General features: G+C 37.4%; 2 pseudogenes; both read left to right on the forward strand.

Moving 5' to 3' along the window:
* Positions 1-15,959: 15,959 nt before the first annotated feature.
* LOC105084289 (small ribosomal subunit protein uS17-like) lies at positions 15,960-16,464 on the forward strand (annotated as a pseudogene).
* Positions 16,465-27,370: 10,906 nt separating this feature from the next.
* Positions 27,371-29,748, forward strand: LOC105084404 (density-regulated protein-like; annotated as a pseudogene).
* The last annotated feature ends 42,341 nt before the right edge of the window (positions 29,749-72,089 follow it).

Genomic DNA, 72,089 nt, shown 5'->3' on the forward strand with positions numbered 1-72,089 from the left:
CCAAAAACATATTGCTGCAATTTATGTCAAAGAGTGTTCCACCTATGCTTTCCTAGAGTTTTATAGTATCCAGTCTTACATTTAGGTCTTTAATCCATTTTAAGTTTATTTTTGTATATGGTGTTAGAGAATGTTCTAATTTCATTCTTTTACATGTAGCTGTCCAGTTTTCCCAGCATCTCTTACTGAAGGGATTGTCTTTTCTCCATTGTATATTCTTTCCTCCTTTATCATAGATTAATTGGCCATAAGGGTGTGGTTTTATTTCTGGGCTCTCTATTCTGTTCCAGTGATCTCTGTGTCTCTTTTCGTGCCAGTATCACGCTGTTTTGATTATTGTTGCTTTTGCTTTCTGATAATAGCCATCCAGACAGGTGTGAAGTGATCTCACTGTAGTTTTGATTTGTATTTCCCTGACTACTGACATTAAACATTTTGTCATATACCTGTTGTACACTTGTATTATGGCTTTAGAGAAATGTATGTTCAAGTCCTTAGTCCATTTTTTAACCAGGTTATTGGAGGGGGGTTTTGTTGTTGTTATTGATTTGTAAGAATACCTTGTATAATCTGTAGAGTAATTCCCTATCAGATAAATGATTTGCAAATATTTTCTCCCATTTCATAGGCTGCTTTTACACTCTGTTGATTGTTTCCTTTGCTGAAAAATTTGTTAAGATGGTAGAGCTCATATTAACTGTTGTTACCTCAACAAAAAAATTTTAAATAGCATATATAGTAACATTAATATAAGATAAAATAGAATTCAGGATAATAATTACTAAAGAGGACAAAAATGGATATTTCATATTAATGAAAACTAAAATCTATTAAAATTTTATTAGGGTCATGGATATTCATGCTCCTAACAACTTAACTATAGCATCAAAGTCTTATAAAAATACAAAGAAAAATTGACCATTCCACAATCACAGTGAGATATTAACACATGTATCTTTAAAAATTAACAAATTATGGCATAGAGAATTTATAATACACAAACTACTTAATCTATAAGTTGTTTTACAACTTTGTAACCAACAAATAGAACAACACATGAAACATTCACCAAAAATTTACCATGTATTAGGAAATAAAGGAAACGTTGACAAATTTTCAAAGCAGAAGTTATACAGACCATACTACCTGATTAAACTCTAATAAAATGTTATTGAAATCCAATAAAATAAAATCCAATTAAAATTTAAAAGTTAATATCAAAAGGTCAGCAACCCAAAAGGTAACAACAAAAGGCCAGCAGTGGTTCCTGAGCATCAGCCACGAAAACCAAAGTCTTCTGTATAACATTTGGGTTAAGGAAGAGGTCAAACGGAAGTTGGAAACTATTTAGAAAAGAAGTAACTTAACAGCTCTACATATGTAAGTGTGGGGAATATTCCTAAGCAAATGTAAGGTCCTCTTAGGAAGTGGGAAATAGGAAAAGGCAGAGCAGATGACAACTGGATGGGCATCTCTGCTACATGGCCAAACTGACACTCAGGAAAAGAGTACACTTAGAAAAAAAATTCTCATAAAAACCAAGTCTCCACCTCTAGAAGTTAAGCAACAACCAAATAAACCAAAAAAGAATTTAGGAATTAATAAAAATTAAAACAAAAAAATGGATGAAATTGATAATAACAAATATTGGTAGAATCATCAATAAAATCAAAAGCTGATTTTTTAAAAAAAGACTAATACAGACTACAAAATAAAGGTTAGCAAGTTTGACCACGAAAAAAAAGAGAGAACCAAACATAAGCAACTTAAGAACCAGAAAGTGAACGTAACTACAAATAGAGAGAGATGGTTTTTTTAATTAAAAAAAAAAAAAAAACTACTCTGTGCAACTTAACATCAATAAACTTAAAAACCTAACAGAAAATTATTTAGATTTAAATCAGAATGTTTAAGTGGGACATTTCCATTTCAGTTTTGGTGGAGGCTCCAAAAGGTAGAAACTAAAAGAACAGGTGTAAATACTCCCAATCTCCAAAGTGAGACACTAAATGACCTGTGCAGACCCTGTCATGTGTTTCTTACATGCACCTGCTATCCAAGAGAGGCTGTGAAGGGGTTGAGGCTTTTGGAAATTAAAGGGTATCGGCTCACTGGCAGTTCCTCCTCCCAGCATGGGGGAAGTGTGTCCTGGGCAGTCTAGGACACACAACAGACTGCTATCCAACTCACCCAGAAAACAAAGTTGGAAAGCTAATCCTTTCTTACCAACGGTAAAGATGTGAGAAAAACTGGGAAAACTGCGTTGGGGAAGTCCTGATGGAGTCATCTCAAAAGGGATTCTGTCTGTGTTAGTTTCCTAGAGCTGCTGTAACAAAGTAGGTGCTTAAAATACAGAAATGTATTCTCTCCCAATTTTGGAGGCCAGAAGTCTAAAATCAAGGTACCAGCAGGACCAGGCTCTCTGTAGTCTAAGAGTAGACTCCTTCTTCACTTCTTCCTAGCTTCTGCCTGTCAGTTCCTAGCCTTTCAATTGCAGTGGCATCACTCTAATCTCTGCCTCTGTCATCACATGATGTTCATCCTGTGTGTCTCTGTCTTCCCCTCTTATAACAACACCAGTCATACTGGATAAGGTTCCATCCTAACGAACTCATCTTAAGTGAATTACATTTCCAAGGATCTTATTTCCAAATAAGGTCATATTCACAAGTGTCAGTGGGTGGGACTTCAATATATCTTTTAGAAGGACCCAAGTCAACCCACAACAAACACCACATAAAAGATTACCTGCCAAGGAAAGAAAGATATTTAAGAGGTCATGTGACCAACTGAAGGCAAGATTCTGCCTGGGTCAAGAGAGGTATACCAGGGGGCCCTGCAGTGACATCTCTGGAAAGCCTACAAAGTACCCCAAGGATGAAAGATTTGATTTAAACAACTCCCTCGGCCAGAGGCACTCAGCGCCAGATTGCTGCTGTGTCCTACCAGTACGATGCTCATGCCCCATCTCTCCTCCGCTGGCAGGAGTCAAAACCACATGGGAAAATGGGAGTAGAGAAAGGGAGGAACAAGGCAAGGGAACTAGAAAAGACATCAGCCCTCCCTTCATCCTGCAAGCTGACTGAGGCAGGCCCAAGTCAAGGGAAACTAAATTTTAATTTGGACTGAGGCCCAATAGTTGTATGTCTTTTAATTATTACAGCAGGCATGATATACTCATTCCAAAATGAAACTCTTCTTGTAACTGAAAGGGAAATGATTTCTAAGAGTGAGTGGGAAAAATATGGGGCCAGGAGCAGGGAAGAACCAGATCCACAGAACGGGTTTGAATGGGAGCATGTGGAATGATAATGTTGCTTTGATTATAAGCTATGAGTCCCAATTTTCAATACTCTGACAACATATGTTATTTTACCAAATTGGCTCAAGAGGAAATTGAGATCCTGTAGAGCTTTATAGTCCCAAAAGAAATTTTAAACATTTCCAAAGAATTGGCTCCTGTATTACATTTTTTAAAAAAGTTAAAAGCAAATTCTTTTGAACTGTGAAAAATGAAAGTACTGAGATATTAGTGATGAGTAATAACATAAAAGATGTAGAATGTCTTAAAATTTGAGGTTGATGCAATGTGCAACCCCCCACCCCCCAGTCTGTGAGCAGAACATCATGACAATTACACATCACTGGAGATTATACAGCCTTTGATTTCACAACCAAGAAAGCACTCACTCTAGCCTTCCAATAATCCATTCGGTTATTCAACATATTTCTTTCTCATGGAGCCCAAACTGCTTCCACTCTCTCCCTAGAATATTTATGAAAACAAACATAACCCATGTTAAGATGGTTAGATAGGAAGATTAAAGACTCCTGGACTAAGAGACTTTGACAACCAAGTTCTACATCTAGAAACAAACCACAGAAGTTCAGCTCCTAATGACATGCAAATGAATCTGGAGCAGGAAAAAGAAGCCAATCTGATGTTCACTACAGAGTTGCAGTGTAAAAATGCACTTCTCACTCATATACCCTCTAATTATAAAAAGCATAAAGTGGTTGAGATAAGTGTAAAGGGCAGTGAATTCACACTCACACAACAGCCTTGAGAGACTCTGCCAGTATTCATAACCACTCTTGTGCTTCTCAGTTCCCTACAGGAATGCTAAGATCAATTCCAGTGCTTTCCTCTACATGAACTCAGGTTGGTAGCCTGGAACCTTATCAAAAGAGCCACGTGGCACCGACATGTTTCCTAGAAGTGCTCTCATTACCTAGTGGATGTATTTCATTATAACCCAGGATCCATCAATGATTCAGAGCACTGTGGTTTCGAAATGATTAATATGTAAGGGTTGTAACAATGTGAGTCATATGAAGGGGAAAAGGTGTGAGGAAATAAAAACATTATAGGAAAGTACACCACAAATCTGTGAACACAGTCATGAAAAAGGGAGTATATAGAGTACACAACCCTAGTCATTCACCTTTTCTCCTCAACTGGCAAATGCAGGCTACTAATCTCAGAAGATCCACGTAGTGAATCACAAATGAAAATCATCATGGATTTACTATGCATTATTCACTCAACAGACATTTGCTGAATTCCAAATATGTGCCAGGAATTGTGCTAGGTGCACAATTGGATAGACAGATGGATAGGTGATAGGTAGGTAAGTAGGTAGATAGGTAGATAGATAGATAGATAGATAGGCAGACAGACAGACACACTGATACTCTTGACCCTCAAAGAAATCCCAATTCAGGAAAAGCATCAGACAAGCAAACTGTTTTTGGTTTTTGTTTTTGTTTTTTTTCACTGACTAAAAGCCCAAAGACATAACCAAGTATTCAGGGCCAGAACATGGATTTTGAAACTCCCCCAGGGAATTCACATGCCCATGCCATTGAATTGGATTAGATCTTGATATATTTATTGGACTCAGAGTTAATTTTTCCCCCTGAAGCACAAAATAATATTAAGTTCTTAATTTCCTCAGGGATAACTTACTGCAAGTCAGTAACGTGAATTTAAAATATTCCCTCATTTTATCTGTCGCTAAAATGACAGGACATGGAAAAAAAACACATCTTTTATAAAAGTTGTTTGACATAATTAAAATGGCAAGTTTCTAGGCAAATGTATTTACCATTTAGGTATGCAAGACCCTAGATTACTGGACAGCATGATGAGTTATGTCTCTTTTTTCAAAGTTGGTACACAGCACGCTGTAATTTATCCCTAACTTAGGGGCCACTGCAACTAAGGTAACTCAGAGCAAGAACTGTATCTTTATTCAACATGGGGGGCCTTGCAGTACTCAGTACATGCCTCACCTACAGGAGGTGCTGGGTAAACACTAAGTAGAAGAAGCCCAGTACTAAGAGACTATATGACTATATTGAGTAAAATGATTTTTCCCAAATTTTAAAGAAACTGGCCCTTCAGAGTTTCCATTTCTTATATTCATTTGTTTGTATGTTCTTTTGTTGGTATATTAAATCATTCAATCCACTAAGTGAGTGCCCAGGACATGCAAAGTGAAGTGCTGTGCATTGTGAAAGAAACAAAGACAAATCATACAGAGATCATGTCCTCAAAAAGTCCACAGTTTAATAACACATCTGTAGCACCTACATGAATACTTCAAATACAAGACACACCTCAATGCCACATGAAGGGTAGATACTCGTGCAGACTATATGGTAGCTACTGGCTACGTGTAGCCATTGAACACTTGAAATCTGGCTTATCCAAGTTGAGATGTACAGGAAGTATCCAGTACACACTGACTATGAAGACTTAACATGAAAAAAATGTAAAATAGCTCATTAAATTGTTTTATATTGATTATATATTAAAATTATAACATTTGGCATAAATATAATGTTTAAATAAAGTATTAAAATTAAATAAAATATTTAAATTACTCAAACTTGTTTCTTTTTAACATTTTAATGCAGTTACTAGAAAATAAAAAATTATTTATGTGGCTCATATTATATTTCTGTTTATATTTCACATCTATAAGTGATTATAGATGTTTAGAAATCTTAGCAATTACTTCCCACATTGAGGGAGAGGGGGTAGGGGTTCAAAAGAGACTTACTGGAGATGGCATTTGAGCTGAATTGCTTTCTCAAGCTTAGACCCATAGAAGAAGTGCAGGCAGAGGTTTCAGGAGGAACAAACTTGAGTTTGGCATTATCCATGACCACTTCCAACAACCTGATCAAGATCTAGCTTTAAGGGGCTCCAGGTTAATATCAACATACCTACTTCCCACCTTTCATTCATTTAAATGTGTTCATCTTCAAAGAATTCTCATTAAGTTGCATTTCACATTTGGTTTTTATACTGTCACCATGGACTCTATGACATGGAATATGAGCTACATTTTAACAACGAAGAAAACAACATTTGGAGATTACTGGTAAAACACTGAGGTCACAAAGCCAGTATGTGCTGGAACTAAGATTAGAACACAACATTTTTGAGTAGTTCTCCTTAGGCTCTTTCTCATGTATCATACTGCTTTCCTCTCAAAGGATCCCTCTCTCTGAAGTGGTCTTGTGATCAATCCAATAGCCTAGAATTCCTCCAGATAGACTTCACTTTGGGCTCAGGCACCTGCTGTAAACCCCTGAGATGGAGTCAGCTACTACGGTGGCCCCAGCTATCCTGAGATAAACCCAAGCTGCAGGTCTAAGCCAACTATTCCCAATAAATAAGAGAAGAAGGAAAATGCTGTCCTCAAGTACCTGCTACATACCAAGCACTGTGCTTGGACTTTGTGTACCCGGTCTCATTTTTATTTTGCAGCAACCTTTGGGAATAAATATTATTAAATTGTTTTAGGACTGTAGATTTCCTGCAACAGCTCATAATGCTGACATAAACAGACCATTCACTATCCTCAAAGTCTCATTTTGTTTTCCTGGGCTCATGGAATCCTCCTGGCAGATAAACCTCAGAATCCTCTTGGGATTAATATCTATGAAGTCTGAGCTACAGTCTAAAATGGTAACTGCCTCATCCATTTGCATGCATTCCCGTATCATCACCTTACAATTATTAACAGCTATCTATGAGCTAAGCAATATACCAAGGATTTTCTATATCCACATAACTACACCCTGAGGAAGGTCCAAATATTTTTCCCATTTTACAGGTAAGCAGACAGTTGAAAAAAGGTTGTCACTTGCCCACAGTCAGGCAATGGTAAATGGCAGAACTGGGATTCAATCGCTCGACCATCTGTCTCCAAAGCCCAAGTTCTTTACCACTGTATTATGCTGATTCCCATTATTCTGCAATACCCTGAGCAAACTGAGAGCCACTGAAAGGGACCATAGGATTGTACCAACTAGATATATCTGCAGAAATGCCACTTCATGGGATAAAGAGAGTTGAACAGCTGGTTTATCATCACCCTCCCACAACATTTTGCTAGGCAAAGTGGGACAGCATAGCCTTTGCTCCTTACTGGAATGGTTTGTTGATTTGGCCCTTACAGCCTGAGGACTTTGGAATGAGGTTCCCAAATTTTGCCTTAATGCCTATTTTGAAGACTCCATACAACCACATTAGGCCTCTCACTGTATGCTCATGTACATAAAAAGAAACCAAGTGACTAGCTGCAGATCACACCACAGACTAGTGACAAAGAATGATTAGAATTCTCTGCCCCCAAGTTAGTGGCCTGATACCCAGCCTACAGTACAATACTACTTTCCCAGAGATCAGAAGGCAATACCTCTGTTTCTGATCCTCCATATGCTAGACAATCCTGACAATCTACTGTGGTTTCATGCCCCAACTATTCTTATATTACCATCGACCCTGATGATTGCATAGGGAATGAATTTTGTGGTAATGACATGTTCCAGACCTAGGATAGGATAAGTAATTCACACCACCCCCATATGTGGGTTCTGGCTTCACAGGCTAGCAGGGGAGTTATCAGACTTTATATGATTTTACACATGTTTCTGCTGACTCCGAAATGGACATAAAATATAGAATCGCATGCTGGGACACAGCAGAGTTTTTGAAACTCCCTCGGGGAGTCTTTGTTCCTAAATCAGTGACTGGATGTTACATGCTCACGTGCAAGTGTATGCTTGTGTATGTGTGTACAAAATGCGCTGGTTTGGGTTATAAGCCATTTGGAAATCACTGAAGGATAATCCCATGTAATTGCTAATGTTATATTAAAATAGTGCTGATTTCATAATGCTCTTTATTTGACTTAGCTTTTTCATATCATTATGCTTTAAAAAAAATAAATAAAGCCCTAGTGAAATTTATGGCCATATCTGGCTTCTTTCTCTGTGTCTGTGACGCACGTAACACTGCAATTTACATTTACCTGATCTCCATGAAGCTAGACATTTACCAGTACCTCAACAGACCTTTCTCAGAGAGTAAACAGATGACAGATATTGCTTAAGCCCTTCGTGTAGCAGAACTATAATAATAATTGTTTTAATCATAATAAGGATAGCTTATGTTTACTGAGTGCTTACCAGGTACCAAGCACTGTGAGAGGCACTTTACAGGATCTTCAAAACAACTTTATAATTTAGATGCAATTAATAGCCACATATCAGTAATAAGGAAATAGATGCCTTATAAGTAGTAGTATTAGCTCATAAATCAAGCTAACTCCAGAGAATATGCTTTAAATCACTATGCAAAATTATCAAGAAGGTCAAGGCCATGTTATTTAGTCTCTTAGAAACAGATACATGGGGATCTGGATTTCTGGACTTAAAATGTTTTAAAATACAGTTGAAAGAATAATTCCTATTTGGGCATGAGCTATGCTCCATCTTGAAGATTCAAACTGCAAATGTGAGCACAACTGCAAAGCACCAAGACAGGACACACTGAGAACCATCACTGAGACCTCTCAGCTGAAGGCTCAGATTTCACATCATATGCTAAAGAGGCCACTACTGCCCATAAATCATATCTGAAGAAGACTATTAGCTGCAAATGTTCCAGAACAACATTAAAAACAATCTGACTTGTTTGCACATAGCAGTAAAATATAAAAAAACCAAAGCACACACACCAAAAGTTAGGGTCATCAAATTAAAATACATTCTGTCCTAAAAGTTTCTGAGTTTACAGTTCTAGCTATAACTAGTTTACAAGTAACTTCTAAATTTCAGTCACTTGTTGGAGGGGAAAAAAACCATGTAAATAGCAACCTACAAGATCTTAGGAGATACATGTGAGGGCATCTATGCTTGTGTTTGAACACACATGTGTGCATTTTCATAGGCTGTATTTATAATCACAATAACTTATGACCATGTTTTCCCAGATCTAAGACTAGGAAATGCAACCCACTCAACTGACAGCCAAATCTGCAGAACAGATGTGACCCAAAAAGTGGGCAGTTTTAGTGTTAATTCTGCTGTCCTCTTTAACGTGTAAGACTGTTCCTTTTCCGAAAAATAAAGTCTGAGTCCATAGTTCATAGTCCTTGCCAAGATTCTCTCAGTACAAACAGCTCCCAAACTAAATTACACAAAATTCTGAACATCCCTGTTTACCTCCAATAAATGTCCTCCCAGGAGTCCACTGGTAACATGCATGCAGCAATGTTCTGTTTCTTTTCTAAATAGTTTCATATACCTGAGTCCTATTGTGTTGCCTCTGTGATGTTAACCCTGGAAATTGTGGACGGATATTTGACCAGCTTATAAAATAAACAAATTTTCTGTGGACTGCATCAAGAATCAGTGGGCTACTGATCATTCTGAAGGGTAACTTTCAATATATTTAGATTGGACAAACCATTGGCCTCTAGGGTTCTGCCAAAGCATCCCACTTGGACTCCACACAAAAAAGAAGAGATAGCAGAGACTCTTCTGCCCTGATTTCCTGGCCCTTCTGGCGTCAATCTGGAGAGGTCTAAATGAAGAGGCCTGAATTCTCAAAGGATCTACACCACTGCCATGTTTCCAAACCCTTTTGGCACATTTTTATATCATGGCTTGGCCTCATACATTAAAGAATTTAACCATTTCAAACCATTTTTCCATCCAGTTCCTATTAGAGGTTTCATTTTTTTAAAACAGCAGATATCCTCAAAAGCAACTACTAACTCAATTCTCTAAGTGTTTTGATTACATTGAAAGACATTCCCAGAGATTATAAATTTATATCGCCAAACATACTTCTTGTTGTAATTTTCATATTGTCTTCATAAAACTGTTTAACTATGTATATTATGAAATCATGCTGACAGTGCTAAAATCAACTCTTTGAACAATGACCATTATACATCCTTGATTCATATCAGGATTCAGGAAGTAACATCAAAATAATTACATAGGACTTCATTCATTCATTAGTTCAATCAGCAAATATTTCTGAGATTATGTCATGTATTATGTAATATTCTAGAAACAAAAATAAATTGCTGATTTTCCTCTTCTAAAGATATACAGAATAAAGTAACTTGTAAATAAACAAATGCAGTGAAGTATTACAGGTGTTATGATTGATCTTCAGGATATACTGAGACCCGAAAGGAGAGAATAATCAGTCCTCTCTTTAACGGGAGAGGAATGATATTATACAAATGTAACGGAAAATGAAAAACAAACACACAGTCACATCTCCTCTAATTAAGAGGAGATTGGGCAGCTGCAACCCTGAATTACAGAGTTTTTCTAAGAATTTGATGTGGCCCAATTTAAATCATTTCAAAATTTTTACCAATTCTTTGTGTAAGCAAAAGAGGATGTCAGAAGATAATCCTGTTATCTACTCATACTATTAATCTAATATTTTGTGCAAGGCAAGACACAGTATAGAATCCGAACATCAGACAGGGGGAACCGAATGTTCTCTGGATGATTACGTAAAGTGCTGCAAGCAGATAACATTGACTGAACACATTGATCACCTACTGTGGATCAGGTGTGTTTCCTGTGGGGGCCCCAATTCACACTTCACCACAGTGTGATGCACTAACAATAGATGTACTTAAAATCAATCTTTCTGTTTTTCCAGTATAATTGGAATTGTTTTAAAAAAACAATTTCTTATATTCAATTTTCAACCTTTTTACAGTTTTATTTCTTCTTGGAATGTTATTATTCTGCACATAATTAATTCGGGTAATGGAATAGTGTGGGATGCTGTGGTGTTACTTTGATATTCATTAACTGAAGAGTGATATATGATCTGATTAGTGGAATTGATAGATAACCAGTTGTTTAGAACGGTACTTTTTGTTCGCCACTCTGTTTGATTTGGCTCAGCAGTTTTATTCTGTGTCTCAAACTCTATGCATCCTTCAAGTATCGTTCCGTGATTTTTTTTGTATCCTTACAATGTCTGTCAGACAATGTAAAAAGACAGCCGAAAGTGACACTAGTAGAGATGATGAAGTGATCCATGTTAGAAGAAGGTACATAAATAAAATTTTGTCAAGTTCAAGCTCAGAGAATGAGGAGAAAGATGATGTTGAAATTGAAAACACTGAGGAGGCTTTAGAACACTTAATTGTAGAGAAAGAAATAGATGATCTTGATGATGGTGCACTGGACAATACTTAGTAGAAAGAGTTTACTGGCAGACAAAAGTCATATATATATATTGACAGGAAAAAGTGGACTTCTGACAGAATTCCCTTGTGCTATCTGCCCAGGCGAAGTTCTTTTGCTATTTTTATATGATTAAATAAAAACCTTCTGGTAAAGGAGACAAACAGATATGCAGAACAAAAATTGTTTCAACATCTGAATACAGAATATAGTTGAATAAAGAAGTGGAAACCAACTTCTGAAGAAATTTAAAAATTCCTTGCTCCTCTGATTTGGATGGGTCTAGTGAAACCAGTATCTATGACTAAATATTGGTCAAAAGATTTCCTTTAAAATTTCACATTGCTGCATACCATAATGTTTTGTAATTGTTTTGAATTATTATTATGAAATTTACACTTTGCAAAGAATGAAATGATTGAAAGATGTGATAGGCTTGGAAAACTATTACCATTGATTAACACTTTGAACATTATCAAAAAATTTTTTCACCAGGCCCAGATCTCATAATCGATGAGACAATGGTTCCTTGGAAGGGAAGGCTTATATTTAAGCAATATATACAAAATAAGACACACAAGTATGGAATAAAATTAAGTTATGTTCAACTGAAGGTTATACATGGTTGATAAAAATATATTCTGGATGAGAAACTAGTAGAGTCAGGCAAATTGGATTAGTTTAAAATGTTTGCAGTGAGCTTGCAGAAAAATTACTGAATGAAGGACGTAACTTGTATGTAGATAACTTCTACTCCAGCTATGAATTGGCCCTAAAATTTTTGAGTTTGAAAACTCTTGTTGTTGGGACTGTACAGCATAATAAAAAGTTGATGTCAAAAGATGTTACGTCCTATCCTCTAAAAAGAAATGGTGTAGCAAGAAGACAACACCCTGAAATGGAAAGATGTTTAAGATAAAAGAAAACTTCCAGCAAAACATGCATCCATGATGGTGTCCAATTCAAATTCATCTGCTCATCGCCATAATCTTATAAAAATGAAGCCACTAGCCATACTTGATTATAATAAAGGAAAGTGTAGCATTGATAGAAGTGACCAGATGGTTTTGTATGCAATGACATTATGAAAAACTACCAAATGGTACCAGAAATTAGTACTACATCTACTTATTGGGATTTCTGTTCTAAATGCACATCCCAGGCAAAGGCAAATAAAAAAATTAAAATATCAGAATATAGGGAAATTTTAGTTAAGGAATGGTTATATTCTCCAAATATTAGGTCCAATAATATGCAAAGGGATAAAGGAGAAGCAACTTACAATCTACAAATTAGAAAAAATCCACAAGCAAAACAATCAGAAGAATGTGCATCTTCTGTTATCAGAAAAGCAGGCAAAATTTGGAGTGGTAACAATCTAGAAAAAAATGTAAAAAAACAGGAACATATTGTCCTAGATGTCCCAAAACACCACAGAGTTGTATAAACTGTTCCAGCAAATATCATAAGAAAGTAAAGCAATATTACATCATTTTGTTCAAAAGAAAATATTTTTATCTGCATATATACTTATATGTTGTTACTATTAAGTACTTACATTACAAATGAAAACTGTTGCAAATTACTTGTAAAAACCTGCATAATTGGATGAAGGAAAGTGTCACCCATATGTGGGTGACAGGGCCCCTGAGGAAACAACTGTCACCCAGATTTGGGTGACATGGAGATCAACATGTTAAGGAAAATCTTTCTCTGCCTTAATAGGGAATTAGACTGCACTATCTCTGAGAATTATGATTTGATCAAGGAAACATGTGTGTGTGTGTGTTCTATCCAAAGCTGCCAGTAGGAAACTCGAAGAATTCAAGAAGAATTGGAAGGAGAAGGACATATCTTTATCACACACTAGCAGAGAGACCCTGAAGTGTGCCTGGATTGGGACACGGGACTGACACATATGGTGATGCAGGCTGTGTAACACAAAACTCCAGGGCTTGCTTTTCATGATATGACATCTTTAAAGTGATGAAAGAAAACAACTGTCAACCTAGAATTCTACATCCAGGAAAATATTTTTCAAAAATGAAGGCAAAATAAAGATTGTTGGGACAAACAAAAGCTGAGAGATTCATCACCAACAGAACTGCACTACAGGAAGTTCTTCAGGCAGAAAGAAAATAATACCAGATGGAAATTTGGATTTGCACAAAGGAATAAAGAGGACCAGGGACAGTAAATGTGTAAGTAAACATAAAGAACTTTCAAAAATCTTTTTAAAAAGTAAATAAATAGCTAAAGCAATAATAATAACATTCTATCATTGGTCTTATATATAAAATACTACAAAGGATGAGGGATGAAAATGAACAAATACTGTTGTAAGATTCTTATGCTAAATATGAAGTGGTATAATATTATTTAAAGGCAAACTGTGATAATTAAAGATGTGTACTATAAGTTCTACTGCAACTACCAAAAATATGAAATAAAGAGGAATTAAGGTATTACCAATAAGCCAACAGTAGAGAAAGTGCAATCATCCAAAATATGTAGTTCATCAAAATAAGGCAAGAGGGAAAAGGGAACAAAGGAAATACAGGATAAGTCAAAAACAAATAGCAAGGTGATAGATTTAAGCAGAACTACAACCACCACATTAAATGTAAATGGCCTAAACATTCCAATTAAAAGGCAGAGATCATCAGATTGGTTAATAAGGCAAAACTCAATGATATGCTGTTTCCAAGAAACTCACTTTAAAAAAAAGACTCAAATAGGTTAAAAGTAAAAGGATGTAAATATATACACTATGCAAACAGTAAGCATAAGAAAGCTAAAGTGGTTATATTTATATCAGAGAAAGTAAACTTCAGAACAAGAAATATCAGGGATAAACAGGGACATTTAATAATGATAAAGGAGTCAAGAGGCCATAATAATTACAAATATATAAGCATCTTAAAAAACAGTGTTTGAAAATATGTGAAGCAAAAACCAACAGACATTAAAAGAAGAAATAGACAGCCCACAATTATAGTCAAAAGTTTCAACATATCCTCTTTCAATAATTGATAGCACAAGTAGACAAAAATTAGTAAGGATAAAAATGAGGGGGAGCAAATTATAAAATTCAAGAATGTGAACTTGTCTCGAAATAACTGGGGAAGACAGGTCATTTGAATGAGACAGTAAGTTTAGTTACAAGATGAAAGGTAATCTCTGGAGTTACACAGTACACAGCCTACACTGCCATATGTGACAGACTCATTTCCCAGTCTAGGCACACTTCAGGGCCTCTCTGTTAGAGAGTAATAAAGATATGTCTTCATCCTCAGAACCTTCTTGAATCCCTTCCGAATTCTTTAGTTTCTCATTGGTAACTTTGGATAGACACACACCCACAGATTTCCTTGAGCAAATAATAATTCTCAGAGACAGTGCAGTCTCTAACCAGGGCAAGCCATATTATTTAACAACACACAGTAGTGATTTCCCAAAATCTGGGTTTTTGTTTAGCATAACACTACAGAGGCTTCAGCAAAAAGTCATAAAGTGAACACTGGATTTCCAGTCACTGCTTGAGGTAAGGGTAGAAGGCCTAGCCACCTTCCCTTGATTTGGGACAGTTCTAAAAGTTCAAACTCCAGGGCTCTTCTTGGAGACAGCTGTGCCCTCTGTAATAATGGCATCTTGCTTCCTTCACTTTGTGTTGTTCCTAAGAGCACTCTCCAACTAACTTCCTACATGCATATCTCCATCTTATAATCGGCTTCACAGGGAACAAAACCTAAGATACAGAGAAATGATAGAGATATGAGAGAATATAACCAAGTCAGAGAGATCAAACACACCAGTGTTTAAGGAATGGGTAGAAGAAAAAGGGACAGAATATATTGAAAGGGAAAAGCCATAGAAATTAAGAATAAATAGTGGCAAGGAGAAGAGAATTATAAGAAGACTCTGTTATCTGACTGTTAATTTGGCAACTGTATACCAGGGTCAGAAGAGGATAAGCCTGGATTTGGGAGTTTCAGCGTATAAATATGACAAGATACCATGCCAAGTTAAAGTCAGGAAAGAAGAATACACTATAACTCTAGTCAATGACATGCGTGCTAAAGGGCTTAAGAGTGGAGTATACTGAAGCTTGTGACTTACTTGGAATTGAATGGATTAATGGCTAGATGGAGGGATAGACAGATAAAGAAAATATAAGAAAACATTAATTACAGAATTCAGGGGCTAGGTATATGGATATGCCCTATAGAGTTTTTTCAACTTTTCTGAATGATTGAAAATTTTATAATAAAATGTTGGGGTGGTAGAAAGGAGGATCCATTGAACCTGACATTGGGTAAATTGATGACATTTTCTGAAAAGTTTTAGTGCAGTGTGGAGATGTGTGTAGGCACAGATTACAGTGGGTTTAAGAATGAACAGGATTCACCTTTTTTCAGGCAGCGAGGAAGATGGCAGACATTCAGACTGAGCATGCCTACCAAAAGCAGCCGATCATCTTTCAAAATAAGAAAAGGGTCCTGCTTGGAGAAACCAGCAAAGAGAAGCTCCCATGATACTACAAGAACATCGGTCTGGGCTTCAAGACACCCAAAGAGTCCATTGAGGGTACCTAAATTGACAAGAAATGCCCTTTTACTGCTGATGGCTCTGTTCCAGGGCGGATCCTGTCTTGCGTGGTGACCAAGATGAAGATGCAGTGGACCATCGTCATCCGCCGAGACTACCTTCACTACATCCGAAAATACAATCACTTCGAGAAGTGCCATAAGAACATGTCCATGCACTTTTTCCCCTGCTTCAGGAACGTTCAGATTGGCGACATTGTCACAGTGGGCAAGTGCCGGCCCCTGAGCAAGACTGTGCGCTTCAACATGCTCAAGGTCACCAAGGCTGCTGGCACCAAGAAGCAATTACAGAAGTTCTGAGACTGGACCCCTCTGCCCGCTGCACCAAACAAAAGAAAGTTATTTTTCCCAGTTACAGGCCAAAAAAGAAAAAAAAATGAACAGGATTCCAAAAAGTGTAAACTGTTTAACTGTCGACATTTTTCCTCAAGAAACCTGACTGCTGAGAGAAAGAGACAGATAGGACTACAGATAGAGAAAGATGCGGGATTGAAAGAGGTGATTTTTGTTTGTTTTCTTGTTCTGTTTGTTTTGTTTTGTTTTAAAAGAGAGACTTGCATATTTATGGTTTGTGGGGAAGGAGTCAGTTGAGAAACAAGTTATACACTTTTGAATGTAATTTTCCTAGCCTTTCCTAATCCGTAAGTCAGAGCCTTTCCAAAGACAATACATTGCCGGTGACATTTATTATTAGGAAAAGGAACAGATTTTTTTTTAATAGCATAGAGAAAAGCAGCTCTGTGCTTAGCTCTAACAAATCTACAATTCTGAGTTAGATCTAAAGTTAGATCTGGCTACAAAATCAGAATCAGTAATTGATGAACCTCTAATTCACAGGAATGTATGAGAAGAAACATTTATTCTCAGGTAGAACTTTCTACAAATCTTGAGTCTCTCAATCTGGCAGGCTTGATTTCAAGCTCCAGTTCCACATTATTTAGTCATGTGATTTGGGGCAAGATATTCTCTAAGCCCCATTTTTCTCAACTCCTAAGTGGGGGCAATAATAATACTTTCTTCAAAAGGTTGTTATCAAGATTAAATGACAGGATGCATGTACAGCTATTTAACCAGCCTGGCACATACAAAGCTCTCAGTAAACAGTGACAATTATACAGAAGTTTCTAAACTCAGTGTTCCCATTGTCTGATGTGAAACCAGGAAGGGACTTTATGACGACACATGTGAATGGCTTGATAGAATACTTGGCACTCGAAAACGAGGTACCAAATTGAAAATTGTAGGTACCCAGACACTATTCTTCTTCTCAGACATAATTAACTTGGGCTGGGTTGTGGCTTCTGCCAAGAAAAATGACTACAAGTTTCTCCCTGTCTGTTCATCCTGAAGGTGTCAACTAAAGCATAGTCTGCTCAGACTAGTAACCTGCCCAGACTGGTACCCAGAGGCTGAGATGGGACACCCTGAAGGCAAAAGTATCCATCTAACCTCCCTCAGCCTCACAACTCTGATGAGGATCTTTGTTTCGAAGAAGAACCGCATTCTCTGAACGCCCTGCTCCTCCAGGAATGTTACAGCTGACCAGATTCCTTCAAAGCAGCCTCTATTTCACAGGCAGCTTATATGAAGCCCCCAAATCAGACATGCTTTTACAGCCATGAAGTAGCAAGAAAAGACTTTTATTCCCCAAGACTCCCAGAATATGAACTCCAGATGAGATCAAAGGTAGCTTTTTGGGTGGGAATTGCAAATATGAGACTGGCATCTTCAGCATTATGTTGTTAATACTCCAGGAGCAATGAAAAGCCACATGTAAAAACAAATACTCCCATTAAAATAAAAGACCCGAACAGGCTGCCCTCTTTCTATAGCCCACCAATGCCTTCCCCAAGCAACTTGCCTTTCCCTGAGGGGAAAACTGGATTAGTTGTGCCAATTTTAATTTGACCTTTGGGAGGGCAACAGATTGTTGCACAGTATTAATTGTGCACTATTGTTCCTGGTGATTGGGGTGGCTGAAACTGCACCCACACCCATACACAAAAAAATGGCTTCACAAAAGCCAGGATTTCAGCTTTTTCCTTTACAGTGAGAAAAGGGAGAAGAGACTAAGCTATGGAGAGAGAAGTGAAATATAATCTACAGTCCTTGGCTTACAACAAAAAAGGCCCAGTGACTGAAAAATACTGAAGTCTTCCCCAATTTCTGGGGAGATTTTACACATGTTTCTTCTGACTTAGGTCAGAGTATTAGAAAGACTCTGAAGGAGTGGAACTGATTAACTCAAGCTCTTACCCAGACTGATCCAGGACAAAGGATAATGATACAAAAGAACAGGTTGCGATGTTGAGTAAGGAGAGAGGGCAAGACTTACAGTTTCACGGTACCAATAAGCTTAAGGCTTTTATTTTCAACTAAATCCTTGAAAGTCTACTTTAGAAGTTCACCAGCTTGCTGGTTCTGGCCAAAGAGAATGTGATGAACTTGTTAACATTTTCCCCTAATTCTGTAAAATCAGGCAGGGTTGGGTTTTTTTTGTTTTGTTTTGTTTTGTTTTGGTAACCTTTTATTTTCAAACTTACAAAAAAAGTTGCAAGCAAAATTGCTTTATCAGTTACTATCTCCATATGTGCCTATGTATGTTATTTTTTATGAACTGTTTAAGAATAATTTGCACACATCATGCTCCTTTCCTCCTAAATACTTTCATGTATACTTCCTAAGAATAAAAGCATTCTCTGACATAACCACAGTATAATAACTAAAATCAGGAAATATATTATTTTATTTTCTAATCAAGAGTCATCAATCCAATTTTGCCATCTGTCCCAGTGACATTCTTTATACAATTGCTTTTCAGTCCAGAATTCAACCTAAGATCATGACTTGCATTTAGTTATCACGTCTCATTAGTCTTATCAGAATTGTCTTTCATTACAGTATCTTCAGTAGTCCTTCTTTTCAACTGAAAATCTAACAGGTCCCAGTATAAGAAAAAAGTTTTCCAAATGAGACTCGGTATCACCAAGCCTCAGTATCTATAGCTAGAATTTGTGTTTGATGGCTAGAGACTCCCAGCAGCTCTCAAAAGCCAGAATTATTACCCTCTCTAGTTGCTCACTGAGTGAACCTCTCCTTCCTTCAAGTCATCTAACAACCATTTGTCTTAATCAGTCACAGTCTGTTACAGTCACAAAAGTGCTGACCCATAAAAAACAATCTGCTCAAAAATCAGATTGTTTTCCTTTCAAACACCATCAACACCCTTGCTATGTAAAACAACATGTCTGCTTTATGGCCAGAAAGGAAGGAAGAGGAGAACAAAGACATGATCACAATTCTAACACTAAAATATTGTGAAATAAAATGTTTGTTCCTGAATAAAATTAAAGTCACTCCTAGCTTCCCACAGCCCATGTACCTTTTTGTGTGGGTTAAACAGCTTAGCAGAGAGGTTCGACATGTGATTCTTTATAAAATACTTGGAACCGCACACTCTTCCCCTTAAATAAAAATGTGTACATGAGGTTCTATTTCCTGAGCTCTTCCCAATGACTAATAAATTTATATTGTAGCATTCTAGAAAACAATTAACAAGGAATTATTAATAGTAATTATAAATATGACATATTATAATCTTATAGGTAAATCATTAATTAACCAAATGGTATACCATAAATAAGATCACAGGGTGTAGACCTGGCAGAGACTGTAAGATCTCAAAGACTCCAATGCCCTTATTAACAAATAATGACCACAAAACTCAGAAAGGTTAGGTGACTTGCTTAAGGACAAACAGCCAGCTAATAGGAGAGCCAAGACAAAAATGTAAATCTTCTGACAGACAACATAGGACCCTGGCCACTGTGAGATGCTGCAGAAGACAGGTACGGCCCATTAAAGCTGTGTGAAAAACAAGTTTTTGAAAGTTAAATCCTATTTTGAATGCACTAGAAAACATTCCAAGTGAAATGAAAAACAGAAATCACTCTTTTATTCAAAGAGCCTAACATACAGTGACTTTTCTGACTTATTTTTTTCATAAAGTTTATATTTTCAGGTCACACATTTCTTCAAAGGTGAAAACTCAAATTTCTTGAGCACTTTACCCTAGCTCCCAGAACACTGATAGTTTAGAAAACCTTAAAAGGGGCCACCAGCAGTTCTTTAATTAACCACTGTTTTACTCCACTGAGGCAGGCCTGGAAATTCTCTAAAGGCTTTAGAGAAACAGAACAACCCTCAGAACTACACTCAACCACTAAACATACGAGTTCAGAAGACAAAATGCAAGGGCCAGCTGGGCAGTTACCTAAACATTCACGTTCAGAGAATGTCCTCTGTGTCAAACCTCTTTGTCTCTGTCTTCTGTAACTAAATATGGCTGCTTTGAGTTTTCTTCCACACTCTTGGATTTCTCATTGTGGTTGAAACTTTGCTACCAGAGCTGTCAATAGGCCTCTCACATTTTTAACTGTGGAATAAAATAAGAGCAAGCTGTGTGCAGAGAGGGATAGATACTGGAAAGAACAAAATTTCATAAATCCACACACTTGGTTGTGAAGCCAAGCCAAAAACTATGGTCTTTCAACTCCTCATTTATTTCCCTAACTTCCTTTTCTGAGTTGTGCTGCTTGGGTTCTGAAGACAGGCAGACACAGATTTAAGTCCTAGCACTGACTGCCTCCTGGTAACTGTGTGATCTTATAACATTTTTTAACCTCTGTCAGGCTTAGTTTTTGTGATAAAATAGCAGTGAAAATACCTATCCTACAGAGGATGTGGAATAAATTTCCTGCTCTTACAAAGTACTTAATAAATGCAGCTTCACTGGACTCCATAGTAGGCTTTTCCTAAGGTTTATCTGAGACCAGGGAAAGGAGAAAAAGAACTTGTACAATATCACGTAATGAGTCAAAAAAAAAAAAAATAGATGGGATTGTCACTCTGCTACATGCAGCACTTGACTCTCCCCTTATACTGAAAATGAGACTTCCCACTATCCATTCTAGAAAAATTCTCTTCAATGCTTATGTCATTAGATTTCTGCTTCTGGAGGGAAAATTATAAAGTCTCTGAGAAGCTAATTCTCACTCCACAAGCCACAGCCTTAATAGGGGCGAGGTTAATGAGTTCAATTAAAATATTGAGTAAGATTTACAGCTAAGGGAAGGCAAGAGTTGTGGGGTAAAAGACTAAACATCTCCTTAGTATTCTTTACTCCATAAAGCATTACCATCCGTGGGGTTCAAAGATCCTGGAAGTAATCTGCACTCACTGGGTTTCCATAAGCAGCTTCTATTGCCTACGGGGCAACTGGCTAGAAGCCAACTGGGAAAATTTCAAGTTACTGCAGAGATTGGCAAATACTGGGAACCTGTTAGCTTGAATACCTGTGATTCATACCTGTCTTCTCAGAATATGGAAAAGTCAAGCCACAAATGAAGAGAAATTTGATGTAATATCATCTGATGCTAGCTGGTATCGGTTATCAACCAACAGCACAGAAATATATGCCTTGTCAGGAAAAGCCTTAGTGCTTGATAACTGTCTATGGAAATTCATCTTGACTAAGACATGTTCTTCCATATATATATGTTCCAAGAAGTGATGGGATGAATAAACTCAGGAATTTTTCTCCGAGAATCTGGGGCTCAATGGTGAGGTGGCGGTGGGGGGTGGGGGTGAGGGGGGAACTTCTCAGAGAACTAACTTTCAGTTAGCTTGCCCAGACAGGTTCACTGATTAGACCTTTGAGGATGTTGAGAATTCCCTCTACAGGATGTGGTTTGGTGACTGGATTTTAGGTCAAAGTTCAATTTTATCCATGGTTGTGTCAACCAGTCAGTGACCTCGGGGGAATCTCTTCAGCTTGCCAGCCTTCAACTTCACTTTCTACCAGTTGTCAGTTCCGACCTGTTGGATCAGATTCTTCCTGTCCTCCCATCTGAGATTCAGGTCAGTCTGTCACAAGCCTTTACCATCGACCATGTCCTCTTTGCCAAGACACTCCTCCCTTGGCCTGCCCCAGCCCTGTTTCACCCCTCCAGCTAAGGTAACACCTAGTTATAAACTAAGTGTCAAACTATTGCCTGTCTGAAGGGGAGATGCCTTTGCTTGTTGAGACACACCTTTTTCAAGCACCCTGAGGCCCAGCAGCCAGGTGGAAGAATCACTGCCACTAAATTCTTGGAGGTCCAATCAACTAGACTCATGTGTAAGGCATCCTTAAGACAACATACACACCTACAGAGGGATGAATAGATTGTACTTGCTAAATAATGTCTGAAGAAGGATTTCAGTCCTGAGAGAAGGATCTTACATAAACAGAAGTTACAATATTATTAATACCAATCTACACCCAGCTCTGTAGACACTGATTTGCTACATAAAGATCCTCTAGTTGAAGGCCAAAAGACATGAGTAATATCCTGCTAGGTAATCAATGTTCTATTCAAACTGGTGCTATTGATCAAAATGACATGAGGATGCTAAGACATGGTGAGCAGAGAGAAGTGTTTACACCCTGCTTACATCACACGGGAAAAGCATCAAGGGATGAAGAGCACAGACAGCAATGAAGTTAGAACTATCATAAAAATGAGTCCTTCCAGAAAGGCTATTTGTGGAGGTGGCTACTACTGTGTTTAGCAAACATGTACTGAGCGCCTCTTATGTGCCCAGCACTATTCTGCACTAAACACCAAGGTAAACAAGACATAGTCCCTGCCTAGGCAGAGTTTACACTCTCATACCATGTTGTTTACATTCTGCTAAGTATCCAAATCACCTGGCTCCTTTTTAAAACTAGAGATTCCCACCCCACCACCCAGGCCCCGAATGAAAGATTCCAGGATGAGGCCTAGGAATCTCTATTTCAGAGGTGTCTCTGATGATCTGATGATTAGCCAAGTTCAGGAAAACACTGGTCTAATGAAAACAACTAAACATCTGATAATTACGGTGTCTCTTTGATCACAAATAATAATTATGCAATTTCTCAGGGAAGTGAAGACCACTCATCTCCCACATGAAATAGCTGAAGAACCACCTCAATCTTACACTTTCTTTTGTCCCCAGTGCTTAAAACTGTGCAAAGAACATAATCAATAAACATTTGTTAAATAAACACCAAAGTAGATAAATAGGTAGAAAGAAACTTTCCTTCAAATTATTCCATTAAAAAAGTTCCTTTTTTGTTCAGAATGCAACTGCTAAGTAACATACTTTGATGTTTTCTGTAACAATCTTTTGAATCTTTCAAGCGTATTCTCCTAGTAAACTCAAATCATTTTGGGGGAAAAAATGTAAGCTATAAAACAACACAAAAATAAACAAAAGGAATTCTTGAATCTTTCTGCCATTGCCATCTTCCACCACAAAGAACTTTTACTTAATAATTAGAGAAAGAGGATTTTGCTTGCCTTTTGCGGGGGATAAAGATTCCTTCACTCTCTAAATGACCAAATAAGAGATATAGTAATTTCTATCATTTTGTCTCACAATCTAATCCTGGTTAATTCCAGAATTAAGCATATATATTTGCCAGCAATTTTTTTTAATGTTTCCTGATTACTTCTTATTTCCTTCAAAATTATCATAATTACATTATAAGGAGGTTGTAATGAAAGCATCCAAACTTTGTTCAGCAGAAAAATTGATGTTCTGGCACAGTTAATGGTACAATGCAAGAAACATATTTTATTTACATCAAACTTGGGGAGGGAAAGAGATGTTCAATGTGCATATAAGGTCTTTACTGATTTTATATTTGAAATCCTTGCAACATTAAAAACTGATGTTTTGAGCTCTAGTTTGGTTCAGCTTTTAATTGGTTGAATCCATGATAAACATATAAGGCAAAAATAAAACTCTGAAAGCATTCTTAGCCAGTATCTATTCTTGCATTTATTGCTGAAGCTATTCACTTATCATTCCTGAGAAATGGGATCAGTAACATCATTTCATTCTTCTTGGGGCAATTAAGAAGGAGCCTTTTCAGGAGCCAAGAGAGATAGCTGTCTCATGAGTTTTTTCAAGTCCCTTGTTGCTACTATTTTAGAAAAAAATGTGTTTGAGGTCACTTAGTGTTCATGGCAAAACAAAAGCATATGTCAATGGAAATGACCACGTTGCTCTATAGTGAGCAACACTTTCACGCAACCGTAACCCAAAACTCAACAGCAATGAAATCTAACTCACCTTGTGTCAGGTGAAAAGTAGAACTCTAAGGATTTTTTAAGCATTTTTGCTTGGAGCACTCACCAACCAAAGAACTATTTTGCTCATTTGGATCAGCAAGGTTGCTTTCTTACTGATTTCACAATGTTCCTCCTTAGGCGCTAAACTTGTTTCTGGATATTGTCCAGAACTATGTCTCAGGAGGCCAACCAGCTGCCAATAAAGAAGCAAAAATACTTACGTATATTAGAAAAAAAGAAATGAGTACATTTCCATATTATTTGTTTGTGTGTGTGTTTTTACATAAGAATTAGAGACAACCAAGGAATGCCCTGTACACCAGAGAGAGCTTTGGGGACTCATGAAGTTCGGCAGTGAGGCATCTTATTACCAGATGATGTCCATTTTAGAGCACACCCAAGTTTAACCCCACTCTTTGCCCTTGCAAACTAAGTAAATTGACCTTATCTATCAATTTCTGACTGTCATCATCTCCAGCCTAGAGTGAGAACATAAACTTTGGGGACCCATAGCTCTATGGAGAAAGAATGGCCTAAAAAAAGAAAATATGGCAATATATGTACTGAAGTCAGAATGCGAGAATTTGGAAAAAATAGCAAAACATGATTTAGCACATTTTTCATCTGAACTTTTCCCTGAATAGCTCATTATCTCTACTTTGGATCTTACTGCTATTTTGTAAATTAGGAATGCAGCTCTTTGGGGTTTCGCATGAAAGATCTTTCTAAAATGTTACCATTTGTCCATTTGACATCACTTTGTAATTATGCTTCACCTTTACTGGTGGCATTATTAATGATAAATATTGTCAATCAAAACTAAATATCTCTTTGTGAATGTACCCTATCTCACGTTTCAATGCCAAATTCTAATGATATCCCTGCTAACAAATGAGATTCGTACTGGTGCCATATCCTACATGATAATAAGCTTCAATGACCTCAACATTCATGTTTCTCAGCTGCTTCCCTCATTTCTCTCCTTACTTTACCTTGCACACTCTCCTTTGGTGACTTTATACACACTCACTTCACCTTGGTATATGTAGATGATTTACAATGTATGTTCTCTGCTCAGACCATTATTCCATAAAAATCAAACGCCCACTACTAGACTCTCTCCAACAAGCCACAGGGTCCCCAATCCTCCATCTCCTGTATTTCCGTATAGTATATCTGTTATGTTGCCATGACTCACTACCATAGATGTTGTGCTCTTACTCCTCACCATAGCCACATAGCCAGCCTTACCACACCCCCATCCACATCCCATCATTACAAAGTCCAATAAATTATGCCCCTTGAATATCTCAAATTTATCTCTATCCCTCTGTCTTTGCTGCCACTATTCTAGACACTTCTCATCTCTTTCCTAGGAGCCTCCTATAGCTCCACTTTGGACTTAATCTGCCTTTCTATCTCCTCTGCACTGCTGCCAGAGTTTTCCTTTGAAAGGAAAATCTGATCATATTACCCTATTCATTAACTATCTCTGATAGATAAAATGTACCTCATGATTCAATCTCCTTCAGCCTTTTTAGACTTACCTCCTACCACTCACTGCCCTAAGCCACATGCTCTAACAATGTGAAACTGCTTGTACATCTCAGAATGTACAATGCAGTTTCATATCCTTGCCTTTGAACAAGTTTAGATGCCCCCTCTTCCTAATCATGAACTCCTCCTCTATCTCACATCACATTCTTGCTCTGAGCTTAGAGATGGAGGAGAATCACCTCCTCCCTGAACTCTACTTCCCATCTTGTCAAATAACATTAAACATTCCCTCCTTAGTACTCCATTAGATTAATCATAAGCATAATAGACACTGTATTATTCAATGAACTCAGCCAAGAAAATGTACTGAGTGCCTAGTATGTGTCAGGCACTGTACTAGGTGCTAGAGGTACAATGGTGAGCAAAACAGAGAATAAATCTGCCTTTGAGAAGCTTAGCTCCCAGTGAGAGAGACAGTCAAACATCAGTTACAATCTGATGATACTGCCTTGCATTTGTTTGTATATCTGTCTCAATTGTCATGTGTTTCTCCCATTAGATTGAAAGCTTCTTGAAGTCAGGAACTATGATTCATGTACTTCTAAATTCCTAGATTCTCACACTATGGCAGGAGTATAATAAAACACTCAAAGATTTGTTTTAAGTGAATAAGTAAATTAAGCCTGAATCTATGGCAGATTGTTATAGAGTAATAATTTGCTCTTATAGAAAAGACCCACCCCAACTCTTTTCACCTCCCTGCATGTTTGAATCCAGCATTTACTATAATTTCAGTGACAGGGAGCTCCCAACTTAGCTTGTCTAATGTTTCTGCAATACTATTTATTAGGTATTTCTTACTTATATTAAACTGAAGTCTGTTTCCTTATGTCTTCCATGTTAGTTCTTAATTCTATCCCTGGAGAACATACAGGATGAGTCTCTGTATGAGTCCCTCATTCAGACATAACATTCAAATATTTGAAGACTATTGTATTCCTTCTTTTCTCCAGCCATAACATCCCTAGTGCTTTCAATCATTTCTTTCTCTAGGATTTTAAGTTTCTCCTCTGATGTGGACATCTAACTTTCCTTGGCATGTATGACATTCTGGTTGTGTCTTTTTACCTCTTTTTTAAAGAGTAAGAAGCAGTTTGAAAGATCTGTTAAGATTTTTCTAAAGTTTATTAGGCATCTGGGGATCATTCAGCAACCGGGTTTGGAAGTAGGGAGTGGGGTACACCATTACTGCAAGAAAAAAAAATTGTTTAAAGAACAGGCATGGATTAAGTTGCTATAAATTTGCCCTGAGAAGCTAGGTGTCTCAGTGGTTCTGAAAGTAGGTGTCAAATATTGGGAAATATTTTGTACTAAAGGAATACCTCTCAAATACAACTGTAATATTCTTATGGGCAGAGTCTGCATGTTAGTCTGGTCTTCAGGTCATTTCAGGTGATCAGAAAATCCAGCATTAATATGCATGTGAGGATACAGATGCAGCACATGCCAAACTGAAGTTCTTTCAAGATGATTCTTCAGAAGTAGGATGAAAATTGAAGGCTTTGCTCTGACGAGATGTGGTAAAGGTGGTGGGGGAACTAGAAAACATCTCAAAAGATCATGAGAGACCTACAGTAGACTTTGAAGTGAACAGTCTTGTTCAAAGTGCCATTAGTGACAAAGATAGACTTGTGATACTAAGATTATGTCTGTTAGCTCAGCGTAGGGATGCACTGGCATTAAAGCAGCTCGAACAGCCCTCTTTGTAGGTTCTGCCAAGATTCAAGCCAGTCAGATTGCATATAGAGCCACAGAAGTCCCTCTGAAGATGATTTAATATCTGAATATACCATCTCAGCATAGTAAATGTGCCAACTTCTTTTTTATCTTTGAATATGTTACTGCCTTGGTTTGGAAAGTTCTTCCATTTATCTTTTGTGAATTCAGTTCATCCTTCGAGATATAATCCAAATACAGTCCTGTAGGTGCTGAGACTGGGGAGGATTTGATGACAAGACAGAGGATTCAATAGCCAGAAGAGCCAAAAGCCAGTAGCAGATATGCCCCAGAAGCTACCCAGAGTCAAAATTATAAAAGCCAAAGTTGCCACCAACTTCAAAGGAAATCACATGGCCAGACATAGGAGACAAATCCAAAAAGATAAGAGCAAGGTGGATATAGTGAGCAGTGATGAAACAAAGAATGAAGAGCATGGCAGAAGCAAATGAGTGGGCCAAGATGGCTACCTCTAAAGGGGCTTGAAAACTCTGCACTTACTCTTACTGAGAATGGGCTTCATGGTTGGCTGTATGCAAAGGCAGAGCATCAAGATAAATTCCGTACATTATTTCTGTCTTTACATGTTTGTCTCTCATAGAGGGGACCATAAACAGTAAAGGCAATAAACGCCTTAAGAAAATGCCTTTTCTTTATGTTTTTCTCGGTAGTTTCAAGGAGAGAAATACAGTATCAGTGAGCCCGGTCATGCCACACCACACTGACTGTGAATAGGCGAGTATCATTTAATTACAACCTGAAGGGTCCCTAAAAGTTGTCTATTCTGACTCCTTTATGATGGAGATGACGATGACTGATCTTCTACCCCTTTGGCCTTAAGCAATTGTCTTTATCACTATCTAGTAATTCATTATACGCTGTCTGCAAGAGTCTGATGTTAACTCTTCTTTTTAATTCTTTATGTATCTATGTCTTAATTCCCAAATCCAGTTGTTATCTTCTTGTGGGTAGTGTTTATATGTGAGTTTATTTTGGTCTGCAGTTCATTCCAAGTGACCAGAAAATCTTGCATTGATTTGCATGAGACTTTTTGTTCAAAATATATTTTGGAGGCAGAAATAGAAGAAGCAAAGCATGAAAGTTGGTTTTTTTTTTTAAACTATGAATTCAGCTTAGGGAATTCAACTTAGGGAAGCCTCAAAATTTTTTATGAATTCTATTTGTTTCTTCTAGAATTGATTGCTTTCATGAATGAGAAAAATGTAAAAAGTTGATTGTTTTCATAGTATAATGTAGGACAAAAGCTCTGGACGAGGCAAAACGCTCCAGGAGATTTTCATACACTTTTCCCCAAACTTTAATTACTGAAAAATTGATTTTTGGAAATACGTCTGTGACAATATACCATTACTAGTATGACGTGTGTGGGTGTGTACTTATAACTACCTGAGTTTGCTATTATCCTATCTGATCATTTCAACTATTTAATTTCACTAGTGGTACAAATTAATTCTATAAGAAACCCAATCTCCCAGCGGCTCTGGCCAGGGAAGAGGAGCAGCCCGTGTCATTTTGGCTGGCAGCAGTGGCAGGAGTGGAGGCTGTACGACCACCTGGGTTTGTGAAATAGCCACAGACATTTGTGACTCCAATGGGCATAAAGGAGACCCAAGGAGCAATACCAAGTTAGATGCCGATTACCCACTTCAAGTCCTTCACGGCCGAGTCTGTTCATTACCAACAGAGTACTGTGCTTACACACCTGATGCTGCTAAATGTAGACAATGGTTTGACAAGAATTTTCCAAATGAGTTTGCAAAACCTACTGTAGAAAATTCATCCAAACAAGAAGCTGGAATTAGTGAGGGTCAAGGAACAGCAGGGGAAGAGGAAAAGAAGAGAAAACAAAAGAGAAGTGGGAGGGGTCAAATAAAACAAAAAAAAGAAGACTGTACCCCAAAAGGTTATGACAGCCAAAATTCCCAGAGCAAAGAAGAAATATGTAACATGAATGTGTGGCCTTGCAACTTTTGAAACTGATCTTAAAGAAGCACAAAGGTTTTTGCTCAGAAATTCTCCTGTGGTGCCTCAGTAGCAGGGGAAGATGAAATCATCATTAGGGAGACTTTACAGATGACATAATTGATGCCATTCAGGAAAAACGGCCAGAGGTGGATGATGATAGCATCAAAGACTTTGGAGAAGTGAAGAAGTGATTCTGAAAATTTGTCTGTATTCAATAGTCTGAACTGATTATTGATATGGCCAAAGAGAGAGAGGCCTTAAAAAAAATATATAGATATAGATAGATATATATATATCCTACAGTAAAGCTGTAGACTACCCTTACCCTTGGCATGTTCTCTACAAGTAGCTGCTTATTTTTTGTTTCTGTTTTTTATTGCCAAAGTCTAATAATTAAACAGGGGACACTGTCATGCTTATGCATGAAACAGAATTTGTCAAAAAAAATTTTTTTTGGTCACTTGGTTAAAAAAGAAAACAGAAACTTAATCATTCAGTAGCTGGTATCTCTTTTTTGTTCTGCAGCAAACACTGAGACAAAGTTACTATGACCAAAACAAAAGTAAACAGAAGTTGTGATTACTGGGGGGAAAAGAAGGTGTCTTCTTATTTTAAAAAAAAACACCATTTTAACAAGAAGTAAGGCCACCAGTGTACATTTATGGCTCTGGCGTGGGCAGGAAAATGAACTAAGTGACCTCCTTCCATCATTTCCAGCCCTATGACTATCAGCAAAAGGCTTTCAGAGTCATGTGATAGCATAAGCCAAGACTGCTGGTAGTTTCAAAGTCTTTCAACTATTTTCCCAGGAGTTTTATCCTCTCTGGGTAATAAGCTTCATTTCAGAAATATGGGAGGTGAGCATGATGAAGCAAAGAGGCATCCCTCTGGATCAGCTTGGAAGGCCGTGTGCATGTGCAGTTACAAAGCAGTCACACCCTGTAAGTGCTAATGAACATTCACATCGTGACTCAGTCCAGGTATTCACCTAATAATCAAGTTCAGGCTCAGGAAACAAAGCCAAATTTCAACCAACCTAGATTCTCACTTTGGCAGTACTTGACAAGTTTGGCCGACTGTGTTTTACAAAACCCCAAACAGTAAGTTTTTACTGGATTCTAGTTTCATTGTATAATCTCCTTCTGTTCACACAAGCAACACGTGATTCAAGGAGGGGAAAAGCTAATTACATTTTGACTAAAAAGAACTTTGACCTTGTCTACCTACGGCAAGAAGTTTCAAACATAATACATTTATAACCCTCCCACTCCCATTCCTGGCCTTAATTCAGTTTGGGTTCTATATACAACTAGAAATAAAAATGAAAGGGAAAAACCTGGGCGTGAATAATATTATAGTGTTAGACTTCTGGCAATCCAAAAAAATAAAAGAAATTCACAAACATATTTCATATGCTCTTCTGACAAATTAAAGACCCACGCTAATGTTTGTGGAAAAATACATTCTATTATTTCCTAAGATGCCCCACCAGGTCCCCCAGGAAATCCACAAATTATTACATCCTGAGAGGCCTTTTGATAATTCTTGATCGTCTTGTTTGGCTCTATGACAGTCAAAAATCCACTGTCCTCAAAAACTTTCTTTCAATATAATTAAGCAAGAAGGTCAAGGCAAAAAATTTCAGTTGTTTCCTCTGCCTGTCCAGTCTTCCCATCAAATTGCTAACAAATTTATGAACAATTCATTTGCTATGAAATGTTTCCACTTTTACCATAGCAAGCAATCTCAAGAGGGATACATTTCACAGGTATATCTATACACTAAAAGCGATAAGGAATGATGGGGCTCATTTACTGATGAATTAAAAAAATCAAGCCACACACCATGTACCATACAATCCCATGCTGGCAAAATATATCTTTGTAGGTATAAACAGATAACTATATTGTAAGGGTATAAACCACTAACTTAATGCTGCCTATCCCTAGATGGTGAGATTATGAATACTTATGTTTTCTTCCTTACATGTCACTGTCTTTTCTGAAACATTTGCAATAGCATGCATGACTGGCTCTTTTCCTGCTTGTTAGTATAATTTAAGTATATAAACATTTACCTAACAATTGTAAAGAAGCAATAAAGCTGTTTTCCTTTTTTAAAAAATAAAATGAAAAAATATTAGTCAAAATAAGTCTTCACTAATGTGGCAATTTATTCCTTTCCCTCAATGTGAATTACACCTGGAATTTAGAGTTCAATCTTAAATTAGGGAGTTATACTAAGATCACATAAGATTTACTCATTAAAACATTTCTATACAGTTCCTCAGCATCCTGTAGGTGTGGCAAATGAATGAATAAAACTCATACCATTTTCAGTATCTCTCAGCCTCTAATCATTTGCATTACCTTTCACAACCGAAAGTACACCATTACCCAAAGCTTAAGCTATAACCCTATCCTAAAGAAGGAGATGAGTCACAAGTTACTTTTAAGAAACACAATAGAATTTTTTTTCTCTTATAATGAATGCTGAAAGGGAAATGTTTTACTTGTCCTGACAACTCTAGCAAGCTATAGCCCAAAAATATGAGTAGGACACTGAGCCAAAAACTTTTCTAAGGCTAGACAAATACCAGCGGCATTAATAAAGAACCAGAGAGACACCTAATGCAGCATTCTTGGGGGGTTACAATGTGATTATTGTTTTATGAGAAGAGAAGGTATCTTGAATTCTATGAATGGTATGACAATTTTGTTTCCTAGGGGCTAGAAAAGCTAGAAGGTGGGGGGGGGGGGGGACAATATCCAATGAGGGAAAAGTACAGTGGCCAAATGCCTTCTCAAGGAGGCATTTATGAGATCTTTACCACTTTAATGAGATTTAATCTATGAGTCAGAATTTCATTTCTGTGGCAATGGCCACGTATATAAGCACTGGGGAAGTTTCTACAGTGCTGTATTCTGGTGGATACCCTGATGGACAATCTGCCCTGTTCACGATGATTAAGACTTAGTCCAAGTTTGGTCTTTCAAAATGCAGCAAGGATGTGCGAGCATCTCTTCCTACATCGTAAAACACTTTTTCTCTTCTTCAAGTCCATTTAATGGCAATTCATGCTCTACTTAACCATATGGGACCAGACAATCTCAAGGTTCAAAATGAGTGAAACACTATTCCTTTCCCAAGATTATAATAGCAATTAAATATCATTATGCAACACCTCCTGCCCCCTGCCCATAACTAGAGGAGGGACAGTAAGGTAAAGGGAGACTGAGGAGTTCAGCCTGTCTCCCCTATTCAAGGCTGGGGCTTTGAGCTTTCCTCTCTTCCTCCAAAAGTTTGACCCTGGGCAGAGCAGTTAGGCCAACAGAGAAAGACTGTATCTCCTCATAATCTTGGATAGTCTGTCCAATGCCAAAAGAATCTGATTTTTTCCTTCAAACCAGGAAATACAGTTCTTTAAAAAGTTGATTTCTTGCTGATCTCCCCCTTTCTCCAGGATTATACCAATGAAGAAGAACAATTAGCAGGCTACCCCTGGAACAAATGGTGCCCTGGCAACTCATCACATGATTTGTATGTCTAAAAGGAACCATTGACAATGGCGGAGAAGCCCCGAAAGCATCTGGGAAAATCCCTGACAAGGCATGCCTTTCCTTTCAGTCTCTACACCAGGTGTCACACACAGGACCAAGACTCATCTTTCATAGCCCAGTACAAACTTGTATCCTGGGACCAAGGCCAAGCATGATCCCTTTGGGCTTACCCCGTTCAAACTTGTAAGATGTGTCCCTTCCACTCTACCCCCCAACCAACATAGCCACACACACGCACACATATTCACATACATCTCAGCCCAGCCCCTGTGTAATCTCATCAATCATAAGGGAATCATTTTATTTTTAATTCTAAAACTGTATTACATACGGCAGAACATTTCATAAGGTTTGAGTTTTGGGCCCCAACACCTGTTTTATGGCAGTCGGTCCGTTTGACTTACTTCCTAGTGTAACAGAGCTAAGAGAGTAACACTTTTTAGAAAGACCATGCTAGCTTCCACATTTCTCTATAAGTCAAGACTCTGGATAGAATAGGTCTTGAGACTGAACTACTAGAACAAAAAAGAAGGGGAGGGGGGAATTATTTTTTTAAGTACTAGTTTTCTTCTACTAAGACTGATACTGCCTAACTCTATTTTAATAATCATAGTTAAACCATTGAAGTAATTATATGGTGAATCTGACAGCAGCATTTTTCTAATCTGCTATACATTGTCCAAATTTTTAAAAACTAGAAGATTGAGTGGAAACCCTTGCTTCTTTTGGAATCTGTTGATGCCTTCCTGTTTTGGGCTGTTGCATGGAACTTGTTCAGTGGATGCTACTCAGTGCTGCCCAGATGCCCCTCACTGCTGTGTGTGCTAGCTACTGGGGCTTACAACTAAATGCTTTTCCAGGAATTGCCCTCAGCTAAGGGAGAATGACCCCCTCCCTGGGTGAAATCTGCATCCAATACCTGATCAATGGGAGGGGAGAAAGGCCTAGAACCCTTGCCTCAATTGGAACAACTCTGAAGGGTCAGCCCAGCTCTAGAACTCCCCAGATCATCTGAAGCTCCTGCCACAACTGCATTACAACACAACTTCTCCTGCTGCCTTCCTGTTTCCCTCACCTCTCACAGATACTGCTGAAATCATACCTGGATGCACCTCTGAGCAAATCTCCATCTCAGAGCTTTCCCCCTGGGAAACGACACCTAAGAGAGCTCTGCTGTCCTGAAATTAGATGTTGAAATTGGATCTCTCACTGACTGGACAGCAAAGACTAGTGGTAGGTGGTGCACTGATTGCCCTCAGCACACAATCAATTGCAAAAAAAAACTTCACAATGGTGAAAGGACCACCTACATAATTCGTAGAACCCAGTGCAAAATTAAAATGCAGGGCATTTTGTTCAAAAAAAAAAAAAAAAAAACCAAGAAAAAATGCTGCCATAGAGTCTTAGATATAAAGCTTTTTCCTTTCTTATGCAGTCTCTGACTTCTCATGAGGTTTTTATTTGCTATCTGCTGTTGTCAATTAAAATTTTAAATTATTAGCATGAATCTTATCACTCATCTTTATATTATGCAATATCAGTTTTAAATGCAGATATAAGATTATTTAACACATATGCACAATCACAGAAATGACACACTTCATATTTCCTAGCTTACACATGCATATGTTCTTCATTCTTAGCAGAACAGCAGAAAAACAGCACAAAAATAACCCAACTGTTTTCATTTCACTTCTTGATACACATATTCTATCAATACTATCTTCAGCTTATTGACGAGTAAAGAAAGACTGAAAAGAAACTATCTCCTATCTTTTTCTTTCCTTCCATCATCCCTATCCTCACCTCTTACTCAGTTGCAAACTTAAAATGCTGATCTGCCTTGCATCTCCCTTAACTCCTATGTATGCTGGAGAATTCTGTGTTCATGGAGAATGGTAAATGTTTTGCACTAATAGAATGGCAAAACATCAAAGCATGGACACACTTGATGGCCCATCTATGTTGTTCATGCACAGACTTCATTGTCCCATCAAACTTCACTTATAAAATACAGTGCAAGGATGAAATTATTAACAATTTCAAGATAGTGATCCTAGCATTAAACCAAGTATGGGACATTTCTAAGCACAGGGCCCTGTGCAACTCCATAGGTTGCAAACCCATGAAGGAAGCCCTGAGTATGAACTGGGCCGGGATGTTGGAAAAAGGAAGTGCATCAGCAATGATAACGTCTCAGGCATTTAAGAGGTTCATAAGGACTTTGAAATTGGGTGGTTGTTACTATGGGCCATTGATGCACTGGAGAAAGACAATGGAAGGCTGAGAGTGATTAATCACCAATGTAAGGTGAAATGTGAAAGACAGACAGCATTTTGACTTATAAAGAGATTCTCATCTCCTGCAGCAAAAGGGCAGAAAAGACTGAGGATCAAATCCAGTACTTAATGTCCACAGAAGCACAGCTACTAAGAAAGCTGAATTCTCAGCCTCAGCAGGTCTGTTTTACCAAGATCAAGGTCCTGGATGGGAAGGAGCAGAACCCTGAAAATTGAGATGAGAACATCTGAGTTGATTTAGTCAACAACCTTGAATACCAAAACTTCCCTGAGCCAGGAATCAGCCAGCTTTTTCTATAAAAGGCCAGACAGTAAATATTTCAGGCTTCCTGGGGCACGGAGCTGCCATCACATGTACTCACCTCTGCTGCTGCAGCATGAAAGCATCCATAGACATAGACAATAGACAGTGAATAGGTGTGGCTGTGTTACAATAAATCCTTATTTACAAAAAGAAGCCAAATTTGGCATGTGGTCCATAGTTTCTTCAGACCAATCAAATCAAAATCACAAGATGAGACCAGGCACAAGCAGGGCCAGAAAGTACAAGTAAGCTGCCTGAGCAAAAGACCAGGCTGCATGTAATCCACAACTGTTGCACTCAAGCCCCTCCCTCAGCTTACACCTTTGGCTGCACTGGGTGTGGGGATCTCTTTTGAGAAGGAAACAAATGAGCTTTATTTGCATGACTCAGCTTGGTGTGTGGTACAAGCCAATACTGCACTATTGTTTGAGCTCATACCTTACTCAAAGTGAGGGGTAATCCTTCCAAAGGACAGGATTTCAAGCAGTGCTGGCCACCCACTCTATGTAGAAAGAAATTAGCCCAAGGTAAGAGTATATGTAGAATCTTGGGTTGAGAAGGGCACGCTGGGGAAGGAGACTATGAATGGTCACGTGCTTAGGAGGAGAAACAATGGAAGATTAGATTCGAGGAAGTCTCAGAAAGAGGCATATGGATACACCCCAGAATCTCAGAGTCTATTTCCTAGGGGCCACAACCTACCACCATTGACCTTGTCGTTATATTAATTCAAGTAACACTTTTAGTTCCTACTAGTGTGCCAGTCATTGTAGTAAATAATGAGATTACAAAGATAAATTAGACTAGGTCTCTATCCTTGAGGCTCTCACTGTCTAAACAGGCATGAATACAATGTGATCAATGACACTCTATTTAAAGGACAAAGAGCCACAGGAATTCAGAAAAAAGAATAGTGAAAGTGAAGAGACTTTGTTGAAGATGGAACATTTGAACTTATAAAGCACATCAAGTACAATGTTAGGGGGTAAAAGGTATGTACTTTCCTTCACAGGCATTAATCCTACTCCTAATTTTCTCTTCCCAGACAATAACTATTCTATACTTTTCCTTACTAACAATAATCACAATTCAAAGTGGTTATATTATCATTTTAAAATACTCCCTCCAACTCCCTTATAGCTAGGTGTGGTTATGTGACCCAGTTCTGGACAATGAGCTATGAAAGCAACTCTATTAAATGAGATTCTAGAAATTGTTTTTTAAATTATTATTTTATTATTATTATTATTTTATTATTATTATTATTATTTAAAAGGGACAGAGTAAGATCACATATGTCTTTTGTTTTTTCCTTTTTTGTCCTTAGCCTAAAATTTGAATATAATGTCTTGAAGTGGAAGTTAAGTCCGTGAAGATGAAAGCCACGTATTAAGGACAGCAGAACAAGAAAAAAGAAGGAGGCTGATTCCTTGTTGACATCCTTGAACAATGACACTGGAATGATTACCTCCATAGGCCATGCTAAGTCTGAAAACTCAACCCATTTGGTTAGCCACTGTAGCTCAGGTATAGGTTACATGTGGACAAACAAAATCTTAACCAATAAACTATGCAAACAATAAACCAAGAGGTCTATCATACTGATTCTTTTTGGTCTGTTTACCTTTCAGGAGCAACACCATGAATTTCACTGGCCTTTCTTGAAGAGACATCAGTTGTGTATATTTTTATGCCACTTCTCTCCATGCATGAGGAACCCTGGGGTTTCAAGTTGGGAAAACATTTCACAACAGAAGCTAAATACTCTGAACTTGCAAGCAACAAGACGAGAAACATGATCTCTCCTTTTCAGATTCACAGATACTTTACAGGTTATTCAGAACTTTTCATAAACATCCTCAAAACTAGATTGACAATTTAATTTTTACTTTGTTCCTTGTGAGGAAAAAGGTTGTAGTGCAGAACCCTAAACTCTGACACTCTTTCCCCTCTCAGCAAATCTCTGAACCCTGGAAAGACTATCATTTCCACCTCTAGGTCTCAATGATTATACTAGAGCTAAATGAATGATGTCAGAAACTAGGTCTTTAACATCACCACACAAAGAAACATTCTATTGTGGGATCTACTTTCATCATTTTTCTTACTGTGATTAACCCCAACAATAACCACAGTAACAAGGAAAGGCAAGAAACCGATGTTGCTCCATGTTTACTAGGGAGAGAAATAGGAAATGTAAGGAGGTCAGGAAGAGATATCCAATTTGATAGCTGAAAAGCCTCACCGCAGTTTCTAATATAGTGAGGATGTTCCCCAGACTGTACTTCATATCCCCTTCCGTAAAATGGAACCATACCATGACTTAAAGACCACGTTTTGATGTTTTGAAAATAAAAATCTTAATCAATGTTAAGATGCATTAAATTTTGAAAGGGTCAGGTGTATGTGCAAGCACACGCACACACACACGTGTACGCACACACACATACACACAGTATCACTGGTCTTTAGTCAGAAGGCATTGGTAGATGGTGAGTCCATTTGATCTTATTTCTTTGTAAAGCATTAAAAGAAGCTGCATAAAATGGCCATGAGGAGGGACTGAGATTTCCTAATGTGCTTTGGACTGCTGTGAAACACTTCAAGAAATGTTCAAGGGAAGCTAATAGTTCTGGAATCAGCGTAGGACATGGTGGGAGAAGAAAAGAAACAAAAACTTCCACTGCCTTAGAGTCTGGAAAAACATCTTGACTTTTTACTTCAGATACACCTGAGTATTCTGGGGCAACAAATGGGAAATCACAGCTCTACCAACAAGCACCAACTTGATATTTTAGAGGCTTGGTTTTTTTTCTTCCTACAACTCAGACAGGTTTTTTTAAGTCTTAGCAGAATGGCTAGACTAGGTAATCCACATAAGCAGCTGCTGCAATGTGATCTTTTTCTAACATTTTAATGTAGAGCTGTGAACTTTTCTGGCTTTGGGCTATGTTGGGAACATTTGGAGTAAACTTTCTTGATTTAAAGGTTATTGCCGTTAGGGCTCTGTCTGATCTGCCTCAGATGGAGGATCTGCACCGAACAATCGCCCATGATATCAAACTACACTGGAAATGGAAAGCAGCTGATTGATGTATGAATGATCTTCAAATACTGATTCTATACACTTTAAAAAGCCTTAAGATTATTTCCTTATTTTTAATTTCCTTAAGTGTAACAGCATTCTGCATTTCTAGATCTCAGAATATTTACTCATATCCTGCTCATTAGCCTCTTTGGAAATAGGACTGAGTGACCATCAGTGTGCTGTAGATGGAAAATTCTCAAGCTTTAACATTTAACTGCATGGGTTCCAATCACAGCTCTGCCACTTACTAGCTACATGAGCTTCGGCAAATCACCTCACCTCTACATTTCAATATCATCATGTGTGAAATGGGGGTACAACTGTGTCTCATTGACAGACCTGGATTAAAAGAAAAAATACATAGAAAGTGTTTACTGTAGGACACATAGCAGTCTCTCATGAAATGTTTATCTCAGGTGCTAATGTCAAAATAACAGTTAATACCAATCTTGGAGACCAACTGTAACATATATTGCACTTATTATTATTGTGACAACTGGAAGAGAGGGAATGAATTTGCCTTGGGCTTCTGGCCATTTTGCAAATGTGCCTCAAGATCACATAAAGGCCAAGTTTCCTTTAATAAGAAGTAGGGTCTACTAAGAAGCAGTGATAAATTTTCCCCACTTACAGGTAGGGCGAGGTTGGATATCCCACCGTCCCCCAACACATCTGACTGATATCTACAGACATGTGCCTCTAAACAACAGCTCTGTGCATGGGCACGACTATCAGTGTAGCACACTTAGAGCGTTCTTCTTGCTTTTCCTTTCTGCTGGCAGCTGGCTTGGGGTGGGTAGTTCCCTGAGGACTAGGTCTGGGGCAGAATCTCTTCCTGGAACAATGAGAGATACTAGTTACAGACAAACAGAATAAGGACTCGAGAACTTGCACACAAAAACATGTCAAGGTTTTTTTTATTTATCATCAACTACATACAAATCTACATGGCTTAGGTTGAATGTCTTTTGTGTTAGTATTCCTTCAAACTACTTTCATGCACCATGATTTCCATATCACTAAGTGTTGTTAAGATTGTCAGAGGAAAAATCTGTGGAATTTAATACATAATTGAATCCCCCCCCTCAAAAAATCACATGGCTTAAGGCAGACTGGGCTGAGTAGTTAAGAAGCCCTTGTACTGGGTCACATTGGTTAGCAGAGGCACACACGGTTTTATACTGAATGCTATTATATGCTAAATCGTCCCCTCAAGACCAACTCACTCATTCTTCTAACTGTAGGGAACGTTGGTTGCCAATGGCGCAGAACTATGTCCCTCTCTGAGAACTGTGTTCAGTCAAAGAAAGCTGCCTTGCCCAAGGTTATACCCCTTCCTCAGACAGCCTGCATCCAGTGCTTCGTTAAAGCAAGCTTCCTCAAGGGTGCTCCCAGCTCCAGAGCTCTGCCTGGCTTCATTGAGACCTTTGTTGCTACGGTGCTGAAGTTTATCCCCTCCCCTTACCCATCCTGCTTCCCTTACTCCTTTACAGAAAGTGTAAGGCTCTCCTGAGAGCACGCCCAATGAATCTTCTGCATGTATATATCCAGCTCAGAATCTGTTTTCAGTGAGCCCGATCTTATACAGATTCCTACTAATCCTTGCCATCCAAGCCCCTACTCAAGTCCCCAGAGTCAGTTCTTTGCAGGCTGACACAGCTCCCTCCCACCCAAAGACTAACTCTCCTCTACCTGGACATGAAGCCTATTTTAACCTCCTTGGTTTCCAGAACATGCTCCTACTTCCAGTGGAGATCTTTCCAACAATGGGGAGAAGTAGGAAGAAGGATTTTTCTGACATTTGGATGAGCTCCAAGAGAAAGTTGTTGCATTTCTCTGTTCAAAGCACCCTGTTCACACATGAAAGCTCTACATCTGCCTTGCCGGCTTTCTACACCCCCATCTCCAGGCAGGCCAGAGATACCCTGAGGTTGTTTACAGCCATCTTCCTGAAACCTCATCTACACTGATTGCCAAACAACCCCTTCAGTCCCACCTAGTGTTCTTATCATCAACTGGAGTTGACCTCTGGCCTCTGAGTTTACACTCAGGATAAAAACTTTCTGGACAGGCTTGGTTGGCTTATCTTCTTGCTCCAAAGACTCCAATTTGCCTTTCAGAGGAATTTTGTCCTCTTTTATCAGCCTTTGGGAAACCAATCCCAGCCCAAACATTTTGCTGACATCTTAAAAAGGCCAGTTTAGACACAATCTTGACACAGGATTCATAGACATTATCTTGCTTAATTTTGCATATAATCCTTGTCACAACCTCACTAGGTCAGCACAATTGCGTTTGAGAGCTATGGAAACTTGGCTCAGAACAGGAAGGAAACTTGCCCCAAATCACACAATGACTAAGTGTCAGAAGGGGGGCTGTCTGTGGATCCAATACCTGTCTTCTTTTCACATTGTCACCATATTTCCCCCACATTAGGCTGCCTCCTGATATTCAGGCCCAGAGATGGAGAAGGTGCCTTGTAAGGCATTGCATTTAGTGGGTGCTCAATAAATATTGGCTGATTGGAAATGTATCCTAGAAGCTGAGAGACCAGAGTCCCCAGGTTCCTATCAGCTACTGATTAACAGCATGATTTAGTCAATTTATTTAACTCTCTCAGCCTTTTTTACTTTTGTTTTAATCCATCTAAAAAAGTTAGGTACTAATCCTTTCCATATATCCAATAATAACCACTATATCAATGGGTATGCTTTGGGCTGCAAGGAAAATAATCAACCATCAGTAACAAAATAATAGACATTTAACTCTCTCACATAATAAGAATCCTGCAAGTGGCATTTTCGGGATAGCTCAGTAGCTCAGTCAGGATCTGCCAATCTCACATTTGCACTATTCTCAGTGAAATGGCCTTTTGTCCTTAGGCTTGTCACCTGCTGGTCATGAGATGACTGCCTTAGCTCTAGATATTATGTCCTCACACAACAACATCCCAACTAAGAAAAGGAGGAAAGCAGGTCAAAGGAAAAAGCCTCCATCTTTTATAGCTCTCTTGGGGGAAACCCCCAGCAGACTTCATCTTACACGTGATTAGCCAGTAGTGGGTCACACAGCACTGTCAACAAATCATTGGCCAAGAGGAATGGGATCGTCAAAATGAGCTTAAATCTCACAGGAGGTATGTCTTATTAGTCCCATTGCAGAGGTGATCATGTAAGGGTCAGACAGAAGAAGTTAAGTGGCAAATCTGTGAGTCAATCCTTGGCCCATATTACTCCAAAGCTGCACCAGTAGTTACTGTTTGCTAAGAAGTTAGAGAGACTCACTCTGGAAATTCTTTTCAAATAAGTACAAGGAAATGATAAAATAAAGTTTGGGTGAAGGCACCAAAATACTATACATATTGCATTTCAAAAGAGGTATGAGACCACAAAAAGAATTTAAAAAGAAGTCATCCCTAAATGTGTTACTTGATGCTTATCCAAGCTGATGGTAAAAAAAAAAAAAAAATAAGAATGAAGGTATCAGAATTGAGGAAGATGTTTATAAGGAGGACTTCTTCAGAATGAACCATTCTGTGTGTCCCGTACCTTGTCTGGTGTGCCCTCAAGACTAAGGATGAGAAAGTTTCTTCAAGGGAACCACTCAGAGAGCTTGATATTTACAGAAACACAGTAAACCGGTATTTGATATAAATCTGAAAAACTCTAAAAAGTCAGTGTAGTAGACTGCAAAATACGACCACAAATTCCTCTCATCATGATATTTAAGCTCTTTGCATTATGATTTTGTTACTTCCTCCATCAAGACATGGTGTCTACTTCCTTATCCTTTGAATCTGGGTTGGCCTTTGGACTTGCTTTGACTAATAAAATGTAACAACAGTGATGTCGTGAGACTTAGAAGCCTAAACTTTAAAAAGCTTTGCAACTTCTACTGTTATCTCTTGAGGCACTGTACTGAGCCTACAACTTAGGAAGTCAATCTTACCTACTGAACGACAATAACAGGGGGATGAGGTGGGTCAAAAAAAGAGAGAGACACCCCAGGTAAGAGCCAGCACCAACTGTTAGATATATGAATAAGGTCATACTGGGTCCATCCCAGCCAACACTCCAGATAGAGCAGCTCATGACTAAACAGAGGTAAAACAGGCAAAGAAACCACCCAATCAACTCAAGAACCATTAGAAATAATAAATCATGGCTATTCGAACCATTGTGTGAGGCATTTGCTACACAGCAATAGATTACGGATATAGCTGGCTAGCTACTCCAAGGTAAGGAGAGGGTGCAGCTGTACTGTGTAATCTGCCTGCATTCCCAGGATTTGCTGAGAAAAAAAAGGTATGTGTGTTGACACAAAAGGGAGACTTTGATTTGATTTGAAGCCATTAAAAAAAAAGAGGATCTTACCTTAATTTTTATGGAGTGATCCAGTAAAGGAAAAAAGGGAAAAGAAGAGTAAAGGAAAGAAAAGACAAAAGAAGAGGAGGGAAAAGAATGAGGGAGGGGAGAAAAACACAAGCCAACTTGAGAAAAAATCCATCACCCATATGGCAAGCTCTGCCATCAAATGTGCCCAGTGTCAGTTTCTGAAGAACATTCTGCAGTTCAGAATGTCAAACCATCCTACACAGTACCAATCAAGTAAGAACTTTCCTGTCCCTCCTACCCATCCGTGTCCCCTTAGTTCAATCTTGGCAGGATAAGAAATGGTAGTTATCAAGCTAGGAGAGGAAGAGAAATGCCAGATAGGGAAAAAGAGGAGAAAGGTCACTGTGTGAAAACAGTCCAAAGCACAGCCTAGCTGGGGAAAAGGGAAGACTGAGTTACATGAAACTAGACACTGTGAATGACTCCATTGAGAATGCATTTTTTTACTTTAAAGGACCAAAATATCATGGAACTGCACAAGTTTTCATCTGGGGAAAGAAAAGAATTTTCCCTAATTAAATACTCTTAAAGGGACAGTGGGAAACAAAAGATTGCTGTGGGTTTTTCCTCATCCCTATTCAGACTTCTTCTGGGGACCTTGCATGAGGTAACTATGAAAAGGCCACCTGGTAAGTAGGTGAATGATTGTCCACTGCATGAGTGATGCGATGGTTGCTGAAGAGGCTTCCCCACCCCTCTCCTTTGTTCTAGTGGCTAAAAGTCCAAAGTTAGAGAGCTAGTCACTTTTAGGCCTACCTTACTATCCTCAGCAGTCCTATTTTTAAAATACACAATCCAGGATGGGCAACAAGTCAAGTCATTGACACATTAGTGCAAATTCATTATCAAATACATTTTAGGGGATGTAAATAACCACCAGGAGAGGAACAGGTAGGAACAGCCAAACATCTCTGAAGACAAAGCCTACTGCACAAATTTGCTTGAGGTACACCCTACACTTTAGGCCAGTGGTTCTCAACTTTTCACAAGAATTACCTTGGGGGCTTAGAAAAATGCAGATTTCAGAGCTGGGGCCCTAGAATTCTATCTCATTGGTTTGTTCTGGAGCCCAGGGATCTGAATTTTTACAAGCATTCAAGGTGATTCTGAGGCAGCAGGTTCACAGACAACACTTTAGAAATATTACCTTAATACGAATGGCTAGGAGTAAAAGACCATAGCTAGTTACAAAATTCTGATACAGATTTCTCCACAAAGTATATTCTTTTTTGTTTTATTTTGTTTTCTGTATATATGTATTAAAATATATATATATTTTTAATTGAAGTATAGTCAGTTTACAATGTTGTGTCAATTTCTGGTGTACAGCATAATATTTCAGTCATACATGAACATACATACATTTGTTTTCATATTCTTTTTCATCATAAGTTACTACAAGATATCGAATATAGTTCCCTGTGCTATACAGTATAAACTTGCTGTTTATCTATTTTGTATGTATTAGTATCTGCAAATCTCGAATTCCCAATTTATCCCTTCCCACCCCTTTCCCCACTCCGGTAATCAAAAGTTTGTTTTCCGTCTGTAAGTTAGATGCAAAAATCCTCAACAAAATATTAGCAAACAGAATCCAACAACACATAAAATAGATCATACACCATTATCAAGTTGGGTTCATCCCAGGACCACAAGGATGGTTCAACATATGCAAATCAATCAACGTGATACACCACATCAACAAGAGAAAGGACAAAAATCACATGATCATCTCAACAGATGCAGAAATAGCATTTGATAAAATTCAGTACCAATTTATGATAAAAACTCTAACCAAAGTGGGTATAGAGGGAACATATCTCAACATAATAAAAGCTATTTATGGCAAACCTACAGCCAGCATAGTACTCAATGGTGAAAGGTTGAAAGCCTTCCTGCTAAAATCTGGAACAAGACAAGGATGCCCACTCTCGCCACTTCTATTCAATAGAGTATTGGAAGTCTTAGCCATAGGAATCAGATTAAAAAGAAGAAGAAGAAGAAATAAAAGGGATCCAAACTGGAAGAGAAGAGGTGAAATTGTCATTATATGTGGATGACATGATACTATATATAGAAAATCCTAAAGGCTCCACACAAAAACTACCAAAGCTGATAAAAGAATTCAGCAGGGCAGCAGGATACAAGATAAACATATAGAAATCAGTTGAATTTATTTGCACTAATAATGAAATATCAAAAAAGGAAAGTAAAGAAGCAATCCCTTTTAAAATTGCATTCCAAACAATAAAATACTTAGGAATAAATCTGACCAAGGAAGTGAAAGACTTATATGTGGAGAACTATAAAACACTAAGGAAATTAAAGATGACTTAAAGAAATGGAAAGATATTCCATGGTCTTGGGTTGGAAGAATTAATATTGTTAAAATGGCCATTCTACCCAAAGCAATTTACAGATTTAATGTGACCCCTATCAAATTACCCAGGACATTTTTCACATAACTAGAACAAATAATCCTAAAATTTATATGGAATCACAAAAGACCCACAATTTCCAAAGCAATACTGAAGAAAAAGAATGAAGCTGGAGGAATAACCCTCCTAGACTTCAGACAATACTACAGAGCTACAGTAAGCAAAACAGCATGGTATTTGTATAAAAACAGACATATGGATCAATGGAACAGAACAGAGAGCACAGAAATAAACCCACAAACTTTTGGTTAATTAATCTGACAAAGCAGGCAAGAACATACAATGGAGTAAAGACAGTCTCTTCAGCAAATGGTGTTTGGGATAACTGGACAGCAGCTTCTAAATCAGTGAAGTTAGAATAATCCCTCACACCATACACAAAAATAAATTCAAAATGGCTCTAAGACATAAAACACTATAAACTTCTTAGAAGAAAACATAGGCAAAACATTATCTGATATATAAACAATATCTGTGGTATATTTAAACAATGGAATACTACTCAGCCATAAAAAATAATAAAATAATGCATTTGCAGCAACATGGATGGACCTGGAGATTGTCATTCTAAGTGAAGTAAGCCAGAAAGAGAAAGAAAAATACCAAATGATATCACTTATATGCAGAACCTAAAAAAAAAGACAAATGAACTTATTTACAAGACAGAAACAGACTCACAGACAGAACACAAAGTACATTCTTGCAATGAGTGAGATAATATGAGGAAAATTTCAAAACTCTTAGAAAATAACATTTATCTATCACTTCCTCAGTGCTAAGTTGGTTATTATACATGCCAATGATTTGGAGGAAACTTGAAAAAAAATCGAAAAACTGACCCATTAGAAGCATACATCTATTAGAAGATGAACTGATGAACAGAATTTTGAAAATATAAAAAACTAACAGTGAGAGAGATGTTTGCTAGACTGGACTTTAGTTAAAAATAACATATTTCTTATTGACATTCTAAGGTGAAAATGTCATTTTGTTAGCAAAACCACCCATGAACGTCATTTTCACACTATTTAATCCCCTTGTGTATTCAACCAGCGCTGAATGAGCACTTGTTACAGAGAACATACCATTTTCCTAGAAACAAGACGGGTTTCTAGAAGTCAGTGGAGCCTCAAATTCCATGCATGCAAGATTTGGGTAAATCATTCCAGGAAGACAGAGATAGCCAGCCTGTTTTTAAAAGATTTCAGGTTCTTAAAAGCTTTCCATAATTTCCCATGTAATACACACTCACTGCAAAGACTCTGGATATTACTGTTACAGGATGTAACACACAGGCTCATGGACAATATAACTAAAAGGCAGGAAGAAGTAAACAGGCATCGCAGAGGGCCATGTGCTACCTGCCATCAATCCTCATTGTTCCATCAACCTCTCACAGTGAGCCAGCTCTGGTCAGCTCCTAAGAAACACCCCTAATATCCACATACAGGGAGAGCCACAGTTTAGTGGGAGCTACAAGAATTTTCTAAAACTTGAACACATTTTACCATACATCTTGTGGAATGTTTTCAGAAAACTGAAAACCGAGGCTTTTATAACAGATTGATTCCCATCTCAAAAAGTGGAAAAGAAAGGAAGTCATTTTGTCAACTAGTATAAGAAGAAAAAACAGCAGATAAATCTCTCTAGGCAGAGAAATTGTTGGTCCTATGAATTTAAATTCATAGACTAAAAATCTGTCAGCCTTTTCCAGATTCTTTCACAGCATCATGCCTCCTCCAACGTTTAAGCACTAATTGATTCATTTTATGTTTTATTGGATTTAAAGTCATTTTAGTCACTATTTTTAACTGTTTTCTCATTTATGTTCCTCCTCCCGCCATTTGCTTCAAGCCTCACATTAAATTATACATTCTCTCACATATCTCATTATCTTACATTTTTTCTGTCATTCTGCAGCTGCTCTCCTACGTTCCTGCCTCAGCTTTGTTTAGTGCCAAAGAGCTGTTTTTTCTAACACTTCAAAAACACATGGCATTTTTTATGGGCACAAGTATCTTCACTTCTGTCAAATAAAAAATTGATTCATAAGGAAAACATTTTAAGTATGTAGGTGTTTTGAAAGAAAATGAGTAACTCATTAAAAAAAAAAAAAAGTATGTCTGAGGTGAGAATAAAACCACTGCCTGAAAATTAAACATGAATATCTTTGCTTTTAAGAATATATGAACATGCATAGATTCCCCCAGTCACCTTTTTTTAGTTCATTTTACCCTTCATGTGATTACTTTTTAGGGTATTCTCACTTGTAAGATTCTGGACACCACACACAGAGCAGACAACTTTTGCCTTAAGGCTGTCTCTCCCTTATGTAAAAAATGTTATACTGACCTCAGAGGGAATCTAAGTTCTACATTGTAATAGATACTCTTGGTGTCTTTCCTGTATCCCCTGAAATTCTGCTAGCAATCAGCTTTGAGGATTGGTTTGGTTTGACAATGGCCTTTGGCCTCAGTGGTGAGTCCTGGAAAGAGAGTGGCTGCTCTCTAAGTTTTATTTACCATCTTTTTTCTCTCCATGTAAATTTAAGTTGACAGTAACTTAGTCACATCACAAACTTAGCCATTTTCACAATGTATGGTAGGCTGGAGCAGAATGGTGCCCCACCCAGCTCTCCTCAGATCTCTTTCCACCATGTTTGGGCAGCATTCTCTTTTGGGTACGCTTTCACTTCCAACAGCCACACGTTTTAGGAGTACTGCCCTCAGACCACTAGAGTCCCTCAGCATTCATGCCCAGGAGAAAACAAGAAGCTCGGGGAATTGGGGACAATGGGAGTAGAGGAGACAAGGTGGCCCCTAACAAGTGGCAGCTCCCTTGCCTCATGTCATGACAACTCTGTGGCACAGTTAACACTCCAGAGCTCCCGTGTAGATAAAGCTGACAGACATGCTGCAGACTGTGCCTATGCTAGATCTTTGCTTTGCTTCCTACTCATCCTGTCCTTCTTCCCATTCATTTACTGCTCTTCCCTGAGTCACTTTCTTTAAAAATCACTCAGGGTCTGCTTCTTGGGAACTCAACCTAAGACAGCTGGTGAGGTCCTTGAAGTAAAACTTTACAAATGGCAAAGATTTAAGTCATTGAATCATAGAATTACAGCATGTCCAAACTGAGAGGGTCTCCTGAGTCCTGAGTATCAGAGAAGAGAGTTAACTTGTCCAAGTTCTCACAGCTAAGATATAGCAGGGTGAGTCCAAGAACCCAGGCCTTCCAATTCAAAAACCATTGTTCTTTCCACCATTTGTGTTTGTTGTCTGAGCTTCCTATTGTGATTACTGGACTCTCTATATATATATACTTAGAGTTGAAATCAGTTAATTCGAGATTGAAATTTTATTTCCCATATATCTCATAGAAAGGCACAAACATAAACTCAGTTCTAAATTTCATCCGGGGTTTTATTCATAGTCTCTCTCTGTCTCTCTCTTCCTCTCTCTCTTCTTCTCCATCCACATACATATAACCACAGCAAACAATACCACTAAGGGAAGAATTTTGAGTTGATTCATAACACATCCACCTTCAGAGAAGCTTGTTTGCTTGCTGCATCAGCACAAATTTCAATCAAAAAGAGCAATGAAGGCTCTCTTTTCCAGTGTCAAATTACCCTCTTTCCCAGGAATCCCCAAAGGATACAGGCAAACTTCCCTGGGTGCTCTCTAGCCAAAAAAAGGGAAATGAGTGCATACATATGAATGAGCCTGACTAAAATCACTTATAAATAATAAAGGAACATGCAACACTTTCTCTCTCGTCATGTCTTTCTAGAACATATGCCAGAAAGGCATCTGCTTTTTTAGTGGGATATGAAGGGCATTGAAAAGTCAGCCTGGACTAAATTAGTGCCCCTCCCTCAAAGATTTACCAACTGTCTGAACTTCTCAATACTGTAGTCACTCCTCTGGGTGAAGCACACTCTTCAGGGAGCCTCTGTTAAATATATAAATGAGTTTCCTTGTAATGACAACAAATTAACTCATTATTGGCTCTTAATCCATTAGCACAGATTTATTTCTCAGAGAGGGCTCTAAAAAACATGCAACAAACAAGTTTTAAAGGGATTGAGGCTAGGAAAGCCCATCCAGATACACTGTAGGACTCCTGAGGCTTCACAGTCAGGGTGAGCGCTGTGATGGGGGTTGATAGCAACAGGAGGAAGCACTGAGGACATGGGCACTCAGCACGAGGGTGTGGGGCAAGGCTGCCTGGGTTCATATCTGCTAACTGCAGGTTGTGTGACCTTGGGCAAAGGAACTTAAACTCCTTTAAACCACCTCATCACAATCTCCTCATCTGTAGAACACATCTACTTTACAGGGCAATCATGACATTCAGTGCAATTCTGTATACAGCACTCTTAGGTTCATGCCTGGCACAAAGGAAGGCTTCAAAATGTGTCAGCTATTTTTCTTGTTGTTGATATTATTACTCTAACTACTTGGGAATAAAATGATGCAAGGGATGAAGATGCTTTCGTAACAAATTTCAATGACCATGATTTTGCATAAGTCTGCCCAGTACCATTGACCACAAAACAGGAAGAAAAAGAGAATACAAGGCAATCTGACAGAAAACTAAGCAAACTAGCATACCAAAATATTCAATCATATTATCAAAATAGAGTGCTGTCATCTTGTTTCTTCTCTCTCTTCCCCCTTGTCTCTTTTTTCCATCTTCCTATATTTTATTTTCTTTCATTCAAAAAATATTCTTTTGTTTTGCTTTAAGGTGTAGATGATATAAATACATGTTAGAGATTCAAGACTATCTACTAAATTGTTGGGGTTTCTATTTGCTTTTAAAAATTAAGTTTATTCATTCATGGGTTTAACAAACAACCTGTGAGTCCTCCTTGTACCAGGCATTGTGTTGAGACTGGGAGACAATGCTAAACAGGGCAGATGAATATCTACATAGGTACATTTTAGATTACAACTTCTGAGGAATACCCCCTCTCAAGCTCAAGCCCTTCTTCCCAAAGGAAGCATGATGGATTTTACAAAAGATAAAATTCCCTCTTGGACTAGAGGTTCTACTATTTGACCCAGAGCGAGTGAAGTGATAGGCATGCTTGCTCCTGGATGGAATACCAAAGCTGAACCTGACTCCTGAAAGGCTCATTAAATATTTGAGAATTCCAAGTTTCATTCGTCTTCAATTATGCCTCTGGGTTTAAGAGGTATTAATAGAGTAGCTTTTGGAAGTCAAACAAGGGAATTCTGCAGTAGAGAAAGAAGTCAGGCCAAAGAGGAAGACATAAGAATACTAAAACTCCAATGCCTGTAAAAGAAGCCTCTTGAATTTTAATCATCTTCACTAGAGTGTTTGTAACTGTTGATCTTGTATGGAATCTAATAGTTCTAATGAAAAATATGTTAGGCCTTGGGTCCAAGGATATCATCATTATAAGTGCATAAATGCCTAGGACAATATAATTCTCTCTACGGTGCTGCTGCCGTGGCCTTTGATCCATGGTGTATTACTTACTTATTTATTGATTTATAAAAATGAGCTGTCAAGCTTTCCCTAAGAAGTCCAAGGGCACGTGAACAAAATGTAGGAAATATACAATCACAAAAAATAAACCATGAAGTATAAACCAGATCCCCTAATGTCCGGGGCACTCTGCCTAGGTGAGTAGGATAAATCAAAAATACACTTTTTTAGACACACCCTGAATGTCAACAAACAAGAACTCTAAAAAACCCAAAGAAGGAAGTTATACAATAAGGGCTTATATGAGATACAATATACATTGGCAAAACCCTGATCTAAACACTATGTATTTATTTACATTTGGCCCTTCTTCAGAGACAGGTCTGAGACGCTCACCAGAAAGTATGAAGAGTATGATATTTTAAACACCAGCAAGGCCAGAGGTCGTGTACTTGGCTTTCAGTATTTAGTATTATTTTAAGCCAATTAAAATAATTTGGTTTCACAGTGGAAAGATTCCATTAAATAATAGCTTTGTTCACTATGAGTGTGGGTTGTGTGGTTCTTTATTGAGTAGGATGAATCTGGAGAAACATAGAGGATAGAGATTTAATTCAGGGCAAAGTCAGAGAGACTTGTCTGAAATCATCTCTGCTCAATGAACACAGAACAGAAATCTGGTGTACTGCGTCTGTATCATCAGCCATTCTTATCGACAGGTCAAAAGGTAAATATTTAATGTTAATTTTTCTCTATGACCTAAAGTTTTAGAACATGGAACTTCTGTTTTTAACATTAATTTTCAATCAGTATTTAAGCACCCAGTGCCCCACGAAAAGTGACATATATATTGCACCTCACTCTTCCTTTTTAACTCCAGTTGAAACACAAGGAGTTTCTTGATTTCCCTGAATACAACTCCATTTCATTCTGCTAATGATAGTTCCTTGTCTAAAAGCTCATGATCTGTTAACTTTGGTCTGTCATAGATAGCCAATTCAGATTGCCTGAACAAGCCAAAAAAAATCAACTTGGGTCCAGAATGATCCCATTTAGCTGTTGGCACAGAATAATTTACCAGATAATTCCTAAACTCTCCACTTAAATTTGGCTGTGTTGTTCAATATTTTTGACAAAAATACCAGAGTGTGCATGCAGTGACTGAATGCCCCAAATTTCCCGCAATCTGACGGGTTTTAAAGACACAGTTTTGCAGATACTAATATATATAAAATAGATAAACAAGTTCATACTGTATAGCACAGGGAACTATATTCAATATCTTATAGTCACTTATGGTGAAAAAGATTATGAAAATGAATATATGTATGTTCACATATGACTGAAGCATTATGCTGCACACCAGAAATGGACACAGCATTGCAAACCAACTATATTTCAATAAAAATATATATAAAGATATAGAGATATGTTAGGATTATAGCCCAGTGGATTAAGACAATAATTTGGTAACCCACATATTGGGTTGAATTGAACTTTGATTGTAGCACCATTGCCGTTGTCACTAAGGAGGCCACCTTAGAAAGTGAGGGCACATCAGGATGATCTAACTTCTTACCCAGCCCCCTTTTTCTGTTGTTCCTATAACCTCACAGCTTGTGGAAGTCCCAGCACTCTGCGGTAACTCCTCACTAGATGCATGCCAATGGACACTTCTTCCAGGTCAGCTTACAAAGCACAAAGACATTCAAGTCTACAGGTCCACCAGAAATGACTCTGTTGTATCTTCACTTGTTATCCAGTTAAAATGCTCTTACACACCCACCATTTGAGGTGTTGATGGAGCTCTGCCCACTGCTCTTTTTCTGCTTCAGTAGAGGAAAAAGCTAATCCCCAAAGTTATGCAGTTTTACACTTAATTCATGAGTTGACTTCAGCATGGTAGACATTCATTACCCCCAAAGGAGGAAAGCGTTCCAAGTCCTCTCTGGGTGGACTGGCTGATTCATGCACACATGCTTAACTTCTGCTCTAACTTCCCTATGCCTCTTCTATTGCCTGTATCTGTGCCTATTCCATAAATTACTAATTTAGCAGAAGAGTAGTGTACCTACCTTAATATTTCATCCCTTCAGAGAGAAAATCCTAACTCTCTATATTCCTTAAGCAATCCTCTCCTCATAGTTTCTGTTTTTCCATCTGCCTGAGATATATGTACACATAACCCTAAGACATATATTATGACCTTCACATAACTATCTCCTAAAGCGGGCGGTTAAGGGTGGCACCTGGTACACACATTTTGTGTTTTCTTCTCAACACCTATGTATCAATCAGGGATCCCACAAGAAACAGATGGTACAATCAAGTGACTAATTGAGAGAAGTATAATAATGCAACTATTCACAAAAGTGTGGTCAGATGAAGTCACTAATGAAGGATGGGGGAACATGCAAGGACTAGCTACAGTAGGAAGTTTTTACCCTCTCTGTACTAGATGAGACAAAAAGAGAATCATGTTACCGAGTGGGAAACAGAGCCATAAGAGCAGTGCCAACTAATTAAAATAGCTGTGACTATAGGTAAAGGAAAAAGACCACTGCCCAAACCAGGCAAAGAGAAGCAGAGAGAATAAAATTCCATATTTCCTTATCTCCTGTCTGCTAATCTCTGGCCCTGCTGAATCTAAATGGAAACCAGAAGGCAAGGGAGCTTGGGTGGTATAGTCCATAAAGAGGTCAGGCTCCTGAAAAACAGAACTGGGCAGAGAAGGGCAAAGAGTAAGTTTGGAGAGGTAAATGAAGAGTAATCAGCTTTTCATGTCAGAAGGCCTTACTGGAGAATCAAAATCCTCTGAGCCAGGAAAGTAAACCTTATCAAGTTTTAGGGTCTCAAGAGCTGGGGACAGGCAAGAAGAAATCTCATCCCATGTGACAGGCTGAACAGAGCCAGAGGAATGAGTTTCAACCACAAACGGAGACAGAGCTGGGGAAAGCAAGATTAGCAGATAAGTCCAAGAATAGCAGAGAAGTCAAGGATCAAGGGCCATGCTGGAATAGGGCAAAGTCAAAAGCAAGATGATTTTGGCAATTTGTGCCTAAAGGGCTGATATGTCTATGGCCTATGTGGTATCAAAAGATACCAGAAGAAAAAGCGAAAATTAGTATAAACTAAGAGCAGACAGAACACCCAGCACAGAAAAGAGAAGAGCTAGATAAAGAGCCAAAGACCAAGATATCACGTACTGTATAACACCCTTCCTTCAGTGATCAGTCAGAAGACACAAAAATAAAGGAGGCAAGGCCATGGAAATGGATGGCAATAGAGTATTGATGTGTTATGAACTGACTTTATCTCTTTAAAATGGCTTGTGGCAGAACATAAAAAGCCAGTGCACTGAAAGACATCATGTAACCTGGCAGATTTTTCTAACCTATCTAGAAAACCCCTCATCTATTCCGATAACTCTGCAGATAAAAAGCCATCCTTTAATATAATTCACCTTTCCTTCTAATGGAGAGATTAATCTGCATTTATAAAAACATAACTGGTGAGCATCTCTGAGAAGAGAACAAACATTGTACATAAAAGAGAAATTACTAAAACAATTCCCTCAGTGGCTGATACCTGAATATCAAGATGAACTATATCTTCCATAATTTTCATTGTTAATTGTTATGGAAAACTGAAGACCCATATTGTAAAGTGCTGGTTGTTTAAAGCAGATGCAGAGCAGAAAGACTGGTAAATATAAACAGAGAGCAAAAACCAGGGATAGAGGCCAAGGTGGAATATAAAAGAAAAGTCATTCCTACCTGCCACATTGGAATAAACCAGAAGATTTCTGTTTAGTGGCCGAGTCACTGGAGGAATCTGGTGGGAGGCAGTGGGAGGCAATGGGTATAGAGCCACTCAGCAGTGATAGTTCAATGGGAAGTCCAATGGACAGTAAGTTGACCCCAAAAGGGGTTTTATCTGCTGAGTCCAGCCTCTTTCAGTTCTGCATATTCCCAGCTTAATCCCACCATTCTCGTGAATAGTCGCAATTTCCAGCTAGGAGGATATAGTTGATTTTTAAAGTGTAAGGTGTTAAAAGTTGACATAGGTAGCTGTGAGGATGTAGAAAAAGAAATGGAAATGAACCATTCAGTGAAGTATCATAAGATACAGCGATATCCTAGAACATACCCAGACATAAAGTCCAGCAATAAATCAAAAAACATTAACATCTGTTCCACACATTCTGGCCCAAAGCAAATCAGGACAGCCAAGAGCCAGGTGCCACCCCTTAACCAAGTTTAGTAACCTCTGTTTCCTTTTGCAGTTCCTTCTCTGTCTTATATTGTGTAATTGTATATGCCAAGGTGATATGAAAGAATTGGCTGTTAACAAAAGCTTGCCTTTCTTAACTTACTCCCACATTCAAGCATAAGAATAAAGTTAAGGTTACAAGAAAAGGATATAGAATTTGTGGAAAATAGTGCTAAGTGAAAACCAGAGTACTAATGAATTTTGTCATAAATTCAGAAAATTGATACATTCTGTTGTGTTATACATAATAGATATAAGATAATGAGCTGAATGATACCATTGAAAGATTGACCAGGAAAAGCAACTAAATTCATAATATGAAAAACAGCTGTGCTGTTTGTTTTCATTCCCTTCAATTGGGTAAATTCAAAGAGAAAGACTAACTGAAATTTTTACAGAAGCCACGTGTCAAAGCAAAACAAAATACTATACTAACAAAAATATGATATTACTCTTTAGAGAAAAAAGTTCTTCAACGCTTCTTCCATATTTCTTTATCCAACATGTGGCTCAAAACACAAATGATAAGTGCTCTGAGAATAAGCTAATGTGAAAGTATAGAAAAAAAATCCCAAATATTTTCCAGTTCTTCCTCGGGGAATGCTTAGGAGCCATTGTGGTACAGAGAGGCTGGCCTCATCCCAGAACACTACTGGGAAGAGCAGTACAAAATCAGAGCCAAGATGGGGCACCAGGTGACCCCAAAGAGGTCAATAGCTTTTGTTGATCAAGGTATCTATGTAGCAGAGATGATATAAACTGACAATGAATCTCTTTGTCCTGGAAATTAAACTGGAAATCTTAAGACTATGTTTTCAGTGTTTCTTGGCTTTCATTCTATTAGAAATCCTGCCACATTTCAGTATTTTCATTCTTGTCCTGGATGAAATCAGAAAGCAGAAAGGCACTTGAGAATTGTTTTTAAATAAAAGTAAACATTTCCAAGTGAGTTTAGGTCTCTGTTTAGTATTTTTGCGACCCAATTACAGAGCTTAAATGTTCCACAGATGTCATATTTCTTTGTGGCACAAGTTTATTGAACCAAGATTAGGTTAATATTAATAAGAATGTTAATATGTGTCTGTAAGGTGTTTAATAAGCATTTCACATTATACTTTTCAATGCTTGGTCAAGAATTGTGCAAACAGTGATTTTGGTTTTTGGGCTTTTTTATTTTCTACAGTGGCTGCTGAGAACTCCTGTGAATAACTTGTGTGTTTGGGCACCTAGGGCAATGATTATTCTGGTTTATCCCCCATTATTTGGGTGAAAGCTACATAGATGGCAACCCCAGACTTTGCTGAACCAACTTTATCATTCAGCAAATGAATTATTGAATAGGAAGTTTGGCACTTTCTAAAACATATTCATCCTTTCAAGTCAAGAAGACCCAACTAATTTTAAGAGAACATTTTTGGAAAAGAGAATAGTTCTCAGATTTATTTTCCCACTGATACCTACTGGGGTATATTTTTGTGATGGGATCTGACTTCCAATATTAATATCATCACTAAAAAGTATTGGTCACTCTGTCACCTGGATCCATGCTGCAGAGGAGTTTTTACTTGGTTGTTCCAAATGACACTCAAATGAAGGTCTCAGTCTTTAAAGGCAAACAGAGGGCAATTAAACTTGGAAGCAATTATCTACATGATTCTTATCTACATTCTGAAAATTTCCCTGTTCCTGCTTTTTACCCTCTGTGCTTCTTTAAGGGCTAATGCTTACAGAGTAACTTACTTGTAAAGGTGAAATTTGCCATTTAGAGCCCTGATCATTATTGTATCTTTGTTTCATGGTGCAACAAGTAAGAATTAATACCTCCATTATTAGAATGTGCTCTTCAGTGACTGGAGAAGAACACTGTACCCGCGGAGTGTCATTACTATAATATTTGTCCTTTTTCTTAGCCTCTGTCACTGATGATGGCAGAAACTGCCCATTTTCAAAACCAGTCATCTCGATTCAGGAGAAAGCATGGAAGTGCAAACTGTCCATCACTTCTGCAATGCTGTCACCAGCAAATTGACTAAAACAACAGTATAGAAACCGGTATAATACCTTCAAGATCACATAAAAGTTATAACAAGCAAAAATAATCTTTGGACTTTGTTTGTTGCCTGACAACAATTCTACCTGCTGATATCAAAAAAGACTACCCCTATGAAAATTTTTATCAACTTGGTGCTGAAATGGTGAACCAGGCAGAAACAAAAAGAAATAAACTATACCTCAGAAGATAACAGCTATTGATTCTGCCACCTTTTGGGGGGCTCTTCATTCTAGTCTATGGAGATCTGAAATGTACTACACATTTATTCTGGGCAAAGTAGTAACTCTTCCTTAACAGAAGTTATGAACTCCCTCCAAGTCCACATAAATAGCTATAAAATGTGCTCTGCTTAATCATGTCTAAGAAATTGGGAGATGTAATACGGTGTTACTCCAACTGAAATCTAAATAAAAGGTGTACCTGGTGGTTAAACATAACGAAATTACCTTAAAAAAGAATCACCTTTTATTAGTCACTGAAATCAGAGAGGCAGACAAAGATAATTTGGTTAAAACTTTGACTCTGAAAACATTGTTATAAAAAGGATTACAGCGCTCTCTCCAAAACACCTACTAACACCGTATCAGTTGGTCAAAAGACTGGGCAGGCTTCCTGGCAAAACTCAACAAGGGAACACTAATTGAAAGTAATTCAATGACAGGCCATGTATAACAGTTTCAGAACGTAAAAAGAATAAACATGAGCTATGACTAAACATTGTAGACTTAAGCAGAAATGTTGAGTTTCACTGTAGTAGAGGATTTCCGGCTGTTAATTCAACCCAATGTATCTGCTGAAACTGATTAGAGAGGATGGTAGTGATAGTGGTAGTGGCAGAAATCTGAATTCCACAGCACTGACTGTACACAGTCAATTCTGTTCCTGTGAAACCAAACTGCTTTTATCTGCCTAATTTCTTCCCTATTACTTTTGACTCTTGATGACAAATATGTAAGGAATGGTTCCAAGATTCAGTTGGCACTTCATTATCTGAACTTGTTCCATGATGCCTAAGTTTTAAAGTATTTTATTTTGTTATAGTAAAAAACAAAAATTGTGACTAAAACTCATGGGAATGTTAGGAGAACATGAAGACTGGTAAACTGAAAGCTAAAAATATCACTAACAGGGTCTTATTTTCTGCTTATGCTACTGACTCAATGAATGTTAAGAAAGTTATTTAATCTTTCTTAAAACATTTTTTCAGTGATTAACCAAAAGTAATAAATGTTTACCTGTAAATTTGCTGGTGGATCAGCTAATAGATATGAGAACTAAAGATAGTTCCACATCTCAAGTGCTATTATATAGTGGCACGTAACTAACAAAAGGAATAAGAAGCATGAGTAATTCAATATATTGTCTAAAAACAGTGTATTTACTATTAAGCTTTGATAAGTATTTCAAACTTTTCACTTATTCTATGACCTATGTACATATATGACCAACACAGTTACACAAAAAAACCACACAAATACACACAATTACACCCTCCAATAACCAGCTCTGTGCCTGGTTTTGCTCCTCTCTATTCAGCCCTGTAGTTTTTAGGTCTGAGACCTGACCTGACAGCAGGGAGAAGAAAATCATGTGTTGTCTACAAAGCATTTTAAAACTCTCACATTATTTTTTTAAGTTTTTATGACAGAAAGTTTTAAATGCTAACAAAACTAGACAGAATTATTAATGAACTCCCATATACCTAGGATGCAGATTCAACAATTATCAATCCGTGGTTAATCTTAGTTCCCCCTACCCCCATCTACTTGTCCCTCCCACATTATTTCAAAGCAAATCTCAAATATCCTATTATTTTATCCACAAATATTTCAGCATCTTTAATAATTTTGCTTTAAAAACAGCCAAGATATCATTATGCCAACTAAAACAATTAACAATAACTCTATAATATCAAATAGCCTCCCATGTTCAAAATACCTGTCTCTTTTTTTTTTAACAGTTAATTTGAGTCATTTTTGCAAAAGTGCTAGGACATTTTCTGTCTTCTTCCTTTCCTCAACTTGCGCACTCATATGAAAATCAACATGAACAGAATATGACTTAGATCACAGAAGAAAGCTCAATGTGAATATATAGTATCCCTCCATTTTTAAAGACATAATTTTAGTTGAAGGCTTATAGACTGTATGTATTATTAGTTTCCTCTAGGGGAAAAAAAGAACAAATAATACATGTCTCTTGCTTTCTAAGACTGGACAAAAGAAATCCAACAAGTTTTGTGGAAAAGAGAATCTTGGAGCCAAACCTAATGAATGTTTGAGAATGCAGACATTCACTGAGGCCATCTGTCACCAAAGGAGTGTGGAAGGCCAAGGAAGGAGGAAGTGCTAGTCAATGGCACACTCTTCCCAGATCTTGTACATCACTGACACCTTTCTTCTTCAGATCTCATCCAACAGCATTCTTCCAATGGTACACCAGTTTTCAAGGTGAATTTCAACCAAGGTGTTAGAATTTGAAATTGATTTTAAGCACATCAGTTTGGAAGCACTGAGATAATCAGTAGGCTAACTGAAAACCAAAAAACAAGATTTAAAAACCCAGCTCTAAGACTCTTTCTTGGCCCTTGAATCTCTTGTTTTGTAAGTAAGGATACATAAACTACTTCCTTGAAATATTAACATGAAAGCATGTATTATTAATAAATATTGTAATCATTAATATCCTGCATATAATAAAAAAATTAATCACAGCTTTTTTTACTGTCCTAAATTTTTGATTGTGTACTACCAAAAAAACTCCAGTTGAGGTCTTGGACCTAGAAGGAACAACAAAAGTCTGCTGCCCCTAGGACGAGCCTAGTGTCCCAATATATATGAGGCTTTTCTGTCTACTTCATATGGTATGGAGTTCACTTCTGACCCAGTCAAATACAAATTGTGAGAGGTTCATCAATATAGCCACAAGAATGGGAAATATCTTCTATTCATTAAATATCTATCCTCTATACATTATTCACACCTCTGATTCCATCTTAAAAGAATTTGGGGATAGCTTAAAATAAAAACCATTAACATAAGAACAAAAGGACATAACTGAGAATGAGACAGAAATTCTAGAACATGAGAATATTAAAAGTATCTGCAATTAAGCATAGCATGTACGTATGTTTCCTAAAACCAGGACAGATTTCTTTTTCTTCTATATACTTATACAAATTTAGAATACCTCCAAATTTTTTTTAGCTTTGAATAATTAGAAAAGTTTGACATAACTGATGAATTCGTTTATTCCAAGATAATTAGTCAAAACTAATTCTTTTTCTTCAAGAATGCCAGGATTTTTTCATTTTACTAATATCCCTATACATCTGACCATGTTATTATAATAGGATACTTTATTCTTATGGCTTACACTCAAAAGCTTTCCCAAGTGTTCCTGGGTTAGACTGCCATTTACTACTATAGCTAGATAATTACAGAGATTTGGATGTTCCTACTCCCATGGATTCAGGACTGCTTAGGTTTCCTGGAAGATACTTTGGAACACTCCTTTAGGTCATTTAAACCAAAACAGATCAACAAACAATGACAACCAGTCAAATAATGCAAATAATCGATTCATTTCAGCCCTTCTCTTGGCTGTAATAGTCCAGGTCATTTTCATTTTCAAATAACAAGACTAAAAAACATTTCTAAATTGTTTAATTTATCCAGGAATATTTTTAAAGTGTAAATACATGACAGGTGATTGAACTACAGTGAGAAGGGGAAAGTATCCTCATCAGTTCATGAATTACTTGTTGATTATGTTCCCCTATGCTGTTCTGAAAATCTCAGTATATTAATAACATGTAGTCAAATGTCTTAGCGTTGCATGAAACAAAAACCTACTTAAGTTTACTAAAGACTAAATAAATAAAAGAGTAGGGAAAATGTGAGGGGGGGGAAACAGAACATCTTGTTAGGTACACGGAGCTCTCCCAGAAATGAAGTTCAGCTGGGTTAGATGGGACTGACTCTCCCAACTCTTCAGAGACAAGCAGCACCTCTCTCCCTCCCCTTCTTTCTTGCCCTCAGGGTTTCTTGTTTCTACTTCTTTCTGGAATCTGCTCCATTCTCTTCTCTACAGAATGGCTTCCACTGCAGGCCACTAAATTTGTCCTTCATAATTTGAGCTTATGGGCAGGTTAGGCCTGTTATGCCACACATTCTGGGCCTTATTCTCCATGACCTGTTTTGGTCCAGCTCCCTCCCATTGGCTGGATTACACAGAGTTCCAACACTTCCTGAGAGTAATCACTCCTACAATTATTCGCTAGGGAAGAAAACATTCTTGAAGTTCCCATCACAGGCCAGTAAAGTAGCAGGGGCTGGAGATTTAGAAATCATTGAGGTAGTTCCCACTTGAAAAGAAAATGAGCCAATGATTAGAATTCAAGTGATATGCATGTATACAGGTTTAGTGGCTTAGTGACTGGGGGAGCACTAAGTGAGGGCCTTTGACATTGTGGAGGGAATCAAAGAGTATTTCTGTTCCTCTTCTATACCTTACTATGACCTGTGCATAGGCCTGTAACTAGCTCATTTAATTGTTTACATATCTATCACCCATAGACTGAAAGCTTCTCCAGAGAAAGGACCATGTTTCTTACTCATATTTATATCCCCAGTGACAATAATGTTTGATGAATGAATAATAGATGAAATGGTGCTTGAACTGAAACATCAAACACAAGACAGAAATGGGTTAAAAAAAAAAAAAAAAGGAAAGGGAAGCATCTTACAATCACAGGTAACCAAGTTTCAGAGACATGATAGACCACAGTATGTTCAAACATTGCAAACAGTTCAGACAGGTGAGGACTTTCAGGCTTTTTGGCAAGTGGAGGACAATGGGGCTGAGATGTTGACAGGGGTTGACTTGTGAAGGGCTTTGCAAGCTCCATTAAGGACTTTTAACTTTATACAGGCAATGAGGAGCCATTAAAGGACATTATATAGGGAACTATATTCAATATCTTACAGTAATCTATAATGAAAAAGAATATATATGTGTGTGTATATAAATGAATCACCGTGCTGTACACCAGAGACCAACACAACACTGTTAATCAACTATACTTCAATTTTTTTAAAAAAAGGACTTCACAAATAATAAATGCTGGAGAGGGTGTGGAGAAAAGGGAACCCTCCCACACTGTTGGTGGGAATGTAGTTTGGTGTAGCCGTTACGGAAATCAGTATGGGGATTCCTTAAAAACTAAAAATAGACTTACCATGTGATCCAGCAATCCCACTCTGAAGCATATATCTGGAGGAAACTCTAATTCAAAGACACATGCACCCCAATATTCACAGTAGCACTATTTACAATAGTCAAGATTGGAAACAACCTGAATGTTCATTGACAGATGACTGAATAAAGAAGTTGTGGTATACACACACACGCGCGCGTGCGCATACATACATACGTACAATGGAATACTCAGCCATAAAAATAACAAAATGTCATTTACAGCAACATGGATCTACCTGGAGATTGTCATACTAAGTGAAGTAAGCCAGAAAGAGAAAGAAAAATACCATATGAAATCATTTATATGTAGAATCTTAAAAATTGACACAAATGAACTTACTTACAAAACAGAAACAGACTCAGACATAGAAAACAAACTTAGAGTTACCAGGAAGGGAGAAGGGGGAGAGAAAAATTGGGAATTCAGATTTGCAGATACTGACTACTATATCTAAATTAGATAAACAACAAGGTCCTACTATATAGCACAGGGAACTATATTCAATATCTTGGAATAGCCCATAATGAAAAAGAATATGAAAAGGAATATATATGTGTGTAACTGAATCACTATGCTGTACACCAGAAATTAATGCAACATTGTAAACCAAATATACTTCAATTAAATATAAACAATTTTTTAATTTAATTTTAAAAAGGACTTTAAGTAATAATGACCAGAGAAGAAATGCATTTCGTAAAGTGTATTCTAGCAGCCACATGCAGATGGGTTGCAGTGACATGAGCACAGAGCCAGGGAGACTACTTCAGAGGTTTTTGCAAAATACAGGTTAAAAATGGGTAAGTCAAGTCACTTCTGGTCCAGACCATAGCCCCATCCTTAAGCACAATCTAGCACAGCTCCAATGGTGAGAGTCCCCCTTAGAGTGGCATACTCCCCTTGCAATTAGGATTCCTATTCTTTAAGAACTGGCTTCTATGTCAGAACAACACAATTTCCTTCTCTCACTGCTTCTCGATTCACCCCCACAAGATCTTTTGGATTTTAATCACCCAAAATCCCATTCTAATATGGGATTTCCTTAGTAGTCTGCACTTTGAATGTCTTAAGAAGAGCAAGCCACTTAGCCTGCACTCCTGGAAATGTCTTGCTGTTTCTATTCCTACTTTCCTGGGGGCACAAAAGCAAACACACTTGGACAAAGAAAGCAAAATTAGTAATTCTCACACTAAGAGCAAGATTGTAAGGATATTTACTGCTGCATAAAATCTCTCCATTCCCATAAAAATTTTCACTCCAGTGGTAAAATGAAGTTGGACTGCATTTTACATTGTCCCATTATTTTCATTATGACTTTTTAAAATTAACTTAAAATACTTTATCATAAATAATTTTAGGCTTTCCTGACACTAACACCAAATCCACCTTAAAGTATGCCTGCATTCACCAACGAAGTCACACATACCATCCTCTATTCAAGCAAATCACCAGATACAACTGTACTGGGAAAAGGGCCCAACCTGGCACCACACCCAGCTCGTGCAGGTCTGTGTAACCTTAAATGTTTCTTGGTGTGGCCCCTCAGCATCGGCTTTCTTTTTTGTTTCGTTTTATTTTGTTTTTGATTGTTTAAGGGGAGGTAATTAGGTATTTACTTACTTTGATGGAGGTATTGGGGACTGAACCCAAGACCTTGTGCATGCTAGGTGTGTGATCTACCACTCAGCTATATCCTCCCCCAGTATCAGCTTTCTTATTTGCAAGAAGGGGGGAAAAGATGTATATTAATTCTAAATGATGGTCTTTAGCATCCCCTTGACTCTGATCCTATGATAAATGTCCAAATAAAACCTGAGACCCAAAATGGCGCATGCCTTGCAGCCATTATGGAAAATAGTATGGAGATTCTTCAAAAAGACTAAACATACACTTATCATGTGATCCAGCAATTCTGCTCCTGGGGGTTCTCCAGAGGGAACCTTAATTCAAAAGATACATGCACTCCAATGTTCATAGCAGCACTATTTACAATAATCAAGACATGGAAACAATCTAAATGTCCACTGACAGATGACTGGATAAAAATGTTATGATATATTTATGTAGTAGTAGAATACTACTCAGCCATAAAAAATTAATAAAATAATGCCATTTGCAGCAACATGGATGGATCTAGAGATCATCATTCTAAGTGAAATAAGCCAGAAAGAGAAAGAAAAACATCACATGATATCATTTATATGTGGAACCTAAAAAAAAAAAAAAAAAAAAAAAAAAAAAAAAGAACTTATTTACAAAACATAAACAAACTCACAGACATAGAAAACAAACTTATGGTTACCAGGGGGGGGAAAGGAAGAGATAAATTGGGAGTTTGAGATTTGCAGATACTAACTAATATATATAAAACAGATAAATAAGTTCATACTGTATAGCATGGAGAACTATATTTAATATCTCATAGTAACTTATGGTGAAAAAGAATATGAAAATGAATATATGTATGTTCAAGTATGACTGAAGCATTATGCTGTACACCAGAAATTGACACAACATTGTAAAATGCCTATATTTCAATAAAATACACATATATACAAAATGGCACATGTCCTGATGTTGCATGTGAGCAAAAGCAGAGTTCTTGCCTTAAAGTATATCTGCAGAAAAGTTCACCCAAGTATCTCCCCAAAGCCTGACGTTTACCTTATGTTCTGAAAAGCTGCAAACACGTCAGAAGCTAAACCACAATAACAACAAAAAAAGTTCTCCTAAAAACCGGTATGCCCATGCTTCCTTTTTAGTCAAAGTAATTAGGCTGAATTACTTTGTCCTTTTCTTTCTCTTTGTCTTTTTATTTATAGTCACATTTTTTGTATTTTCTATTTTTGAGTAGATAATATATGCATATTGTACAAAGTCCAAAAGTGTATTCAGTGAAATGTAAGTCTCCCTTCTCTTTCCTTCCTCCCCTTTACCCTAGCCATCCAGTTTGTCTGCCTGAGGCAACGACTGTTCCTAGTCAGAATTACTTTAGCTATTAGATATCATCAGAAATCTCTTTTTTATTAATGCAGAAAGAATTCCTAGCTGCATTACCAGTGCCTCCATTTGAGCAGGTGATTATAGTAAACATATAAAGCATGTGGCCTATTTGTTTGCTCTAGCTCCTGCTTAACTATTTCCTTTGGCTTGAGTGCTTTGAGGTAATTGTAAGGTCAGAGTCTAGCTGAGTCAATGTATAACACTGACACAGCAACACATTTAAGCCATCTGGTACTAAGATCGCCAGACAGGAAGAGTTAAAAATGGAAATTTCAGAATCATTCTTTACTCTAGCCACAGTTCTTCAGAATGAGAGGCACCTGCTTGAAATATACAGCCTTTAACAAGGGCCACTAACTCAGAAAGTTTTACCTCCCAAAAGAATTTGTGGGACCCAAGTGTAAGTCTATGGAAATCACTTCGAACTTTCTAGTGAGGAAATTGGTTTTAAGAAAAGCTCAGTTGATTTTTACTAGACTGCGAGGACTCTGTGAACTACAATCTAATATTAAAACAGCACTAAAATGGACTATTCCATCTTGGTGGAGACCAATTATGAGCCAAAACTCATCAAGGGCCAATCAGCATCAGAGGAGGTAAGGCAATTCCAGCAGAAGGGGCAATAAAACTGGCTAATATAATTTAGAGAGAGTCTATTGCATCCCTTAGCACCTACTCACTGACAGTGTGAAAGACATCCCTTCAGGGAAAGAATCTTCTACCTAAGAAGAAACATAAAAACTGAACTTTAAAGATGAAGCCAAAGATGATACAATATAATGCAATGAAACAAGCCTTCAAAAGCTTGCATTGTTAATATTTTGGCATTGCTCTTCTGATGGGCTGAAACACATTATGAATAAAGCAAAACTAGATGATGCAACTGATCAAGTACAAATTTCACGTCATGTTTGTTTCCATTACATCCACAGTGCCAGTTTTAGAGATTATCTTCAGTCTTTATTAAGGTAATCTAAAGACATTAGACATCCTATTGCAGTAATTTACAATGAAACCTCTTTTAATGAATATTAGTATTGAATATTAAAGAGGAAATAATATGGAAATATAAGATTCAATGATAAGATCCAAAAAATAATTGCACAGTTTAAGTTTTATTGACTCCAAGTGTTGAAATGAAAACATTTTATATGCTCCAAACACTAACAACCTCACCAGTGCACTGCCAATTATCAACATCAAGTAGACTGCTAAGAAGCTCACATAATCTTCTCATTCTCTTTTCCTTGGCTATGTTTTTTCAGAGTTGTGCTCATGTACAAGAAATCAAGTGGGAAGATTCTTCCTAGTTCCCCTTTCCAGGAGTACTATATGTCCCTTTGACTTGAAGCACTACAGACCTGCAGTGAAATCCTGAGATGACCCTGACACCTTAGAAATTTAAAAGCTTTAAGATGTACAGCCTGAGTTGCTAAAGATCCTAAAGAAATTTAGCTGAATAGAGGACTGTTGAAAGATTCAATAATTTTGCTGAATCTCTTGAAAAGGAAGTTATTATTTATAGAAAATTATTTAGAATTTTGCAATCTATATTTTTTGTTAAATGATTTATACAAGTCAACCTAGTTGACCTTAGTTTCATTGATGTACACGATCTTCAGTCTTGGAAAACTTAAACTTAAAAACTATCACCCATAATTACCACAGAACAGTGGCTTGAAACATTCTACCACGACAAAGAGTAAGAAATACATTTTACATAATTCTACACAATTACTCAGACCACATAGACATATATATTCACATTATATACATAAATATCTGAAACAAAATGTCACATGATAGAATTTTTACCCACAATTTGAAATATATTCTGATACTTTGTATTGTATTTTATATTTAATACATTGTATTTTATATATTATATTTTCTATTATAAACTGTATAGTAAATTCTATAAATTCTATAGTGTTCTGTCACTGGGAACACTGAATTAGCGAACACTAACCAAGTGGGTGCCATATGAAACATCAAAATCACCAACAAAAATGCAAAAAAAATGGTACTCAACAGACTGCAAAAAGGATACTTGTTTAGAGTATGAGAATAAAACAAAAAGGTAGAGTGTAAAGATAGAGTATTACCTTGTTTGATCTCAGGTTGGGAGCATGTGCACAGGCAGATTCAAATTTTTTAATGTTCTCTGCATGTCTCCAAATGACTGCAAAAGCAGCATTAGTATTGGTTTCTGGGTTACAGATAAATTTTAGGGAGTAGGTCGATTCGCAAATACAAAATCCACAAATAATCAGAGCCAAATACATCTGTGTACATGTATATATGTGTGTATGTGTGTATATATCTCACTAATAAGATTTTATTACAAACTAATGGTTTTGATTGGCAGTTTGAAAAATCCTACAATAAAGTAAGCAATTTAAATGTCAAAGATTGTGACTTGACCATCATTATTTGAATGAATGGAAAAAAAAAACTGTCAATACCAAGGATCTCATTAAACAAGACTACTTACACCAGAATAATGTAGAGATCACGAAATCAGCAATGCATTATCAACACTGCACATATATTTATGATAGTAACAAAAAGGAAATACCTTGGTATGCTAAATCAAAATAAAATTTTTTCTCCAAGGTTGTTCTGGGGAAAAGAACAACCCTGGGTGGGTGAGGGTCAGAGCTGTGTCTACAACAAAGGTAGGGGTTGGAGGTGGGGCGGGGGGAAGAGGTATGCCCATAAATCAAAAAAAAATCAAAAGAATTTATTTGTCTTTACTACACTAGTGTTTTTATTAATAAAAGAATTTAGAAACAAACTTAATGACCATCACCAACAAGAGAATGAATGAAAAAATTATACTATTTTCATATAACTGAAGTATAGCAATGAAAATGAATAAACTAATACAATATGGGAAAATATCAAAAATATATAGTTAAGTAAAAAAAAAGTAAAACTATATTTGATATGTGAACATTTATATAAAGTTAAAAATATACAGAACAATACTATATATTGTTTAAGGATGTATGAAAATTTAGTAAAATATAAAAACTTGCATAAACATTTCAAGACATGGTTACCTTTGTCAAGGAAAGAAGGAAGTAGTAACTAAAAAGTCTTATTTCTTAAGCCAGGTTGGGACAGATAGAAGTATATTTAATTATTTTCTGTACTTATTTTTTTAACCCGAAATGTCTTGTTAAACTATTTTAAAACACCAATTCATATGGAAGCAAAAAATTACACCACCTCTTTATCACAGAAAAGATAATTCACTAGTATGAGCATAATTTAGTATAGGTGTTAACTGATGAGAGGGAATTTATCAAGATAGACAAGTTATATCAATCAAAAAAATACACACTGTCATTGGTCAGAAAGGACTGTGGCACATACCAGCCATAAATCTAAAACTGTTCTAAACATTAAAAGTTTATTTTTAAAATGTCTTCTCCTTAATTATGACTAGGACTTTCAGCAGCAGGTTACCGGGGGTACACTGAAAATAGTCAGGAGAAAAGATAAAGCGTTTATTTCTGAAATTTCACTCTTTTTTCCATTCTAAAACCAAAAAAAAAAAAGAATTTCTTTATCTCTTAGGGAAGCTGATTTTCTAAAATCTGAACTCATAAATAAACATACTTGTAAAGGTCCTCTAAGAGGGAAGTATCATGTGCTTGACCAGAAGCAAATTTCTTCTCAATTTTTTCTCCCTTCAGTAAGGTACACTGTGTTACCCAGTTTACCCAGAGACGTAACTGTAACTCAGAGTCAGAGTTAGACATAAGAATTACAACCTGATCTTGTGAACCAGCGGTCAGATATCACTGGTCTCAAAAGGAAGAAAAACATAGATCAGCAGAGAAATAGAAAAACTCATCAAGATTACAATCCTCAGGCAAAATCTTGCTAAACCTAAATCCATTGTGATGTGAAATTAGGAAGTAAGATCACTCTATTACCAAGACATCATTCTGTCTAAATTACAAAAAGAAGTTAATTAAACAAAGGGCTTAATTTGTCCATATTGGCCATGAATGTCATGGGGGACAGGCTCAGAGCTAAATATAACCCAAAAGTTCATTAATATAAGAAAAATATAAACTTCCTTGGAAGTAAACTAATCATTCTTTTGAAAGGAAACTAAAGGAAATCAAGTCAACCTTCAACTGTTCTCTTCAAATTTAGGTAAAATTTATTTCTAATACATTTAATCCACCACAAAACCAGTCCTGTTAGCAGCAATTATTTAGGGATCTTTTATGGATCAATGCCATCTTAAGGCATTAATTCACCCAATCTCCTGAAGTTACCTGTATGAGAAATATTTCAAGTGGCAACCTCAGCTGCCAAGAGAAGGGGAGACCATACCAGGCAACTTTTTTCTCCAGATCCTTAGCTCCAAAGGAGGTGGAATGGGGGCAGAGAAGGATAGGGGTTAAGGAGCATGTAAGCAAAAGAGGAGGGGGGAAATGAGAAGGGAAATTATAACTGACTTCTAAGAAGATGTATTTATTTTTGTTTCCTTTTTGCAGAATTGCTAGCTGGTTATTTTAGGAAATCGTGTTTAAGTCTTCAGATCTCTTAGAAACAATTCTTTGGGTGAAAAAGGGAAGAGAATAAATCTTGGTCCTTCTATTTCAGTCATTTGTACTTGGGTTTTGTTTCACTTATAAAGTGGTTTTATTTAATAATGAAGTCACTCTCCCCAAAAAGAAGAAGAAAAGAAAAGAAAAACCAAGGGGATTGATTTCATTTTATTCTTTAGTTTGAAAATAAAGTTCTAGTTCAACTTGAAGTCAACAATTTTCTTTTTCTTTTTTTTTAATAAATCAAGAAGTTTCAAGTTCTGGTTCAAAGCTACAATATTGTTATTTTATGTGTTGTACTAGAAGGAAGATTACAGTTTGGCTTCTGCTAAGCCTGGCAATGAGGATTCAACCCATCAGGATTCAGGGAGGGATGAGAAAAAAGAGAAAAAAGGAAAAAACTCAAGGGAAATTTTCCAAGGAAGACAGTATGCACGCAGACCTGTTTTGTGATAAATGTCCTCAGGGAAACAGACTGCAAAGAGCATGGCTAGCATTACCTAGGGTAATATTTAAGGTCATTCACACAGGTGAAATGAGAATAAAATATTTAAAAAGGAACTTCAATGTTGGCTTGTTTCTCCCATTTTTGCCTTTTGAGTAAGCTCAGGCATATAGATGGGCAAAGATATCAAAAAGAGAACATGGTGGTGACCTGAGCATTCCAGCACCTCTGCCCATTACAACTCACAGCTGAGTGTTCATGCCTTTAAAATATGGGAGAATTAAGCTAAATGTTGATGGAAGGGGGCCATGATCCAGAATCTTGCGTCTGTGTTACATCATCTGAAGTTTTTTTCAGTAAAGCATTTCAAATATTTAATAAAATTGTTTTCAACCAGTGGATATATTCAGATTATCAACTGATTAAGTACAGCAAAATATTATTAACTTTAATGCATACGTAAAACATAACAGTTTTTCGTTAATTTGAACTATGTTAATTTGGAATTTGTGATATCTGACTTGCGCTTCTTTTGCAGTATTTGTAAAGAAACCAACTTACGTTAGTTAAATCTCTCTGATGTAAACAAGGTTTCAGGGGGGAATGCTTGACCTACTTAGAACAAACTGTTTTCAAGCACTATGTAATAGCATTCATTTGTATATAAACAATTAATGTGTTATTTCAAATGCCATCTTATCTATTCACCCAAACACAGCAGGCCTTCTCTCGCCTTGACAAAGCTTTGTTTACAGGTAATTCAAAGTATTCCATGCCTTTGAAAATTATGACGTCTTTCTTTATGTCTCACTTTTGAACTTTTCAACAATTCAGACTTGCCTCCCTCACTCCAAGTAATTCAATTTCTGTACAACTTTTTCTTGTAAATGATGGTACATGTTGTAGTTATAGGAAGTCAGAACTTTGATATTTTTTTAGTCCAAGATTTTTGGATAGTAAACAGTATTTGTGGGGAACTGAAAGGAACAAAGTAAGAGGGGTTGAGATTCAAATCCCTGAGAGGTAGTTGAGTTCTACATGACTTTTTCCTGAACAGAGTTCGGAACTGTCTTCCAAAGATTAACAATTTCCATGACTTCACTAACTTTTAATTTTAAATGGTTTCCATGTTCTATTTTTTCTTTAAATCTCTCCTCTGGAACTTCTCTGCCATTTGCAGCCTTACCTTTTAGTAAGTATCCCTCTCACAAGGATGTCGAACTTAATCAAACAGTTGCATAGGATTCAACCCCACTCACTTTCTAAATAAATTTGCTTGTATTAAGATAACTTTAAGCATTTGCTTCAGAACAAGATGTTCCTGAAGCCAACTGTTAATGTTGCTGAGAAACCAGTTCTCAAGTGTGCCAGTCTCACAGTT

The sequence above is a fragment of the Camelus dromedarius genome, chromosome 3 (genome assembly GCF_036321535.1).
Source record: "Camelus dromedarius isolate mCamDro1 chromosome 3, mCamDro1.pat, whole genome shotgun sequence".
Taxonomy (NCBI): domain Eukaryota; kingdom Metazoa; phylum Chordata; class Mammalia; order Artiodactyla; family Camelidae; genus Camelus; species Camelus dromedarius.